At 43.8% G+C, this 72,089-nt stretch overlaps 1 protein-coding gene across 2 annotated transcripts; it reads left to right on the top strand.

The window, feature by feature from the left end:
- Nucleotides 1–13,767: 13,767 nt before the first annotated feature.
- Nucleotides 13,768–64,412, top strand: LOC128425723 (cadherin-18). 2 transcript variants are annotated; one of them, XM_053412479.1, is made up of 11 exons: nucleotides 13,768–13,998; nucleotides 27,032–27,326; nucleotides 31,514–31,633; nucleotides 40,510–40,677; nucleotides 41,729–41,916; nucleotides 42,322–42,575; nucleotides 46,072–46,208; nucleotides 49,129–49,250; nucleotides 51,069–51,186; nucleotides 58,493–58,744; nucleotides 63,907–64,412. In XM_053412479.1, exons 1-11 carry the CDS (start codon nucleotides 13,768–13,770, stop codon nucleotides 64,410–64,412), a joined length of 2,391 nt encoding a protein of 796 aa, XP_053268454.1. The 2 variants fall into 2 exon arrangements, with proteins under 2 accessions (XP_053268454.1, XP_053268455.1); XM_053412480.1 differs by lacking the exon at nucleotides 31,514–31,633 and having other exon boundaries at nucleotides 13,930–13,998.
- Nucleotides 64,413–72,089: the final 7,677 nt, after the last annotated feature.

Here is a 72,089-nt window from a genome sequence, read left to right as displayed (position 1 = left end):
CGTAGCGAACATATTAATACACAGAGGAGAATAAAGTCCTCTCTGGCCTGTTATCATCTCCATTCTTTGTTCTCTTGACTTTCATTGCTTACAGTGCGGCGCAGAGCGCTCGGTGGCATTATTGCACTGTGGGTTTCTTCAGTGAGAGCAGCATTAGAATGATTCATCTCCTGCCCTCACTGGCAGTGACGAATGGGCGGCAAAGAATTCCTTAAAAAAAAACAACCCCAGCATTATAAAAAGGAAGTTTGATCGTGGCGGAGCATTTTTATGAGACTGCAGCATTTTGACCTCAGCAGAACACAATAAATGACGAAGTCGGCCGCGTTAAAACCCAGAAAATATCGTAATTCTTCATGTATCATAAATATCCAGTTGGTGATGGATTCAGATATATACGATGATGTTTTCCTAAGATGTGGTGACTGACTTCAATATACGTGTAATTTATGATAAGTAGATCAACGTGTCCTATATTTTAACTACACGCACTACTCTGCTTGAGATGAGTCTGATTTAACACAAAAATAAAAAACAGGTTTACTTTAAATGAGTTTTGCAGGGATGCTTGATCTAAATGCAGACAGGAAAAAAAAAAGATTCCGTGGCTTTAAAGTTTGATGTAACAGAAAAATGTGTTAAGTGAAAAAAGAAAGGAATGAAATTGCTGCTGCAGTTGGACGCAGATAAGAATATTCCCTATCTGCATATTTGTCCAGCGTTTTATGGAAAGAGGTTCTCTGCAAGCCCGTGAAGACAAAGCCGTTTGATTGCCAATATGCTGCATGAATAGTTAATGTCCTATTAGGGAGGGGGGTGGATTTCCATGTCAGGTTTGTGAGTGTTTGCTCAGAGACTTTTCCTTGTTTTAAATAGCTCTTAAGGACGAAGCGTCATTATGTAATCGCTGAGCGTGTGTCTGCCTGGGATCCTGCAGGCGGCCTCTGAGTATTTGTTTTGTTCTCTGCTTAAAAAGCGTTGAGGTGTTGGATTTGCCTCTTGGTCACATCCGGGAGGTTTCAGCTTCTTCAAGGAGGCGCCTTGTGTTTTTTATTCACCTGGGCACATCCTTCATCACCCTCATCCCCCTCTAGATTTACATTCTGAGCTTCAGGCGCTTCACTAACACGTTCATACCCGGCGATGTACGCAGAATAAATAGACGTGTTGAGCACAAGGAGAGTTGAGCAGAACATGTTGATGCAAAACTCGGATTAAACTTGTTTTCAGGAGTTATATTTCCAAAAAGTTGCAGAAGAAATCTGAATAACAAATTACTTTCACTCAATATTTCTTAATAAAATATATCGGCTGATTCCTCTTTGTGTCAGAAACGGGTGGTTTTCATGAGCAGCGGTTCAAGATGAACCTCACATGAATTATTTATGATATTACACAACTGCTGTGCTACATTAACTACCTTTTTAAATATTGCTCTCCGTGGACTCTTAATACAAAAGCCTCAGAGTGTGCTGTCATGTCAGTGGCGTCGGCGTCCCGGTGCAAAGGAGAAACCCCCCCGATGTGTCTCACTGATAAAACATTAGTGTGCTGTGCGCCTGTCAGAGCTGCTCAGCCTTCACGTGCATCTCCGGGATCTGGGAATGTGAGATAGATGTTAATTGGACCATGTCAACGATTTATGAGAGTGATGGGGGGGGGGGCTGGACAGGGCGTCCCTACTGATCACAGATCTGAGGTGGATGAGAGGCGAGCCCGTAGGGGGGGGGGGGGCTGCGTGGATGACAGCTGGAATTTTAATAACACCTCTTAAAAAATGTCTGTAAAAGCTTTGAGGTCAATAATGCATTTTATTAAATAAACACAGCAGCAGTTGACCTGAATGTGGTTCAATTCTTTCAGAGTGTGTGTATGTGCAGGAGTGATGATAGTGCCAACACGCATCTTTTCCATTTGCACATTTACTACATTTCACAATGAACGTAAACCGCTGTTTAATCCATGCAGTCGCTGCGTGGCTGTGAGGGTTCCAGCTGGGTCGAGTCGTGTCGTGTGTGTGTGTGTGTGAGTAGATTTTCTTAGAACCGTCTCCAGAACGGTGATTGAACCATTCACTTTGTAACAACATCTGGCCGCTTCCCTGCCCCGAGTACTCTGCTGGTGAGCCTGTGCACTGCTGCCAAACCATCAAGTCCAGTGCCAAAGTGTCAAGCAGCTCTCTCTGTGTGTGTGAGCGGGAAATGAATCTAAACAGAGTCAGAAAACCTGGGTCAGGAGCCATCATTTTTAATCTAGACAAGCAGTCGGTACTAACACCAGTGTTTATTTATGTTTATGGTGATGAAGCCTCTTGTTGGAATGACATTGATAGTGTGCCTGTGGATGTGGTTGGAGATCTATCGCTCATCATTTCCATAAAGAGCAATTTAATCCTGTTCTAGCTGGTTTGTTAACATAACTACAAACTCTCAACACCAACAATAATCCATTTTCACTGGATATGAGTTTCCTCTGATTGCCAGGTCGTATAACATGATGTTAACTACATGCAACATCATATGTTTTCACACATTTGTTGATTCAAAAAGTCAATTGATTAATGAGTAAACTGACGGATACAATCTTTAGTTGTGTAAGTACATACTAAGGCAAGTATTCACAATATTCACACTTGTCAGATGATTATTTCTTCTTAGTCTTTGATGCCATCAAATTGAAATTCAAAGGCAACGGGAGCTTGTGATTGAGTTGAATCCAATTCAGGACAGTTCATATGTCCAAATAAGGCGTTGAGTCCACAAACAAAGCTCACAAACAGACAGACAGTAGACAACACACCTACACACATCAACAATCCAAAAATACCAACATTCGAAAGAGTAACAACACTCAGGAGTGTGAAGATACACGAGGATCTGCCAGAGTGAGTCAGCCGGTCCACCACCGGCAGACGAGTCCAGCACCACAGAGGCACAGGCAGTGAAGTCAAATTCACAAATGCAGTTATAAAGTTCATAAAGAAGTCAGACTGACCATTTCTACTATTATGGCTGCTCCACAATCATTATGGCTCCTGGAATTCAAACAAACACAGTTTATTTGATTTAATCATCAACTGAAAGTCACGTTTTAATCACTAGATCCAGATTTTCATTCAGAATTTCTTTTTTTCCTGGATCTGACCCCTGATCTGTATCTGCACCAAAATGTATTGTGACCAATATCACATCTTTATACCAAGTTCTGTTGTCATTTGTCTCTTGGTTTTTGTGTAATCCTGCTAACCAAACAAATTCAAATTAAAACACAAACTCCTGGTCAGAGATTATCAAGATATTAAAGAATATGATTTGTTTAAATGTCACTGCACTAATTCAGAGAATCCAGTACTGAAATCTCTCTTCACAACAATCTGTTAAAGTACGACAGTGAAAGGAGGAACCAGAAGAAGAACCGGTGATTGAGAGAAACCCAAATCAAAGTGTGAGAGAATCTCCAACTGAGTCTGAAGTGAGAAAGTCGTGATTCTCACTTGGGCCAGGAACCGGTTTCTGTAAATAGCCGAGTGTGTTTGTTTTCCTCACGATGCTGCAGCAGGTTTTTTTTACATTTTGACAGCGTTGGTAAAAATGCATCGAGAGAAATAAAAAAAACAGTGTGAGTGTGAATGCACGACTCCCCCCCCCCACCGCCCCCCCGGCCCCCGGCCCACACAACATACTGTGTTTTCTCCTCACTCTTCCCCCGCGACTATTCATCCTTCCCCTTCTTCTCTCGCTGTCGTCGGCATCACCAGCTTTTTCTTTATTTGGACAATGAGGTGGCATATTCTCTCTTTCTCCCCCCCCCCCCCCCACACACACACACACTCTCTTTCCCACGAGCCTCGGTTGGCACCTGAAGAGCATCTGCGAAGCCCCTAAAATCTCCTGCACTTCAACCTCTCATGAGGGAATCTACCTGGCAGCGGGGGAAGCCAGCTTATCTGTGTATGAAATGCTAATGTGAATATAGCCTCAGCCCTACTTTGTGGATGAGAGCACCGGGGCCCTCTCCTTGTTGTAAAGCCCACCTGCTCTGTGTGTGTTTCAGCATGTGGGGAAAGTGTGAAGCCTGCCAAACTGCCTCGGCCCCGAATTTAGACTTCGCAGACATGAAGAGAACCAAGTGCTGCGGGGGGGGGGACATGAATACATTTTCATTCTCAATCCACCTGGTCGCCTCAGTTCTCTTGTTCCGCTCGGCGCCGGGCGACCTCAATCCCCCCCGAGCACGAGAGGCTCGCCCAAGTGGAGCGGAAAGGATTAGTCACTTCATTGGTTTGTGGAGATTTATCAACAATTGCTACAACTCATGAATCATTGAAGTCGTCTTTGAAGACTATGCGCTTATTAAATTACAGGATTTTGTGATTTTATTGTTTTTGGACGACTGCATGGGTAACCATTTGTAAACAAGTGGCCCAACCTGAGTCCCCATATTATTAAATGTCCTCATTTATACTGTCACCAGCCCTGAAATGAAGGGAAACAACACTTATAGGCTGTTTTGTACATGTCTCCATTTATTATCCAAAAGTTAAGCCTTTCTAGAACAAGGACAAGATGGTGAATATGATTGAGAGTCTTCTTCAGTAGCTGGATGTTAGGTTGACATCCACCAGCGGATGATAGGGACTTCTCATCTCTTGTGTACCTTTGCTTCATCAGGTGATTCGGCCTTTTAATCACCTTAGATTTAGACCCCCTCTGCTAAGGCTGATCCGACTTGTGTGTGTCCTTAAACACTCGGGGCCCAGTTGGGGTCTTTCCTCCTGATCCAGAGCCGTTGACTGCAGCGTTCTGCTCGGCTGGTCTGTGGATTCACAGATCTTTGAGCAACCCGATGATGGATGGATTGTGCAATAGAAATATCTAATGTAATAAAATATCCTGGATAGGAATGTTGTCACGTTGCATCAGTGACGGAGGAGTTCAGGCTGCGTTCAGCCACTAGGGGAAAAATAGACGTACATTTGGGAAGACATCATGTGATTTATCTTGAAATACAATCTTTGTTTACGACATTTGGTTGTCAGAGTAATTAATGTGGATAATCAAAAACTGAAGTAACTTTTGATTAATTACTTTTTTGGTAATAAAATGTGCCAAAAGGTCTAAAATTGTCCTAAAAGTGTTTTTCAGGAAAACTTAGCAATTAGCTTTCTCGTTCAAACGTGTACAGTTCATGATATTATATTTTACAATGAATTCATTAACTCAATATATAAATCAAAAGATAAATCAATAAATGATGAGGAAGCTCGAGCTTGAGAGCTTCATTCCAGCGTTGGCCGTTGGTCTCGTGCTCATCACTCTGACGGACCCGTGTCTGGATGTTGTGAGTCAGCGTTGCGGTCGGATCGTGGAGATGATGGTGAGGATGATGATGATGATGATGATGCAAGTTGAAAAAGCGCGTCTCCTCTCTCCCTGCAGTGGCCGGCAGATGGGTGCTGTCTGCTCCATCCCGCCTGATGAGAGCTCAGGAATTCAGCCATTAAACACACAACAGATGGGACAGTTTCCTTCTCCCGCCCAGCTCTCATTAAGCAGCCAAACAACATATAGCAGGGATGTCGAGTGCAGGCGTGTTTCTCTAATTTGAAGGATGAACTCCTCCCTGACAAAAATAATTAAGGTTGTTTGACTTGGCGTGTAAACACGAGGAGATGAACCCATCGGAGGCTCTCGTCTTGGAAACCTTTGGCTCTGCAAGCTGTGTGAGGGGCTGAGTTTTGGGTTTGTGGTAATCAAAGCCGAGCGTGAAGACAGATGGCGATTGGACGGTAGCGCGCTGGAAGGACAAGTTGCTGTTGACACTGGGAGACATGGTGGGAGGGGGTGACTGACACACCATCCTGCCCACACGACTCAGTGGGAGTCATTACTGCAATGGGCCTAATTACCTTCCGGCCTAATCTGTGTTTAAAAGCCTGCTGCTTATTGCTTTTAATTACCCACAAGTGTATTGAGAAAGACGGAAATGCAAGGTTGGAGAATCTGCCTGTTGTGTTTCAGGATTCTGTTTGTGCCCGAGGGAGATCTCACAATCTTGACACATTTTTAATTGTAGATCTTGAAGAGTTAGACACTTTGGTGTAGCTCTGTATTTCCTTGAGTGTTTATATATATATATATATTCAAAATATTATATTTGTTTTATTCGATAGATGCTTTTCTAAAACATATCAGCATCAGCGTCTATGTTTGCTGATATATTCCAACATGAAAACCTATAATTTAAAAGAATGTTTACTTCTTATTTCAAGTTCTACATATTTAGATATACTTGTTTCCTTTTTATTTATAGTTATTTATGATTTCTCCTCAAGCCTCAATGACATGTATTTTTCATAATAGTTTGATGGCAACATCTTAGAAATTAGGGCTGAGCACTGTGGGCAAAACTCATATAAATGATCAAATATAAACATCAATAACAATCTCAATCAATAACTATCGTGATAAATGTCACATTATTTAGTTTAAATCATATTTTTCTTGAGTGAAGGTTGGTTTTAAATTCATCTTTATGAGCAGAGAATGATAAACGCTACTTATATGATATATACTAGAATTCTGTTGTATTGCTAATTATTGGAATTGTATTGTTGTATGAATCTCTGTTAGATATCAAATATATATGAAGCAATATATTGACATTGGACCAGGCTGTAGTTTACACAGAGGCCTTCAGCTTTTCTCATTCTCAGGAGCACGAGTGCGTTTGACAGCCTGACTTTTCCATTTTCATTTAAAATGTCACACAGACATTTGTATTGTCTGTGGCCTTAAAGCTAAATTATTTTCACTTTCAAGGCAAGAAGCCGAGTCCCAGCGCCTCAGATGTCTGTGTGACAAGAAGACAAGTCGAGGGGGGTGGGGTCCTGATTATAAGACGATCTCAAAGTTGTTCATCTGTCGAAGGTTCTGGGTTATGTAACGTGATGAAAGTCGTGATTTTGCCGGTGTTGGAAAACAGAGATGAAGTTAACTCGGGGTGAGAGAGAAAAAATATTCATCACTTGCTGCTGGGAAGGTGCTTAAATTGAGGTATAATGTGTTTTTCGTTAAATGAAGTGGAGTTGTAGTGTAGTGCCGGAGCAGGTAGGAAATGAGATTGGTGCCATTAGTTCTGGGTGGTGGTGGTGGTGGTGGGGGGGGCTTGAAGGTGAAGCGAACGTGTGACGAGTTGCTGGTTCATATTTCAGACGAGCAGCTGCAGCAAACCGCAGATCGGCTCCCCTCACTTTTCCAGAGAAGGTCATTAATATTTTCCTCATTAATGATTTATCAGGTGAGCAGGAATCCACTGTTAATCACAGTGTTCATTTTAATGTCCCGACCGGCCCGATCCGGGGATATAACCAATCGAGTGAGTCCATGTAGCAGTTATATTTACTGAGAACTTAGAAACCTCCCTAGTAACAAGGTGTTTAAATGTTTGCATTAGCTGATTCACTCACACAGAGCCGGGGTATTTGCTCTAAAGTGAGTTAATCCCTCAGACTCTGGGTTCGTGGACACGTTCAGGTGCGATGAGGCTGCTGCAGTGATGCTGGCTCCTGCAAGACGTGACTGAGGGAATAGAGGAACGGCCGTGACGCCGGGGTTTCAAACCTGAGACGTTTCAGATCTGACGCTGAGTGATAGTAACTATACCCAGGATGTTGTGTATCCCCCCCCCCCTTTTGGTTTTTTGGATTACACAAAAACTACTGCATGGATTACTACGAGACCAGGTGGAAAGATGAGTTGCTAATCTGGATCAGGATTAAGGAATCACTTGAGGATGTACTGCAAAACAATTGACATGTTCAGGGGACTGACTTCTATAAGTGTGCAAAAATTTGATGCAGCTGTTATGATGTATAACAGATATATTTAAAAGTATAACATGCTTGTCATCCTTCCATCTTTTCCACTGAAGATCTCTGCTCATCCCAAACAGATCTGCTGTTGTTTCCCTGGATGCATTTAGTTTCCGGTCCAACAATATTCCCAAGGTGAAACAAAGGGTTTTAACACCAGCTGAAAAAGTGTGATCCCGACAGACAGCCTCCATCAGTGAGAGCTATTTTAATGTGGCTGTGTGGACAAAACCTTCATCACACCATCTGTGGGGGGATATGAACCTGACGAGATCAGAATCATATGAACAACAAAGGGTGATCATATCCCACTGTGTATCTCACAAACCTCACACAGAGATGACAGCTGAAAAAAGGACAGTATTTGTGGAACCACTTAAAACCGTCCAGTCCATCAGTCGGGATTCACTGTGCGTTTCCTCCTAAGATGAGAAGAGCCACATTCTGCCGGGCTAAAGCCCCGAGTCGCTGGCACCGCTCTGCAACCTGTTTGTCTCCTCCACGATTTCACGGGAACCTCCAGGGTGTGCCACGCGTTCAGGGGATTGTCTGGCTCCAGAAGCTGATCAGACTAATCTGCTTCCTTTCACAAACAATGAGTCGGGTCAGATCTCCCACGAAAGACTCCGGGCGAGAGGAGCTCAATACAGAACGGGTACAGATCAATCACAGCTCTGACAAACTGATGTGAGTGTCAGTGAATCAGGAGGAAAGAATGCATGAGGCATTTAGTTCTGTGACCATCAACGTACTAAAAAACCAAATTAAACCAAGAATAATGATCAAAACCAACCACATGATGGTTCTTTGTGCAGATATGACTTATTCAGACTGATAATAAAAACTAACTCTGTAGGTTTATGTCGATATTCACTGGAACCACTTCTTGTGCAGAGCTGAAATTGCTCTGAGTGAGTGATTCAGAATAAAATCCTCTTCTGTGATATGTGTGATATTTTTACAGCAATTTGTCCGTCTACCAATCCCAGAAATCTCTGTGTGTATGTGGCTCGGATCTCAAAAAAACAAAAGTAGTGCAGTGTTGAATTGGGTGCGATTTGGACGGGTGAACATCTGTCTGTGCAGCAGCTCCTATGCATCTTCAGGGTCCAGCAGCAGGTCTTTACTGGTTACGGCTCAATGGGAAACATGCTTCCAGCACCAGCACAGGTCAAGGTTCATTGCAGACAGGCAGGTTTAGAACGGGCAGGGCACTAGTATTCTGTTTGTAGCTAATCCTGCAAATTAAACACCAGGGAAAGCATTTAAAACTATGCAAAGTAGTGATATAATGGCAAATCTCTGATGGACAACAAATGTACACATGTGGATTTACTGTGTTTAATCATATTGGACCAAATCCTGTTTTCCCTGTTGCAGTCTGTGAACTCTAAAATGTGTAAAATCATCTCGCCTACAATAAGAAATGCATTTCCTCATGGTTGTAGAGAAGAGACCAGAACATGCAGGATTTGTCTTGAAGCTTGTTTTTCCTTTTAGCTGCACGCAGAGCTCGGTCTGATTCAGCAGGAAACACAGATCCGTGCTCAGGCCTCAGGAACGTTTCACCGAGCGGCTGCAGACAAACACGGCGCATTTTTACCGTGTCACTAATTTTCTCCTCTGCTGTTTGTATTTTCCTGTATTTACTTTAATCCTCTTGTTTACTCACCGTTGCACCCCCCCGCCCTGTGAACGGGTGGAAATGTATTTGTATTTGCTCTTTTTGGACGAGGTGCACAGTCAACAGAGTCTCAGTGTCATGGTCCTCTCTCCTCCTGGCTGCTCCTCCTGGTGCCTGATGACAGACAGAGGGTTCAGTGATCTGTGCTTTGACCCGCCCCCGGTCCGGTGCTATCTGGTGTTTGACATCGGCACAGAGCTGATGCTGTGAAATCGAATGCAGTGGGTGAGCGTGCAGCAGGAGACCCAAACATGAGCTATTAGCAGCGAGTGACGGGAGCCCGTTCCAACCGGGGTCTCTCCCTCTCTCTCGCCGACTTTCGTTTTACTTTATCTTTCTGGATTTTTAAGTGTTTCACCTCCTGCGGTGTCATCAGTGTCTGCGGCTACGTGTGAGAACTGCTGACTATCCTACAGCTGAAGTCTTATTCCACTTGGGACTGTTTACATCACAGGGTTGATTCCCTGAGAACCATTTTTCTGCAGAAACAATTGTATAAAACAATGAAACACAGCAAATAGATTCTAAAATTGTAGATTCTGATTGTTTTAGTCAGCTTATCATTAACACATTTAGTAGAATCCACATTACTTATATATATTTATTACCAAAGCACTTCACTCTACAAGTCACATCAACCCATTCTCATACATCCATGCAGCTCTTCTTCTATCACACATTATCCACACAGAGCAGGCTCAGTCGTCAGGGGCAGTATCTTGCTCAAGGACACTTCATGCAGGAGCCGGGGATCAAACCACCCACCTTCTGGTCACTGGCAGGATTTCTCAGTGATTGTAACTCGTATTTACTGCAGAAAAGTGGGAAAGATGTAACGTCTGAACCATGTCGTCCATTTATATGTGTTTATTAGTTTTTGTTGAAAATTAACTATAATTTCTCATATGTATAAACAGTATAAGTAAAAGCAGCATTAACGAAACCATCCGGATTGCATGTGAACGTAGCCATCTTGTGTGCATCCTGCCAACAATCCTAGTGGCATAACCCATCCTGTTAAACGCTGCACATATACAAACATGCCGTGGGCAGCAGGCTGCTCAAAACAATATCATCAACATAAAAGGGGCAAATTATTTCCATTGACGGAGCCAGATGCTGTTGATTTCATGGCTCCCTGAAATGTATTTTGCTCAGAATCAGCATGATAATCAGACAATTAGGCGACTGATTGAAGAGAGCCCCAGGAGGCAAAAGTGAAACCACTGGAAAAACAGAGATTCTCATTCTGACACACGCAGCCTGACTCACTCAGGTTCCTACGATTTCTCTCGCCAGTGCTTTGACTTTGTAGGGAAATTGGTTCCAAAGGTAGAATCAAGATTTTATTGAGTCATAAAAAATGATTTTTGGAGAAAAGGCGTAAAAAGAACTGCACTGGCTCGTCTCTGCAGGGCATCAGCTCGTTCCCTCAGCCACTGAGGGGTGTGGGCGGAGCTCTACCTATGCAGATGAGGATCTTTCTCCAGATTACACATGTTCAGTGTCGGCCTCACTACTTATCCTCCGCTGCTTTAATCCAAGTGGATGTGGAACAGACTTGCGCAGCCGGAGCCAGCAGCAGGTATTGTCCATTACGACAGCTGCACTTAGTCAACAACACATATAGTGGAGCTGGATACTTTGCATGTAGAGATATATAAAACATGAGGAATTAGTCAGGGGGGTTCTAAGCACATCTTAATCCATATATATGTACAAATATTTATATTCATACAAAATAAATAAAGAATCAGTGATTATCCCTCAGAGTGTGCGACAGTGGTAAGTTGCATTAGCGTCTGGTTTTAAGGTTTGGCTCTGATGTTGTCACATGAATTGTGAGCAGCAGCCTGTGAAATCTGTCGGCTCTTATATCCTATTAAGTATCAAATACATGTGTTTGTCCTTTGGATAATCCCCACGAAGCTGCCACTCCGCAGCACTTTGAACGGCCGACCCTCTCTCCTGCTGCGAGTCACTACTCCAGCGTGGAGTTACTCCCTCTTCTTATTATGAGTATTTAGGAAAAAGGGGCCGAAATGTCTATTTTTTATTATTTACCCAAAACGCATGAAGCTATCCACTGAAACAGAAGTTTCCCTCGCCATAAGACTGTGTCATGTTTTTACCCCCTGATCCAAGTCGGCATTTCGCCAGGAAACCATCTAACCTCTTATTAGAACATTGCTGTGGCCACAGAGATCATGTGGAGATCAGAATCCAGGTCACGGGTTCCCCAGCTCATCTGGAGCAATGGGACGCACCTGACACCTGCATCAACTGGTGGGAGTCAGCGAAAAGAGATTGTTGTTTACGCCACTTACTCTGTGACTCCCACTGTCTTTTGGTTTGGTAACATTTCCTTTAACCATTTCATCGAGGATCCTTTGAGCCTGATTTAGAAATCGTGCGTTCTACATCTGGTACTGCTTCAGCAGTTGAGGGAAGGAATTAACTATTTAGATTTTGAATGTTAGTATCAGTCACGTCTCTGTAGCTTTGAAGATAAATAGTCAAAATCAAATATTTGTTGCTGTTGAAAAGCTTTATGTTTTTTATTAACCTCTTAACAACGGAGCGTGCTGCTGCTTCAAGCAGACAACACAACCGGGGGCAGTGGGAAACTCTGCAGCTACTTCAGGGAACCGTGATGTCCCCAGAACCAGAGGAGTCTCGCTCCACTGAGGGGTCTGATGGTTTCATCTGTGACTTTCAGGGGGGAGCCCTCGTAATAACAATGGGTCGACGTGTTTATCACACAGTCAACACGGCTGAAAGCTCTTTGAGGGGAGAATAATTTGTCACCCAGCAGGTGCCCGGTTGTTTTAAAGTGTGATCACCAGAGCCTGGTTGTGTTGCAGTGTTCTGTGTACCTTTTAGTACAGATGCAGTTTCCACCTGGACGTGGTCTGATGTTAAGGAAGACGTCTAATCTTCCTGCACGGCGACTTTAATGAGACTCCGAGTCGGTGTTAAATCACATTGAAAGGCGTCTCAGAGCAGCAAGGTCAAATTATGTGATTTGCTTTCATCAGAAAAAGGAAAATAAGTGAACAGCGAGCAGCGATGTGACGCCTCAGCAGCACTTAAATAACATCTAACTCTCCATAATGCCTCAGTGGAGCTGCAGGGCTTCAACGCACGTTTAATGCAAAGACGGCGCCGGACGAGCTCCACTCGAGTGCTCGCTAACACGGGAACCCGACACAGCTCGCAGTTTGTTTTTACTACTTCAATGCCACCTTCGATATACAATTTAGATTTAGAAAAACAGTTTCCCTCTGTCTTTTCCATCCCAGTGCGTTCTAAGAATCACCCCCCCCCGCTCCACGTCTGAGTGGCTTGATGTCTGCGCTTATCACAGTAAATGTATTTCTTCCTGCCACACTTATTATTCACGGTGCCTTGGCGCACACTAAGCCTCGCAGTCGGCCCAGCTCGTGTTAAAACATCCAAATGCTCCTTCCCCCAGATGTGTTTTAATGAAGCCAGCTCATCCTTTGAGTTCCAGGGCCCAACGCTGCTCTGCTGTGATACGTGACTCTGACCTCACGTGTCTGCATCACTCACCGAACAGAGCGGTGACCTCATAGGCACGGACGGCCCTTTTAATAGCAGTAACTCCTCCAAGTCCAATCTAGTTTGTGTCATCTGCATAATGGAGGGGGGGGGGGAAAAAATGGCTGGAATACTGGAGCAGGGATTTTTTCAGACAGTTTGAAGTGCACGTCCTCATCTGAAAGGATTCATGAGTTACAATTTAATTGGAGGGAATTAGCGGATATTTAGCTTCTTATATCCGTCACATTAATCTCTAACTGTGTGTTTCTCTCTCCCCTTGTCTCTCTCTCTCTCCCAGGGAATCCAGAATGGCTCCAGGGATTAACCTCTGCTCTCGGTAGAACTACCCAGAAGTTCACGTCCGGGTTTTTTTTTTTCTTGCGGAGCATCTCACAGCCGGGGAAATTCCATAATGTAAAAGCATCTGGCTCTTTTCTTTGCATTTTTTGATAAACCCTCGGCTTTTGGGCCATGAACCTTAGAGGAGCTACCAGAACCACGGTTTCCCTCGTTTGGATTTAGATCTTTACCCTGGACTACATCACGGGCTTGCAGCGGTGGCCAGTGGTGGTGGCTGTGGCGGTGGTGGCGGGAGGACCTCTCCACCTCGGGATACAGGGATAACTTTACAAGAGCGCTCGCCGCCATGAGGATATCCGCCACCTCGTGCATCTGTCCCTTCCTGGTGTGCCTCTGCTTCATCCAGAGGTGCTATGGAGCGAGCCCCCGCGTCCCCTCCAGGGTGCCGTCCAGAAACCAGACCAGACTGGCCAACGGGGAGACGGAGGTGCACCACAGACCCAAGCGTGGCTGGATCTGGAACCAGTTCTTTGTTTTAGAAGAACACATGGGACCAAAAGCACAGTATGTGGGAAAGGTAGGAATTTACTGACTTCAACTGCCAAAAAACTTGCTTTTGAACAGCTTACTTGGCAGTTTTGTCTCCCCTCTTGTTTATTGAGAAGTGGGTTACAGCAGGAACAAGCTGTTCCATTGAGGTAGACTGCCACGTTGGCATTGCACACGCTTCTTCCTCCTCTGAAGTGGAAATTCTGTCCTCATTTGTCGAGGTGTTTGTGTTTCCTTTTCTGTCGTTACAAAGTCCGACCGAGTTCCTCTCATGATAATGTCCAAGAAAATGTTTAATTCTCTGTAGCTAAGGAGCCTCTCAGCACGTCGGCCTCTCCGGGAAGCCGAGTGGATGAAGATTGAAAGTGAGAGTGGCCCGTACATCAAGCTGTCTTTGAACTGAAGCATTAGATTTGGTTTCTCTTTGGGAAATGGACCCAGATTTGATCTCTTTGTACTGAAAGAGATTGAGCAGTGGTCCATACATAGTGTGTCATAGTGGGAATTCTTCTCTGAATGTCATGTCCGTGTCCTTCCGGAGTGACAGGCGACCGGGAGCAGTGGGTGTTCTCCGTGCTTCTGCAGAGGTGACGGTGACGGTGCAGCGTGACTTTTCTGTTAGCTCCACAAGAAGCCACAGGGAGCTGGTTAAGTCCTCTGCTTGCAGATTGCCCGCCCTTATCTCCTGAAATGTGAAAATGTATTTCTCCGCTGCAGTGATCATTATTCTAGGCACTCAGGCACAGGCTAATCCCCTCAACTGCACTCAGAGAGAAAGAGAACGAGCAAAGGCAGGACGCCCCTCTGACTGCACGTATGTCTGTATTTCAACAACAGAGCCGTTTGAAGGGGAAATGAAAGAAGCAGGGACGACATGCTCGGGGGGGGGGGAAAGGAAAAACACACAACGAGAGCAAATATCACCTGATAGGTCGGTTTCTGAATAAACCTGGAGATTGTCCTCGTGAGCCTGACAAAGCGGCAACGAAAAGGCTATTTACTGGTGAGGCATGTTTTTACTAATATTATTTGACGCATGAATGAGCCGTAAAATCCCACAGCGGCAACAAAAACAATCCCTCAGCGTGTATGAGACAATGTGTCCCGAGTATTAGACAACACAAAGATTCCTTCTTTTTTTTACCTGATGCACTAACGGTAACAGACGCGCTTATTCCAACATTAAATTCATCCACTGCTTTGAAGTTCAGGTTGTTTGGTTTGCCGGCTGCTCGGCTGATCTGCTCCTCTCCTACCTTAAGGGTGTTGTTGTTCTCTGTGTGTGTGTGTGTGTCTGTGTGTGTGTCTGTGTGTGTGTGGTGGGGATGCTGCTGCCGCTGCTGCTGATGAAAGCAGAGTAAACACAAACAGCTAATCCAGGATGATAATAAAGCACTGAGAAGAAACATAAACATTATTAAGGAATCAATTTGACAAGCATGTTTAAAGAGATGAGGTCTCCAGATGGTTCACAGGAAAAAAACCATTTAATTATGTGGGTTGGGACTGGTGTGCTGTGTCCTAATGTGGCCAGGAGACAGAATGACCCTTAATTAGACGAAGACAGGAGAGGAGGAGGAGGAGGAGGAGGAGGAGGATCATTAATGCATTCTGCTCATACTGCTCTGTATTGTTTTTGTACGTCCTCCCTCTGCTTGATTAAAAACTCTGGACATTAGCGAGCTGCAAATGGACATCACCACTACAGGGATAATTGCTTTCATCAGAAAAATTAAAAAAAACAGACTTGTCATGATAAGATATGAAGTTTTGAAATAGAATTCTAATTGTGGCTTTGCAAGGTCAAACACGACACTTCCATACCACAGTATATAAGACATGTGAAGGCTCCGTGCACTTTTCACCGATCCTCTCGCATAAAGGAACTTCTGGGGATAAGTGAAGCGGCCAGTCTGTCAAGAACATGTTTAATCCCCCCGAGGTGGCACCATAATCCCCAGTGACACCTTACTGGGGGGGGCGGATGCATTGGGGAAATGACAGCTTCGTGCATGAGTGAGACGCAAATGCTCGGCAGGGGACAGGGCTCGTCCAGATACCAGACAGGAGACAACCCGCTCTCCCAATGGGAGGTGTGGATGTCTCCACGTCAGTCAGCTCAGCCTGGTGCTCTGACGGGATTCCAGGCAGGTTACAGACAGGATTGTAATTTTCAGAAGACGCATGCAAATCCGCCAAACTCTCCCTGAGTGTAGAGCTACAGTGAAGTGTCTGCAGCTGTTTGTTGAACGGAACCAGATCCTCGGTCAGAAACCCACGAATCGAACCATCTCCTGGTTTCTGCTAAGATATCGTGGGATCTGATAGAACGGGTGCGTCACACCAGGAGGAACAATCCTCTCGTCTCATCCTGTGTTCATTTACAGAGCAAAGTGTCAACCTCTAAGAAAAGGAATCCGGATGTTTTATTCTCGCATCTAAAAATGGATTGTGCTGTGACAGAATCAGGCAACTGTCTGGTTGTATTTACAGTAATAACTCAACAGTGGGAGAGGAGGATGAAACAAAAAAGCAGAGCTGAAGTGCAAACTGGATTCTTCTCAGTTCTAAACCACTCTGGTGTCACATGAAATACAAGGTTTTTAGAAAGTGGAGCATCCGAAAAACGGTGGGAATACAAACCAATGGGGAAAAATGAGATGTGCACATATGTGAGGAAGAGTGTCATTGTTTACATGTGGGCCTACAAGCGAAGCTCTCGTTTAATTACTCTTTTGATTAATGTGGTAATTAAGGAAAATACTTAGCAAAGCCTGTGGCACTTTCCCCGAGCTCAAAGCCTTGTCTTCAGATTGCAAGAGGATGCTGTGCTGCAAAATAGTCTATAAAATCCTCAGCACTCATGCAATCACACAGGGGCAGAAACATTAAATGCATACAGTGTAAATACAGCACAGAAGAATAAAATACTTTATTACTCGTAGTATTCCAGCATAAAATCCACAAATCATTGGCCCCTCTGTTGCTTACATAAGAAAGGCCGATCCATCCAATCAGCTGCACCTCTGAAAGAGTCAAGGTCAGTATCGACCTTCTGGAAACATCGAGTGACCACAAGCAACAGATCACGTAGAGAAGACACCGGATCTGAGGCGTGCGCTCCGTGCAACGTGCTGAGGAAGCGTTAACACAGGCAGGTGGTATTTTTAGAGCGATGCAGTTTCAAGGCCGACAGAGAAGCAGGAACACTTAACACAGTGAATTAATGATTCACCTCCACGCTTTATGCTAATTCACCCTGTCAGTCCGAAAAACGGAGGAAATTCTGTTCAGAATTATGTTGGAACAGAAAAACAAAAGTGAATCCTCTCATTTAAGAGGCTGCAAACAGATTTATTTACTCCATGTTTTCTGGTTTTAGTCGCGTTCGAGTTTTAAAGATTTCTTGAGGCTGCTGTTCAGAACTGGACAATTATCATACAGGGGAGTTTAGCACTTGAGAACATCTGCAGCTACATCTGGAAACAAAGTTCTCTGCTCATGAGGAGTTTAAAACCTTCACCAGGAGCAAAAATCTAATCTAAAGTAGAAATAAATAATAATTTGATATGTATCATCAAGGCAGTTATTCATATTGAGTATATAATATATAATATATAATATATAACAAACCCAAAACCATTATGTCAAAGAAAAGTCATTGAGTCTTGATATGCCACAATTTAACCGTTAATTGTAATAAGACAGAGTATAACTATGTAGTATAAGTAACTATGAGTTGTATTAAAGGCCTGTACTGATATGTGAGGTTCATACTGGTTGACAGATAAATGGCTTATTGGCTAATCGATAATGGTTTTGCCACTATCGGGACCAAACAGTGAAATTGGTGATTTTTAAACCAAAACATCTGCTGAAAGACATTTTACTACCTCGTAGAGAAGAAGCTGCAGACTTGAATCTTTAAACAAAGACTAACTATCAGAATGAATCCCTGAGGAATGTTCGGTCAGAGGATAGAAACGTTTCTGTGCTGCTGCGTCCTTGATGCAGTCACACTTCTCCGAAACAAAGGAGGAGAAACCACAAAGCTGAGCCAGGTGAATAATAGTTTAACATCCTTCACTCCCACAACCGCAGGATAAAAACACACACACACACACACACACACACACATGCGTTGTTTGTTCAGGAACGTGCGTCATTTCCAAAGTGCGTTCCTCTGTCTTCGGACTGGAATGTTCAAACAAATTAGCGCCGTTCAGACACTTGAGACTAAACCTCCCCCCCCCGCTCGCTGGCAGGAACGTCATGTTTTCCCAAAGCCCATCAGCCGACGCTCTCATGCCCGTCTCACACTAATGTTACATTTCAGCAGCAGTTAGAGGCAGAGCCATTAAAACCAGTGTCGAGAGTCGCATCCGCAAACCCTAATAATCTCATTAGTGTACATCAAGAAGTCAACCATCCTGCTGGGAAGACTACAATTCATTCCACGTCCCCCCCCCCCCCCCCCCCTTCCTCTTCTGCAGATGTCAAAGTAGAGGACAACTATTAGGGCGGATCTCTGTGATGTGCATCAGTGGCACGTCTCCGGCTCTCCCCCTCATCACTGTCTGTTGATGTATGGTCATTAGGCTGGCGTTCCATCATCAGGGTTTACTGTGACTGTAACAAATCAATGGAGGAGAAGAGGGTGCTCAGAGGAGTTGATTGGTGATATGTGGTGATAATCAGACAATCAGGCATGCCCACATAAAAAGTGATTAAGTCCTCTCGAGTGAAGTGTAAGAGCTGAGATTTAATCAAAAAAAAAAACACGAACCCACCCCCCCTTCACTAATTGCAAATATGAAGCCAAGGCACTGATCATCAGCTCGGGCACGTCTTCTGCTCATCGCTCCTTCTCCCCCCCGCTCCCCTCGCCCTGCACACTGTTGATGGAGTAAACCCTCCTCTCCCCGACTCCCTCCGCCAGCTGAGCGTCTGCGAGGCCTCGGTCCAACATCACAGTGATGCAGCTCTGATGAATCTTTCAGGAGGAAAACAACTGAAAGTAAAATGTCACCGCAGCTCGTCCGCCTGCTGCCTGGTCTGACTGCGGAAGCTGTGAGAGCAGAACCCAGAACACGCAGATAAACAAAGAGAGGCTATTTGTAGCGTGTGCACGGGGCTGCAGGAGATCAGTGCACGTCAGCCCTAAGAAGAAACGTGCACCAACTAGACAAACGTGTAGTAAACACACACACACAGATCGTAATGAGTGGACATAACCGCGGCGTCCTCTCCGAGCAGACGGGGTTGGCAAGGCACATACATTATGTGGATCTGAGCGGTGAACACAGCCGAGCGATTCCAAAGGGCATTCAGCAGTAATGCAGTCCAACCAGGCACATACATTATCAGGATCTGCACGACGCAAAGGACAAAACCATTTAAGGAGCGAAAAACAAGTGGAGGTGCAAAATAGATGAAGGTCAAGTTGTGTAGCAGCTAATAATGCATCAGGATGGCACTCAGCAGAGTGTGTGTCTGCAGCTGGGGGGGGCCTGTGTGTAATCAGGAAGGTTGTGTTACACGTCATGTAGTCCTGAAGTAGTATTTTCCCTGCTCTGTTGAAGTTCTCCAGCAGTTTCAGGAGTTCTCTTGCCTCTGACCTGCAAAGGGACACGAGTCTATTTGAGCTGCAGCCTCTTCTGAGCTGTTTGGATGATGATCAGGCTCCGTGTGGTCAGACCGCTCCGTCTGTGTGCAGCAGGAAAACAAATGGATTTGGCAGGGACTGAGCAACTGGCACGAGTGTTATGACTAAATCAGGAGTTAAAGCTGCTGCATATTGTTTTTTCTGGCCGCTGAAAAGAGTTGAATGTTTCGGCTGCTGACTGGTGAACAGGTTCTGTGGTGATTATGTAAATTAGTCATCACGTGCTGATATTTGATCCAGTTTAATTCAGTTAATTTATTTAAATGAGGCTTAAACATTAACAAAATGAAGCAGTACTTCATTAAAAATTCTTAAATTCCAATATAGATAATTCATTTGTGATAATTTATGTATTAATATTAACTAGTTAACCAACTTAGCCATATTTATAAGTTGGTAATAATAATAACATCCCATTTTAAATCTGTATTTACTAACTTAGACATTCAAAGTTACTGAAAACATAAATATCTAATGACTCTAGTGGGCAGCTCATTTCCAATGGGTGGCAGCTTGCTGAGATCATTTCACATATTAAATATTAAATATATGTGCATGATGCAGTAGAAACTGGTAATGGCTTATATGAAAACAATCAAAAGAAAATTGTACGTACTAGTTTATTTTGATAGTAGCATGTATTTATATTATTTTTAAACCTTGTTATGTTGTACTCTGATCATTTTGTAGTAAAGGTACATTTACTTATTCATATCAGTGTGAATTCCACTCTCAATATATATAATTTTCCATCAACTCTGACTCCCTGGATGTGAAACTAGCTATAATCACATGTTTCAGCTCTGGTCAGATTCCACTGGTCTGACCCTGCAGCTGTATTATATTTACCCAGCACCGGCTCCCAGGTAGAATCCACCAGTTAAATGTTGCAGCGCCGGGTCGGTGGATTTCTCTCGGGTTAAAAGGATTCTTCTCCTCCTCAAATCTCCTCTCTCTCCTCCTAATTGACTTAGACACCTGACAAGGGGTACAACACAGCCCAAGATAAACTTGGGCTGTAAGCACCAATTAGCTTGTGAACACAGTTTAAGGCCACTTTTCACACAATGAGCACACGGAGCAAGAAAAACACCGAAGCCACGCAGGTTGCTGACAAAACAAAGTCAGGATCCAGCTGCTCCTCTGGGCGATGTGATGGAATTATAAGTGAGGTTCACCTTCAGATTGTGGTGTGTGTTTTTTTTTTCCCGCCGGCGACTCTAAAGCCCCCAGACTCTGCTGATCTCTTTAAAGTCCTTCGAAATGCATTGCCAGCTGCCAGCCGCCAGCCACATGCCAGTCATCTCTTCCACTAGTCTTTAATAAAGTCGCCCGTGAGACCGGGAGATAAAAGACAATCCCTTGTTGTGATATCTTGTGGAGGGAAAGGATTCCTCTAAGTCTGTGGGGGGGGGGGGGGGGGGGAGACGACAAAACAACTCGGTGGCCGAGGTCCTAATTCACCTTCATCAGATATTTCCATTCTTCGTCGATTGTATATTGGCCGGACACTGGTCCTGATCCTAAAGCTCATATCTGCAGATTAACAAATTTACCGCACACTACCTACTACAGGCGGGAGAGTCATTATATTTTCTGTATGATCAAAATTAATGAAGTATAAATAAAATATCCCGGAGCTGAAAAACGCAGCAGCAGCAGAGAAATTGAGCCTCGTGTTTAAAATCATGTGACAGAAATTCACCCGGAGCCTTTTTCTGTTCATATCGGCTTTGAATAAAGTAGTTAAGTATAACCCCCCCCCCCCCCACACACACACACACACAAAAAACACAGCCACGACTGAGGTCCCCCCCCCCCCTCTCATCTCTCTGCTGTCCTCTGGCATCCAACAGTCACAGATGGTCAGTGAACATCAGAGCGCTCTGCTCACAGCCGGGGGAGTATATCAAGTATCTATCAATATTAGATCTATAAACTTGTATCAATACCTCAGCTTCTTGTCTTTACCCTTATATTTACTATTCGTTATTTTACTGGATAATTGGAGACTCCATTGTCTGTAGGCTTGAGTGATGGAGTTGACCGTTGGATGTATGGATCTTCTATAAATATATGGTGGAAAGTATTTGTGCTAAATCCCAACATGACATCCACAGATATTGTTTTTGACCAGATAATCAATCGATGATAAAATACGGTGAAGCTGCCATAAGGTTATGTTGCCTTCTACGAAGATTATAGATTCTACATCAGTTTATTGTCAGAGAATCTCAAGGCAGTGACCAAGTTGTCTGATTGACACAACCTCCGACCGAACAATGAAGTTCAATTTGTGACTCATGGCTCTGAGTGCCGGTAATAACTGACTGCGAGCTGAGCACATGTGCAAAGTGCTGCTGAGGAGCCGGGGTCCTATAGAAAATACTGGCAGCGCACATTATCTGGATCAAATTGATACGTTTTAATATATAATATGCAGTGGGTGGAAATAGATAATTAACGATAGAAGGTCTATATCAGAGCGTTATCGACTTTTACAAGCAACTGCTGACGTGAAAAACTTCCTCACACAGAAATCTCGCGAACCAAGACTCGTGACCAAGAAGTGTTGATTTGCATAAAGCTGGAAGTGATTTCAACGTGTTTAAATATTCATCAGTCCACAGTTACAGAGACGAGCTCGGAATAAAAGGAGAAAAAAAAAGGATTTTGGTCTGTGGCTTCTCTCCCTGGAAGTGGGCGTCCTGTTAAGATGACTCCAAAGGCCTCACGCAGAAACGCTCAGTGAGGTTAGAAACAGCCGAGCAGCAACTTCAGGCTCAAGATAATAATAATAACTGGAGCTGGTTGATGCCATCATGTCTCACGTCACGTATGTGTCAACTTAACCCTCGACAATGAAACCGTGGATTGATGAAACTAGAGTTGAATAGTTTGTGTAGAGTAAATGAAAAAATCATCCAGATCAGGCGGTGGGATGGAAGGAGCCTCGTGATGTGGGGCTAGTCTGCTTCCTCTGGACCTGGGCTGCTGTTCATCATCACGGGGAGAAATCAATTCTCAGATTTATGCTGTAGTAAACATTGAAATAAATGTAATACAGAATGATTTCTAACAAAAGGAACCCGCCTTTCGGGGGTGACCCTATCAAACCCTGAGCCTGAACCCAATAAAGAAACTAGAGAGTGACCTCAGAGAGCCGTTCACAGTAAATACCATCAGAGAGGGTCTGAGCTGGAGCTGCTCCACAGGAGGAATGTTCCAATTCCTCTGGAACACTGTGCAGATCGGATCTGCAGCGAGCTCCAGCTCTCCTGTGAGGTTATCGCTGCCAGAGGAGATTCAGACTGTTATTAAATCCAAAGGTTCTGCAGCACTGCAGAGGTTCAGGTCCGTTCAATAAGGAAGATTATAATTGTGTTGTTAATGTCACCAGCACGTTGTGATTGTCTGCTTATGAAGATCAGATCATAAACCAGCTCATTCCGGAGGGTTTACATTCGGCACATACATGTTCCTTGAAATCAATTCATCAATAAACAATAAACATCATGCAAGACAGCTAATAGATAAATACATGGAATAATTACTAACAGAAACAATATGTAACCATTGTTGTGATTCATTCTGTCCTTCCAAATGATTTATATGTTTTGGTGTAGAGATAAAACCCTGATTGAATAGTCCCACTGGCTGAAAATGGATATTACCCATGATCCTCTGCTTCCTTAACCAGAGGAGCTGCAGCTGTAACAAATCAACCAAACTCTGTTTAGAATCCTTCATGTTTTAAAAAGTTTCCTTCTGAATATTAGAGATGAACTCAGCTTTACTCTTCAACCTCGTACCCACTCACGAAGGTTACTCAGACCAGGCGTTCAGGGTGAGCAGCTGGAATCAGAGAGGAGACATTCTCCATATTCACAGACAAATATCAGACTGTTTCTGAAGCTGCTATTCCAAGAAAAGAAAGTTGCATAGTTTTGATTTGACAAGATTTTAAACCGGCGAGAGCTACATGATGAAGGCTGGACATAGTTTGTCTATCGTGACAACACAACGGACCACAACATAGTGTTATTGAATTATTATTATTATTACAATAACCCAGCAGCTCCACCTGGGAACACTGGTGACCCAGCTGCATCCTTATCGCTCAGTAGCTCCTCCCTCATTCCAACCTCCTGTATCTTCATACTGTTCCGCTCTCTGCTGCTCGTTCAGCCCGGGATGTTTGTGTAATGGCGCGCAACCTGTTGACACTTTTATCACCCATAGATTTGGGCAGGCAGCAGTCGCCATATGCATCATTGCTTCGCACTTTGCCGATCTTGATTTATCGGCTCTCGCGGAGGAAGACATCGGCTGAATTAGAACTCTGACCGGAGGCAGAATCCCATTTACGGGTCGCGGCTCTCAGAGCGCTGCCGGACTGAAGTGGAGTCATCCTCCTCGTGGCTGTGGAAGCTAACTGCCCTCACGTACTGACTTCTACTCTCTGTACTGAAATGATTCAGTTTCATAGGCATTTTCAGACCATCAAACTATTTGAACCGATATTTCCCTGGTGCAGAAACCAGTCCGAGCCGTGTCAACACAGTAATTTGGCCGGAGGTCACAGATATCTGCAAACACGGCCTGATTCCTTCCTCTTGGTGGCCGTGTTTCCTTTTGCTTCAATGCAGCAGCTGATTAACTACCTGATTCAACAGGATCTTTGACTCCTGGTGTAATTACAGGCTTGATATTTTCCACGCAGAGGACGGTCTGCTCTCATCAAGCCTTGCAATCAACAGAGGCTTTCTAATCAATCATTTATCTGCGAGTCCAGGCTTTGATTAGACGCGGCCCGAGGACCTTGGGTGTTCAACCTGTTAGGTAACGTGTGTCTCTGTGTATGGCTTTGCATTTCATTTCAAATTAAAAAAATTGTATAAATATAAACGTCCTTGGTTTTACTCAATATTAAATGAATGGAGAATCCACCCTGGCTGTTGGGAGCGGAGCCGGTGGGTCGGTGAGGCAACACCAGCTACTTCAATGAGTCCTTCCACTGCACATGGCTCCTAATGGACTTTATAGGTATACACGTTTTCTCTTCATGTCGTGTCTCAGCTGCGTGATGGAGGTCGGGTGAAGAATTGGCCGAGGCTGACATCACGTTTAATTATGTAACAAACGGACAGAAAGGAAGAAACACAACGTGTAACGCTCCTCGGTCGATAAAAGGCTCAGCGGTTAATGGTCTAAATAAAGCCGGGCAACATGGTGATTAATTGATTCTAAATTTGGGTTAGTGTAAAAGTAGACTGTGTCCCAGTTCAGTGACTGGCCGCTCAGATGGATTCATGAACGAGTCGCCGTGGGGGGTGTGCCAGTTGTGTTTTGTACAGGAAAACAGCATCTAAATCATTATGTGTAATTTAGATGGAGAAAGATATTATCGCTCAATATCCACATATCATGAATCACCAGATTAATTCAGTTACTATTTCTGTTGACTTATTAGGCTTTGTTGAAACGGCACATCTACGGCTGAGGATTTAGAAAGTGGGTTGGATGTAAAACATTGACTCACATAAAGGAGGACGGCTGCAATTTATTACACGACAAAAACATATTTTTTAATTTAATGTGAATATTTTTGAAAGATTTGGCTCAACCTGTAGCTGCTGTTTATATTTTTACATGATCATTTTGTTTTGATCTACCCAGTTTGAAATCACCTACAGTCAGTTAACAGATCATTTGGCTTCTGTAAAGTTTTCTTGTTTTTTTCACACCTTCCTTGTTTGATGCAGACTTTTCTGAACACATAACATGTGAGAGCTTGTTTAAATGAACTGGTTAATTAATTTTCTTTGTTCTAACAGAAATACCATGTTTCTCTAAACACTTTATTCCAGAAAGTGGACAAATACAATCGCCTAATTGACAACACGCAAACATCACACACCAATATTACCCAGATAAGATGTAAACAATGTCATGAAAACTTGTGGAAATGCCCTCAGATGAACATTTTACTGTATATAAACAAATTGGCATTCAACAGAAAAAATAAGAGTTTTCATTTTACTTCATTTAACCTTGTTCTCCTCCCCCGATACATCTGGGTGCTTTGCTAACAAAAGTCTTCCATGATCATCCGCACATATTTATATCATAAAGGGAGAAAGAACATATCAGCTACATGCAAGCGATAAATTATTCATCTGCTGCACGTGCATTGCATAAAATCCTGCTGGAGACACAACGCTATTCAAAGGTTATGTTCACAGCTCATTGATGTACACCTACAAATATGAAGCACAAAAAGCCACCGGTATGTAAAGTGTTGCGTGTGCACAGTGAAAATGGATCTGTTGTGTTCAGCGCTGAAAAAAAAACCACAGTATTTCTCCACATGTTTTATTCATGGGTGAAAATGAAATTGTTCAAACGCTGGTGGTGCCCTGGTTTCCCGATTCCGTTGGTATTGTTAAATACTTTTGAAAGTTTAAAAACTGCATCCCCAGCTGAGCGATTGCCATGAAAGTCCTAATCCTCTCGGTATCAATTATGGCTGAACAAGTGGCTGGGTTTGTCCTTTATTCCTCCCTCGCCTGGTGAGAACCAAGGCAGCGCTCTGCCATCTTTAACCGTCTTGTAAGGATTTACCCCCGAAACTTTAATCTCCAAAGATGCATTTCTTCTGCGATGCGCGGGTACAGTCGAGCCTCAGAGCAGAATATTCAATATAGGGATGTCGGATTTGGATGTTGGGAGTTTTTTGAAGCTGAAGAATAGTTTGAGCATCACAGTACTGCTGCAAAGGAGAGTTCTATAGAAACTATAGCATATTTTAAATCCACTTTGTAGATCATATCAGGGTATAGGAGATAAACTTGATGCTAACAGTGCTGACAATGCCGGGTCGGGCTTTGGCGAGTGTGCACATCTGATACCACATCTTTAAAGAACATTACTTTTAAAACTGCAATTTTATTTTCTCAGAAATGAACTTGTAAAGTATAACGTTATCGAAATGTCTGTAATGTTTTCGTCTGGAATCAGGTTGCAACTGAAACATAAATGTTGATGTGAAGCTAAATATTGATCCAAAAGATGTTAAATATGAAATGAGGTTAAAAAAAAAATACAGGCTCAAACAAGATAATGTTTGATGCTTTTATTGTAGCTATTTAAAATAAACCTATCATTACCTTTTATGATAACGAGTCCACCACTTGTATGAACATAAATAGAGTCTAAGTCCTTTCACCTGCAGCTGTTTCCCACCAGTTCACTACAACCAATTTAAATGTAAAAGCCACGAATCATCTTCTGAAACCGTGAATCAAAAACAACCCTCAGAAGTTATGTTTGCTCTGTACTCACCCCCCCCCCCCTCTCTCTCTCCCTCTCTCTCTCTGTGGTGTTTCCCTCCCAGCTTCACTCGAACTCGGATAAAGGTGACGGGTCCGTCCGGTACATCCTGAGCGGCGAGGGAGCCGGGACGATATTTGTCATTGACGAGGTGACAGGAGATATTCACGCCACTAAGAGCCTGGACCGGGAGAGGAAATCGCATTACGTCCTACATGCACAGGCCCTGGACCGCTACACAGAGGAGGCCCTGGAACCAAAGTCCGAATTCATCATCAAAGTGCAAGACATCAATGACAATGCACCCAAATTTCCAGATGGACCCTTCGAGGCGTCGGTGCCTGAGATGTCTGAAGTGGGTGAGTACTGGTGCAGTGTGAACGGACCCTCAGATGATCGCTTTCCTCATTCTGCCTTTAATTGAACTGGTTGAGTGTTGTTCTCTTATCGATTCTTAGATATTCTCCAATGTTTATAACAAAGTCATTGTAGCCAGACCTGCGACTCTACATCCTGGGCACGCTTACGTGTGAACTCATGAGATAGAGCAGCAGCCGGATGTTTCTAAAGAAGGTATTAGTGGTGCACACAGGGATCAAACATGTTATTAACCTGAGCAGCACTGGTTTGTCCCTCCTGTGATGGTGCTCTGCAGAATGGCTGATCTCCAGTAAGCCCGCCGGGTCCTGTATTTCATCTTTGTTTTGCGGGGCTGTGGCGGTTTCCCCGGGTGGGCAGGTCTTTATAAAGCACTCAATAGTTCCTCCACAGCAATCCCCTCTGCCACGGGGAGGACGGTGGAGTCCTCCACATCGCGGTGGAGAGAAAAGCCTCCTTCCACCTCCTCGGAGAGACAGCCGCTGCCCGGCCTCATGCAAGCAGCCATGTATCTTTCATTTTCTTTTCTTCTGCTGTTCTGTTTTTAGCTCGGGTGAACAGAAGCCACCCGTCTCCACCCGTCTCAGAGCAGTAGCTCAAAACTAAAAAACTCAAATATTTCACAGATCCTCCTGAAAACACACAGGTTGTTGTCCAAAGCGGTGGCCAAACTGCTGTCACTGGGATTTCTTACCTCCACTGCTCTAGAAGATAGTGAATCTGTGGCGCTCAACAGCTTGGTGAAAACATTCAATTTATATCCCTGTGTGTGTGTGTGTGTGTGTGTGTGTGTGTGTGAAATAATCCCGTCAGCTGCTGAAAAGGAAGTAGAAGTAGTTATTAAAGAATAAACGAAAGGCAGAGAGAAGATGTAAATGTGCGAAGCCCGATTAGATATGCAAACCCCAATAGACCTGTAGGCGCCCCCTTTATAAACAGTCGATATCTCCCTGGCTGCGCTCATGAATATTCATCGGCGCACAGGCCTGACACACATACAGCTCTAGCAGAGGGTGTGTTGGTTTCTAAGTTGGATGTGTCAAGTGTGTGTCTTAATTTGTTCTGGGAGTGCAGCGTGTGAATATGATATTTTCAGTGGTGTTGTTGCCACTGTAATACAGAAACATGTCTTCCTGTTATTAAATGGCTCATAACACTATTACCCCCCCCATGGAGCTGAAGATCACGAGAGGTGCGTCTGGTTATTTTAAAAAGTGAAGTAATCGGTGGATTGACAGGCGGATAGTTTCAAAAGTTTCCGTGTCGGCTGCAAACTTTCTCGTGGGTTGCACCAAAAAGAATCAATCAGCGCTGATGACCCGTGGGAGGAAATCAAGGACTGTGAAGGGGGAAATAATTAGCCCTTCCCCCCTGCCCCCCCGCCCCCCCTCTTCTGCTGGTGCCCATTAGAGGAACTCCTTCTCGGTTCGGTGTCTGCGGCGTCAAATCGGCTGTAACAATCAGCTGTCCTCACACTCCACAGCACTAATCCCCCAGCATTCATCAATACTGGTGCTCCCAAGTGCAGGAAGGGGGCTGACTGGGAGTGTGGCAGCTAATTGGCTGTGATGTCCCCCCCCCCCTCCCCTGTTTGAATTGATCAGCTGGACACGTGCCTGGTGATCAGACATTTTGGAAAAAAAACTTCTGTCAGTGCAGCACCGTTGTATGCGTCCCAGTTGATGAACTGGAGTGACTGGCCGTGCTGGAGATAGTGCCTCTGCTTTTCCTGTCAACTATTCCACCTCTGGGAGAATCTCTGTTTGATGGGGGCGGCTTGTTTAGATAATAAATTATGAATAATGGATATTACACGTGGATAAGAGTCGAACCCCCTGCAAATGAATTCAAATGGAGATCCAGGGTTTATTTATTTATCTCCCCCGGTTCTCCTCTAAGGAAGACGCTGCCATCCATCACACAACACAGATCAATTGGGTTTCATTCCCCCCCACACGCCCATATTTTCTAAAATGATCTTATTACACACTTTGTTTTGCTTTCAAAATGAAAGTCTGTTTTTCATTTCTGAAGAACCACTTGTCCACGTATCGACGTCTTTTCTCCCGTTAACACGACGTCTTATTCCAGCTCATTGAGTCCGAGGCACAGATCTCAGACATGATGCTGCTTCGTTAGCGAGGAAGAACTTTATCTTCTTTTCAACACTGAATGAAAGCGGAGATGAAACGTCCTGTGGCTCCGACTGAGGGACGAACACAAGAACACTATCTGTCACCAGCCTTGATCCCAGTAAAGAGTCCATTCTGCTCCGTGGTCATGGCGCTGAGTTCACCGAGGTCAGAGAGGATAGATGGATTGAAACCTGAAGGAGCTGGTGAGAGTCGATGATTCACAGGATGTGACACGGTTTATAATAAAGAGGAGGATCTGTCAAAGTAGAACCATGTTAAATTTCATGTTTTTTGCAAGAAAGTTTGTAATTTCCCATTATTTGATGTTTGTGGGATTATTTTCCAAAAGTCGTCGGTTTCAACCTCGAGGTGAATGAATCCTAAAGACTTTGAACCTTTCAAACTAAACACAAAGAGTTTATCTCTGTTCCTGCAGGGTCCATATATATAATCATAGTTAATGTACATGTTGGGTGTTAGAGGAAAACAAATATTTGTTTAATATTCAATAATGACAGCATCAACCGAGATTCCAAGCTACTTCTTACGAGACAGAATAGTGTTGATAGATTGTCGTCCCTTTGTGAGAACCTTTGACTAATCATGGTCACAGAAGTCTGTGGTACAACCCTCACCCTTTATACACCTGAGAACAAACTCCCAGCCGAGTCTTATTGAGTTTATGAAACAGATTTTGCTTGGAGACTCATGAGAGCTCAGCCTTCAACGTCTTGAACCATCAGACCTGTTGAAGATGCACCATCACCTCAATTGTTACACAAATAAAGAGCTTGAATACTCAAGTTGAAGGGCATAGCATCTCTTAGAAGAATGTGTCTGTTCCCTGAGATTCAAATTAATATGAAATGTTACTGATAAAAAAAAAAAGAAGGTGACACACAATGTCATAGTTAAGATGTGACGACAGACCAATTAACTGAATCTCTGACTAACGAGCTCACCCGGACAGATGACTCGGAACCGGTGCAGCCTCCAAATCAAACCCAGAAGATGATTAAGTTGAAATGATTCCCTCTGCACTTCTCTGCTTCGAGGTTCGATGGAGATTCAAACTGCCGGAGCATACTGTGGAGCACACGGCTCATTATGGGCTGGCATCTCCCTCTGCTCCTTCAGGTCCCCCCACGAAAAAAATATTTAAAATAAAGTCAAAACCTCTCGGGACACAGTGGAGCAGGTTTCACATCATTTTAATTTAGTTTAATCCCCAAAAGGGAAAACAGCGACTCACATGTCCAGAAGATTTACAGGCCCCCAAAATACATGTCTCCTAACATTACCACACTGTGGATTCCTACATATACTAATCCATTATATAAGCTTGTAGTGCAATTGCAATGCACTCATTGTGCAATTAGAATGGGTTAATGGAGCCTGTAATGCTGTTTGAGCAACACTTGATGTGTTAAATTGAGCCTCAGAGGTTCGTACACAGTATTTTTCAATAACACTGTAAATAATGAGCCATGGCTGCAAGTTTCTAGATCATTTGTCGATGTTGTCGTGTTTTTTTGCAAAGACACAACTTGGACTTGAAGCATTTTCCCATTTAAAGCGAAAACTTCAATGTAAAATGTCCAGAGATGATCTTTCATTATACTTAGGTCATTGCACATTGTAATTAGCTTGTACACAAAACTCCATAATTACATGTAATTATTAAATAATGTGATTTTTAATGGAGGCTTCATCATGTTGCCACTGATGAAATCTGATGTTTACACGAGGGCAACATGTCACCTCGGTACGTAAGCACCATGATATATCTAACACCAGTCGCTAAAGCATAGTGTGTCTGCAGGTTTGTGTTGTCGTTAGTTGTTAAGATAAAATGTGTTGATTCATCTTAAAGCTGCTGTAGATTTTGTGCACAGAAATCCTCCTTGGACCTGAAATCACGATTTATTGGATTGGATTTTTTTAAACATTTCCTTTATACGGTAAAATTGCATCACTTGGAAGAGAGAGAGCGATTTCCAGGGAATCATTTGTGATGTTTTCTTTTCTTTCAGGCACGTCTGTGTGGCAGGTCGTCGCGCTGGACGCCGACGACCCCACCTACGGGAACAGCGCCAGGATCGTGTACAGTATTCTACAAGGACAGCCATATTTCTCCGTTGACCCCAAAACAGGTGTGTGGTTATGATTACACGCATTTTAGTGAGTACTCGTAGACTGCAGCTGTGATTGTAAATGTGGGGCAGTAACTTTCTCCTGATTTTTGCTGTTGATCTCCTAAAGCGACGTGTAAATCTGTCCAGCATGTGTTTCTCTCAGCACCGACATCCTGTTCTGTTACTGCAGCACGTCAGACGTCATAAAAGCTCCAGCAGCCACAGTAGAGTCAGGGACTGCTCATAGAAACCTCTGTGGTGTGGAGCACGCAACCCACTCTGTGCAACTAACTCCTCAGGGGTCAGAGGAGACATTTGTGGACACGTCTTCGGATAAAACCATTGTTTCCTGCCGTCTTAGAGGAGAAAGCCATAACGGGCAGTACTCAGGGTTTTTAGAATCCATCTTCCTTTGTGTCCGGGTCCGCTATTAGATCTATTAATTCTTAATAAACCCTTTAAAGTGCAAGACAAAAAAATGTGCAGCGAGCGAGTATCTGTTTGTTTCTCTTTGTCTTTCCAACGTGAGCGTGAGTCTGAGTGTTTGCCTGCTCACCTCGGCTGCTGCTGCCGGTTAACGTGAACAACACAATCCACTTGTATGAATTGATTCATCGCTGTCGGGAACAACTATTGGCCCCTGTGAGACTTTGCCGCCCATGTAAAACATGAAGTCTTTGCTGAATGAGCAGCACAAATGAATTGCTGAATATTTTGACTTCACCTCCTGGGAGAAGGTTCTCTCTCTCTCTCTGCGGTGCGGTGAAGCTGAAGCGATGCAAACTGGACGTCCTCACGCAACGCGAGCCTCCTGTCGCTGGAAGTTATTTTGAAACCACATTTTGACTGTAAACAATATTCCAGCGCGATGGTATTCCTCTGCACTGGGCTGTCGGACACATCACGTGGCTGGTTTTGCTGGAGCTGACTCTGCATCTTGTCTGCATTATAATTCAGCGCGGGGGGTGCAGAGGAGGGGGAGGAGGGACGTGATGGAAGGCCGAGCCAGCTGCACTCCCTGCACAGCGCCACTCCTCCCACACATTCTCATTTATATAAGTCGGCTGCTGTTTTTTCGCCACTGGCTAACCAGCCTCCCTCCCTCAAATTAGGGCAGGGAAGTCCTGTGGTCAGTGGGAAATGAGCAAGGGGAGGAAGTTGTACCAGCAGGCGATCTTCATTATGCTGAGCCGAGGTCTTGGAGCAGTCGTGCTGGCATCCTGCCACATTGGAGCATCGCGTTCCGGGGAAGCGGAAGCTGCTCCTGCATCTGTCTCCCAGTGCATTAGCTTGCTCACACCTCCTTATAGCCACATGCACCTGGCTCCCACCATGCTCACACTGCAGAGGCACCAGCACGGGGAGCTGGTGTGTGGTGAGCAGATTACCAGAGCACACACCAGACACACACAACACCTTTCAATTTGACCTAGGTCTGGTGGCCTGACACAGCAGCGACTGATTCTACAAGAGCCACGAGCTGAAGGGGGAGGAGGACAGAGGGTAATGGCAGCATTTGCCCCCCCCCCCCCCCAACATATGGCACTGGAGGAATCCCTAGAGGAGCGTCTCACACTTGACCCAAATCCTCGGCAAGCAACAAAGCGAACCCCCGTCTTTCTGGCTTCTCGGTTTGTGATAACTTCGTCTCAAACCTGCCGACAACCAGGAGGAGGAACGAGCCACATTCACAGGATGAAGCTTTTATTAAACCCTGGAACATGAAGGCGTTGATGGAACAGGCTGCCTCGTGAAGAAACCTTCAACATTATGTTACTTAGTGATTCTTTGTTGCCTTGCAGCTGTGAAATTGAAACATTGTATCTTAACGACCTTATTTAAACTCTGGAACATCTGGGAATCATGATACGAGATGTTTTGATTTTATATCTTTCATTAACTGGAGAAGCTGAATGGCTGCGAGGCAAAAAAAAATTATATAAAACCGAAGCATTGTTTGAAAACGTAAAACTTGAGGGTTTTCCTGAAACACTTAACATTCACTGAAACATGAAGTGAAAACTTACCCATGTAGTAAACTTTTGTATTTTATTGAGAGTCCTTGACATTGCCTTGGAAACTGGATATGGTTGGAAGCAACAAGTACATTTGTTAACATTTCAAAAACCTATAGTTGGAATATTTCCCATAATTAAACCAAACCCTTCTGACACGAATTAATATAATTACTATGAATTTTATTGGACTTCTAATGACAGAAATATAAAAAACACATCTGGCCAAACACAAGCTGGAATTACTCACATAAGTTTTATTAAAGCTAATCTCCATAAATGAGTATTAACTTTGTTTTATATTCGTAACTTTTGTCTCTATTATTCTGCCTAATTTGGGCCTCGGAAATTCATGATTTTCAATAAATTGGTAAAGTCAAACGTGTTAATATGAAAGTGCTCTCAATTAGAAATGAGTTTTATTTCTTTATTGACTAATTAACTCGGCTGCTTTGTCTCCAGCAGAAATGTGATTCAGTCATGGATATGATATTCTAGCTGAAAAAGAAATAGTTGTGAATGTGGCAGCATGTTGGTTTTATTGATTTCATTATTGAACAAGTATTAATCAAGGCTTCTTTAATAAAGAAGATGAGGAGCAAATGTCAAAGTAAAGGTCCTGACTGAGGCAAAATACTCACATTTGATTGACACTGACAATCACATGACTTTTTGCTAAGAAATGGAAATTCACCGGGATGAGTTTTGAGGAAATGGCTGAAATCCAAGAGCAGAACACAAGAGCAAAGACGGGAATAGATTTAAAAGGTTTAATGTACAACTTCTCAGACAGAATGAATCGATACTGGGAATGTTCTTTGATTCTGGTAAAGTTAGAGGATCCAGCAAATTAAACTCAAGGAAGCTGGATCCAGTAAAATGAGGGGTGCAGACAGGAAGTGGATGGATTCAGCCAGAGTAACATGAAACCCTTCTCTGATAAGTAGAGTAATATACAGAAGGTACTTCTACCACAAGGTGAGCGACAATCTCAGTCGTATTTGGTCCTCGTATACTTCAGAGTCGGGGGGGGGGTTTTGATTATGAAATTGAGCTCCGGTGTGTGGGAGTATTTGCAGGAGATAAGGATTCTGGAGTCCATATTCCAGAATCTGGTTTTATTACCAAGCAGGTTTACACATACAAGGAATTAACTCTATTTGTGCAAATATAAATATATAAAGAGGAATGCTATAAGCACCAGAGGAGGGATTGTGCAATAAGTTGTTAAGATGAGATACTTCACTTTTCCTCAAATTGCAGTTTGGTTCTGTCCTCAATCAGGAGCAGATACTCAAAAGAGCTTGTGTGTGTAGTTATGGAACCTAAATACTGTTTTCAAAAATGCAACTTCAAAATGAGATGGTGTCTCTTCACATTACATAAGGTGCAATTTAGAGAGGCATGATAGTTTTTAGTTAAAACTGCTGATTTTCCTTCTCACTACATTGAGGCCCGTTGATTATGTCCCATTCAAAACAGGTGGAAAGCCCAAATCATTGCAATCGGAGACTCCCTCTCTACCTCCAGGTTCTGCAAGTCCGGCTTTAATATATTCATCACTGATGGAGCTGAGATTAATTTGTGATCTAGCAGAAATAGTTTTGAAGGACAGACAGAGTTGGGTCAGAAGATCAATACCACATAATAAGTTATTAATATCTTAACATGCACAATAAACAATAAAATAAAATGTGTAAGTAATCTTTTATTACTCGTGAATAGCTCACCCAGAATTCCAAGCTTTATATTAAACAACTCGTCTAAGGCGGCTCTGCACAGAACTGTGTTTACCCAAATATCAAACTATGAAACTCCTGTTGCCTTTTTACTAAGAGGCCGTTAAAGCAGCGAGTTTCCAACAACAATCACAGATCCTGGCACGGGGTCCTTTAGAGAAGGATCCAGAACCGGCTGCTCCTGTCGGACCTGACCGGGGACGTCGGTCCAAAACCAAGAGCAGGTGCACAAGGACAACAGAGAGACTGACAGACTGACCCTAGATCTGCTCACTGAATACAAATCACACAGCATAAAAGTAAAGATGCACATTTCCCCTGCTTCAGCAGCTCCGTCACTTTTTTGTCTGAGCAATATTAGGAGATATAACCAGTCCTGTAATGTGCTGAGCTTAGTGTCATGCTAACCGCGTTAAGAATGTTCACTGCAATGGATTTGATTACATGCTTTGCAAATTTCAAAACTGCAAGCCTGGCAGATTTAATAAGAGCTTTCTGTGTCTCAGCAGAAGCACATCTCCGACCGCGGCTGCATTTATCCTTTTTATAGTCGGGTCATAACTCCTGTCTCTCCCATCACTGCCGTGCATCTGTCACTTACCCGCAGAGACTCTGAGGGTGTTCCTCCTGAGTCCCATAGTCGAATGCCCTCGAACACCCCCCACCTCACATCTGTGCACACACACACACACACACACATACACAGAGGCATGGCCACACCGCACTGCACAACCCTTAAGTCCCTGTTGCATCCTAAATAGGCTAATTTCTCTGCTGATCTGGGATTTGGGAGAGTTTATTGAAGGAGCTGACACAGATCAAGATGTTTTGCGGGGGGGTGGATTAAGCCTCACTGCTGGGCGGATCGATGGAGGAGCTGTCACTCTGTCAATCAGCTGCACTGTAGCCTTGAGCACTCCGGACAATTCTTCTCCATCAGATACGTAATCCAATATATATACGAAAAGAAGAATAGTTAGAAAGTCAAAAAGAAGACGTGTACAGATATTATTTCTGTGATTTTTTTTACGGCGGCTGCTGGTTTTCTTTTCCTTTTCTCCAGAACCTACTCCAGGAGTGCAGACATACGGGGATAACATCGTATTGGATGGGGCAAAAAACCAAGATTCCTGAAGCTGGAGATTGAAGAGCGCCTTAGTAATCTCCTATAATCCTTTTTGTTCACCCAGGAGATTGTCCCCCTTTAGAAGTTCCCAGCCAGACAAAGAGGTGGATAGTGTGATGGTATCAACTCTAATAGACTGGGGAGGTTGAGGAAGAGGCTAACCACCTCCACTGTGTCAAATGGGACCCAGGTTCAAGGAATCTGCTCTTTCTCAATTATTTTCTAAATTAACCGAGGAGCTCCGTGGAGATTCGGTCTCAGGAGGTGTTTTCGGCTCAGAGATGGTCAGGAGAGCGAGTTCAGGGGGTGAGACTCTTCTGTCAAAGTACTGACAAACCTTTCAGGTGCTGGCACATCCCAAAGAATACCCCTGTGGCCTTTCTTGGTGTAGTTAAAAGAAATTAATTTAAGAAAGAAAGCCGGTGAGTGATTGTACGTTTGTGAAAATCCCATCGGTCTTCCTCCTTGGTGTTTTGTTTGCCGACTGGTCAGAAACAGCAGATCCACCGTGCTGCTGTGGCTTCAGTGGGAATCTCTGTGTGTGTTCATTGTTTTCTGAAGCCACTGATGTGAAATATTGCTCAAGAGCGATGTGCCTTCGTGTGTAAAGGGTTAATAAGAGACGTGAAAGGTCAGATCATCCGTCGCAGAGTTGTTTTTAATGGAAACTTTGGCCACTTGCGAAGGTCTGTGTGCTTTCCGCACAGCATGTTAAGTAATGCTAAGACTACAGTTAATAACGAAGGATTTCCCACAGAGACGGCATCATTAGAGGAAAGTGGCTTTGAGCATTTTGAGAAACCAAGAGAAGCAGCAGAACAACACCGAGTCCTGGCGTTTGAAAAAAAAAAAAAACAGTGTGGCAACAAATAGATGCTTCTGATTTTTGGAAATCTTTCCCCGAGCATGTGGCGTTAATGTCTGTTCTCAGGCGATTGCTTTTATTATTTAATTTGTCTCGCAACAAGGACACAGATATGTTAGGATATTTATACATGGGAAACATAGGACACATCTCGCCATCTTTTGAAATCCCAGAGAATCCCGATTCATCCCCAATAGTGGTGTTAATTATTTACCTGCACTTAACTCGTGGTTGTGACATTTCCATCAGGGCAGTGTAGTGATGATCTGTCTCATCAACTCAACCACAGCAGTCTGTCGCTGTCTGCTCAGCGTCTGAAAGGAATAATGCATCGAGGTCAGTCGACTGCATTTCATTAGGATCATCGTTTATCTGGAATCGGAGATGAATTATGGAACCATATTCTAACAGCAAACAAATCTAAATGCAGCTTCAAATGACATTAACAGAGAGGAAGCTACCTGGCAGTCAACGTTAATGTATTGACTTTGCCATCCTCTGGAATAAAGCCCTCCAACACATCAGCTTGTGTGTGTTTGTGTGTGTGTGTGTGTAGCTCGCTGCCCCACTTATCGGTTGTTCTTTTGTGAGCAGAACTAATGCGCACAAAATGACAGCACAGAAGAAGTAGACGCTATCAGAGTTGGTACATTAAACAAGCCTGAACCGCCCGACGTAGCCGAGAGGATCTCCAGGAGAAAGGGTCTGAATCTGTTCACTCTCTCTACGTCACAACTTCTTTCACTCAGCATCTCTCCGTCGCCTCGAGGAGGAATTTAAGGACATTGTCGCATTTTACTTTCTTAGCCGGTCGTCCTTGTCCTTTTTTATGGAAGTAGCATCAACTCCAAGATATATATGAAAAGGAGAAGGAATCAGTAGGTGTGTTTTCTCAGCGGATTCATTGATTTAAATTGGCTGCAGAATTATACGACATCAGGTGAACTTCCTCTACTGGTGCACTTTCCTCCTTTATTTTATGTGTTTATGATAATTAGATGATTCCATTCTGCTGGATCATGCTGTGTAGAATATATTTGATCTTTTTGTTGATTCACCGGTGACGGGTCCTCGGATGGGACCTCGGCTCTGTGGAACAGATGATGTTTAACCTCCGATCCCCCGGATCTTAATACCGTCGGCTTCCCGGCTCCTTGACCCACTTTTAATGATTATTCTGCCCGAGGCGAGTGGATTAGTTTCTCTCTATAGAGTCATGAAGAAAGAAAGAACCAAATTACCTTTTGTAAAACACAATGATACCTGCCTCGCCGGTGAAATTAGGAAATCATGAAAATTGCATTAATTTGCTCCAAAATTAAGTTTGTTGAATTTAAGCTGTTGAGGTTTGATTTAGAAAATTAGGCACTAATGGAATAAAGGGTGCAAAAGGTAATTTACTCAGTCTGATTGAGAGCTTAACGGTTTAATTGTGAAGTATAAATATAACCTGTATTATTAATAGTTTGTCCACTGTAATTACTTTGCTAAAATGTTTGCTTTGAATCCAGCAGCCACATCCATTTGTTAAAACTCATATGTAAGTGTGTTAAAGTGGGGATTTGTATACTTCCTTGGTTATTTTATTCACATCTGTTCATATTTCTCTTTATGTTGGTGCTGTATGTAGCTATAACCCTGTGGATGTGTTTGTGATATTTACCAGCAAATGTGAAACTGCAAAAATTATATAAAAACTGCAAAACCTCCCTATCTTCACATGCTGGGCTCATATTACCACCATTTAAGCTCCTCCCCTGCTGTGTGGTGTGAGTGCACCTCCAACAATAACAGAAACATTAGCAGTAATTTAGAGGCATGTGTTTTTCCACCTGGAGAATCTAAGACTGGTAGTTTGTTTCCTTTTATCTCAGCGTTTGGTCTCCACCATTTCCTAAGGGAAATATCTGGTGGTGTAAATGTTGAACTGCATGATCCTAACGGCCCCGGATTCAGTGTTATTAGTTTATTTTTGCTCAAACCAGGATGAGAGAGCGATTCGACACGAGGAACTCAAACTCACCGTTTGATTATCCTCTTTCCTTTGTCAATGTAAACCACTTCAGAAAATAATCCTACAAAAGGAATCGATTCATTTTCCAAAGCCACTCGCTGTGATTTCCACTTACAACAGGAGGTAACAGCTAAGTCCACCTCACGTGGTGATCGATGCCGTGTCACGTCCTCCTGGGTCTCGATGCTCCCGCTCTACCACTGTGCCCGTTATTATTACAGGGTTCACAAGTTCACAGGAACACAAGTTCAATGGTAGCCAGAGGGTCTTGGCTCTGGGGAAAAGGGAGATTTACACCGAACACTGATGTAACAAATGGAACATATTAAATCAGGCTCCATGTGTTCATGTGCTTTCAGGAGCTGAGGTGGGGAATTAACCCTCTGGCACAGAAACAGACACACAAAACTAATATGTACTAACAGACGTGCACACAAAGACACAAAGAGAAACACACAAAGCAAGACATGCACCTATTATATTCCATAAATCATCGACCGCCCAGCAACACAGGAAGCAGATTCTGTGTGTGTCTCTTTTAGCTTGTGTCCCTGTCGCAGTTCACCCGTGCACACAGTTTCTCTGCAGTGGCCCGACGTGCAGCCATATATCACCGGGTTCGCGTTGTGAGAGTTCACGGCTGCGTTTGCTGTGTTATTGAAGTAATAAATGTGATTGAATGGGCGACTTAGAAGAGTTCCAATCTGCTCCGATCCAAGGTTGCATATAGTCATTTTAAACGTGGTATAAAAGAAGAAAAAAGAAGAGTCGGGCTTTACCTTGATGATGAATGAGAATCAAAGATGAAAGAGACACATTTGTACAGTGTTAAAGGAAAGTGTGACTCTGTGAGTCGTCCATAACTGAGAGGGTTTCGTTGGAGGAATATTAAAACCTTAACATCTTGACAGCGAAAAGCGTTTTTTATTTCCACCATCTCAACAACAATTTCTTTGTCTTAATCTCGATGTATATTTTCACTTTGCTTTGCCACTGACTTGTTTTGTTCCTTCTCAGAAGACTATTATTAGTCTCCGTTTCCCACTGACTGGTTCATCGTGTTATGCTGATATAAATAAATAAATAAACATCTCAGACACCTTAACAAACGGTTTGTTTTCCTTCCACTGTGCAGGAATCATCAGGACTGCCTTAGCTGATATGGACCGGGAAGCCAGGGAACACTACATGGTTGTTATTCAAGCCAAAGACATGGCAGGCCAGGTCGGGGGCCTCTCCGGCTCCACCACCATCAACATCACGCTGACAGACGTCAACGACAACCCGCCCCAGTTTCCCCAAAGTAGGTAGAGCCCTGTGGGAGGAGCACATTCCATATCATGAAGGCTGCAGCGTAACAGTTGACTGGGAAAAGTGGTAAAATCCCATGGGAGAATTAGATTCATATGAAAGTAGATAGTGTTGGAATAAAGTTCTTTAGTTGTTGTTGATCATTACCTCTATTCCAGACACAGACCGATTTAGATAATCGTTTGTAGCCACTTTCAGGAATGGATGGAAATCAGAATAAATAACCAGACTCATCTGCAAGCGCGAATAAACATTATCATGCCGACTAGCTTTCCCCGGCAAATCGGTTTTGGAACTTAAACAGTCAGATTGGTGCTTCCCCAGTAACAAAGGTCCCAGTACATTTGCACATAAAATGTTTTTTTCACATTGCAATCTCTGGTTCAATGAAAAGAAGCACCTGAATATGTCATTATTTGCAGAGACCAAATTATTTTAAATGCTTTTTCATGCATATATTGGTGAACCCATTTATCACAGATTATTGAGACCTCCCCTCATTCAGCATTCCTCACTAAGATGCATTACACTTAATTACCGTCTGGCTCACTCGTCTAATATTGCAGTTTAAATTAGCTAAATTAGACGAGCATTCATCCAAACCCTCTGTTTTGCAAACTGAATCTTCCCCATTTCCATGATAAGTGTAAGTAATGATTTAGTTGTGCTTCTTTGCCTTTGAAAGTGCCTCATCAAACACAATCCGCCTCAGTCCAGGGTTTTTTCATTTCGTGCTGCAGCGGAAAAAAACTATTTCAAAACCATCAACATTTTCTGAATAATCGTCTGCCTCCCAGTTTGATCTGCTCCACTGCCGCGCTATCTACCTCAGCTTAGCATTTAGCTTCAATTGAACCACTGCAGAGTATTTTAATGACATCCCCTCCGGAACAAAGGGTGACACATTCAAATTGCCTAACAAAGCTCTTTTTTTTAGGATGACATTTAGAAAACCATTAGGAGCAGATCAGTCTGTGGTTAAAACTGTGTTTTTTTTTATCCTACTTTCTCTAAATGGCTAAACGTCAATTTTTCCTCCACAGAAAATTACCAGCTGTACGTCCCTGAATCCGCTCAAGTAGGGAAACCTGTGGGGAAGATCAAGGCCAATGATGAGGACCTCGGCGTCAACGCAGACATCAAGTACAGCATCATTAACTCAGAGGGAGCCAACACGTTCTCTATATCCACCGACCGGGACACGAGGGAGGGAATCCTCAGCCTCAAAAAGGTAACGACACGATCTCATCAACTCACAAAACAAGATCTCTGGGAAATATCTGAGAATAATGTGCAGGGGAACATCTGCTGGTGTTTGGATCCAGACTTCAGAAGGTGAAATGTGGAGTTTGACCTCTGGGGGTGCTGTAGAAAATATCTGCATTAATGCACTGAGCTTCAGTAAATGAGGAGAAGAAGGAGGAGGCCAGCTGTGAGAAATACGACTTTTTCAAGATTTATGCAGAAGGAAATGACAAATGGGTTTTTAACAATGACAACTCCATGTTTCATCTCAACACACATTGGCTGATAATGCAGATTTGCAGCAAACTATCACTTGCACGGTTCAAACGTATTGTAACTCCATTGTATGACTGTGCTAATCACACGTCCCCTCGGTTCCTCTTCCCACCAGCTCCTGAACTACGAGAGGAAGAAGACCTACACGCTCCACATCGAGGGGACCAACACACATGTGGATCCTCGTTTTTCCTTCCTCGGCTCCTTCAAAGACACCGCCACCCTTAAAATAACTGTGGGGGACGTGGACGAGGCCCCGGTCTTCTCTATGGATTATTACATCATGGACGTGTACGAGAACACACCGAGAGGCACGGAGGTGGGCGCCGTCACGGCTCGAGACCCCGACAGCAGGAACAGCCCAGTCAGGTAGGACGCTCACCGCCGAAGGTAGATGTGCGTTCAACAGGGAAATGATTACAAATGGTGAGAAGCAGAGCTGCTCAGTAGGTGCACGGTCACATCGGTTATGCATCACTGCACGGAGCTGTTGGAAGATGTGTCCGGTTAAGTAACGTCGGTGGAGAAGTAAAAAGGGCAAAGAGAGAGAGAGAGTGGTTGCTAATGGCCTGATGCTAATTTTAGGACTTTACACTTGTTCAGCTGTGACCAGCAGCCAGTGAACGTCACATTGTCATCTAATAAGGATCCAGAAAGGTTGAAAACACTTTTGCAGTCTTCATCAAATGGGTGAATATATGCAGTATATGTATTTGTATTAATAGAACTACTTATCGTATGTTCTGACCATTTCTGACTCGTATTCAGCTGCTTATTTAAGGATCTTTGGAGGTTTTATGTTTTGTTGGGCTGTCAATCAGTGAAATCTCTCCTGCTGCAGAACAACGGAGGGGCTGTGGTTCCGCCCACTGAGATTTAAGTCAATTTATACGATTATTTTTGCCTCCAAAAAAATGTTTGTCTTCCTGAATCTCCCGTATGTCATCTTTTTTTTGCATCATCAAATATATTGTTATTTTGTGGGAAGGCCTGTGAAGTAACCCGAGGCGATACAACAGCTTAGCACATCTGTATGCGCTCTAAACACATGCTTGTGTACTGCTGGAGAGAGATTGATATTAGCCTCGGGCGGCGGACTCATCTCATATCTTTGCTCTGCGCAGGTTCATCGTTTCATGACATTACGCTCAACTCTGCACCGCTTGTGTTCATTTAAACTGAAACTCCTCATGAGATTGTGTATTGATGATATTTTAATAAGAAGCGTTTTCCCGTTGTGTGGAGTAGGATCAGAGTTTAAAGCCTCTGCACACCCACACAGGTTTTACCTTTAATTACTGTGACTGATGAGACCTGGTCAGGCTGAAAACAGGTGGAACTACAGTGGGAATTGATGATGTCACACAAGTGTACCAACAGGAGTAATAACAGGTCAACCAGGGGAGCGGCGAAATTAACAAGAGTGGAGCCGTGGAGCTGTGGAGCTGTCAGTCAAAGCCAATCTGTGCTGACGAGAGGTCTAATCAGAGAGGACCTGTGTGGGTGGACTATAGGTGTGCAGAGACTTTAAAGTCGAGCAGCAGCAAGCTCAGACATGAATTATATAACACTGTGCTCTACAGAGGGGAGGTCTGTGCCTCTTCGTTAATGATGCACAATTTGAAATGGCAGGAACACGTGAGGTTAAGAAGTTTCTTTTGATTTTAGGACTTGGTGAAAGATTTGTAGTAAACAAGACGTTAATCTACATATGAAAGGGTTTCCCTTCGTCTCCTGGTGGGATACCTCCTCTTCGTCCACTCCTTCAGTACATCACTGACGAGGTTCACGGCACAAAGACGAAGGCACCGGGAGGTATTTCAACGACATCCACGTGAACCCATGGGCAAAACAAAACAAGCTGAACCCCTGTGCCGCTGTGCCACCGCTCCGCGTGCCTGTGTGAGGATGCAGGATGCAGCCGGGATCAGAGCCGGGCTCGCTTTCATCTTCAAAAGTCTGCCCATGCAGGCGTTGGAATAAACATGTCATTGAAGTGACACGTCGGATGCTGCTGTGGAATTGACGTCTAAATATCCAATCAAAGCTGTGATGGCTCATTACCTCTGGCTGCTCTCACATATTATCACCATGATCACCAGGAACAGTTCTGTCATCCTGTTTGTATCAACTACGACTTTCATCTTTAGTAGTTAAATATATAATGTATGATAAAATAAGAATCTACCTCTAAGGGTACAACTCAAAGAAATAGTCGTTATAATGTGTTAATATCTTATACGTTGTGTTGTTCTCTGCAGTAACGTTAAAATAAACAAAACAACAGATCAACACGCACAAGTAGCTGCAATGTTTTTCAGCCGAGCCATAAAATAACTTTTACATCTGAAAGCTTTTGTGCTGTTATGAACATTTAATAAATCATGACAACAAACACTTGTAAGTAACCTGTGCTTAAAAATTAGTTTATTATTTCAGATCAATGCGATCCTGGCATTAATAATCCCTTAATACATATTACCGTCTTCCATACCCATTTAAAAAAGTGAACTTAGAGTCTATTATGCTCAGGAGAATGAAAAGTGGTCATTAAAATATGAATTAGGAAAAATACCTCAACGCTCATTTTGTGCTTGAAGTAATGAGAAGTGCAGCTGAAGTCATTTGTGATTTGTATTCCACCGGCTGCTCCGCTCCTTGCTTGATGACAGCATCGCTAGAAAGCCATTACAACAGTGTAAACACTGCCTGCAGGACAAATCGTCTTCGGTCGTTAAATATTGAAGATAATAGCTCGACTTATAAAACGGCGTACTTCAGAACATCCTGTCAAGAAACTGGAGTCCATTTAAAAGCAGCTGGGATTATTCTTTTCATGTATGTGCGTTAGAGGTGCTTTCAAGATGGAAGAGTTGAGAACATTCCCTTCGGCTTCTTTCACTTCACCGCACCGCTTTTTGATTTCTGATCTTTAATGCGAGTTATTTGATAGTTTCATAGTTTTGTATGGAAGAAAATGGATATTTGTTTTTCTAACTCCTCGGTAGAATTGGTGAAGTGAAGCACGGCCAATGAAACATCGAGTGCCGGCATGGAGATGAGCGTTTAATGAAGCCGACTGCTCGGCCTCTGATGAGCGAGACCACTTGTGTCTTGCATCATCCAGAAGCAGCTTTCAGAAGTTTTGAAGAAACAAACTTTGATATGATCAGATATATTTGGACTTGGCCTTGCAGAATGCTAACTACTATCTGAAAGCCTGTGTTCTGAAGTTCGGGCATCGGGCTTGAAAGACGCTGGTTGCATCGGGGGAAACGAAGGTCATAGAACTTTTTGGACTTTGTGCATATTATACGTGTTTGTTATGAGTAGTCTATTTTAGTTGGAATACTAATACCAGACGACCCATTTCTATCATGGACGTCTCAATGTCAAAATCCCTGTTTTTCATTTTCAACTGTTTTGACCACAAATATTAAATATGTCTGTTTTTAAACAAGTTGGGAAAAAAAGTTATTATTGTGGATTATCATCTCTTTTGTGTTTATATATGGGCAGACTGTATTTTATTTATTTGTCAGCAGCAGGGTGTGTGTCTGTGTATGTGTGTGTTGAGATTTTTGGTGATTTGTAGGTCAAAGGAAAAGTAGATATTGGCAAAATGTGGTTGTTACATATGATCGTCTTTTAAAAGCATTGCAATCCTCATTATCCCATGTGGTACAGATTTAAAAACACAAAATAAAATGTGGTCAATTAAAGCATATCGAGAACGGCTAACCGTAGCCTGCAGATTCTCCTCTTTCATCTTGTCCCTCATCTTCTTTGTGTCCACCCCTGCATTTATTAGATGATCCACCTGAAGTGGACACATTGGATACTAATCTCCTTTCCCCCCCGACAGGTATTTCATGGACAGCGAAGAAGAAGGGAAGAGGTACTTCAGAATCGACGAGAGCACTGGAGTGGTGCGGACCACGCAGCCTCTGGACAGAGAGGAGATGCCCTGGCACAACATCACGGTGATGGCCTCGGAGGTTGGTAGGTACCGAGGATACTTTCCCTTTGAGTGACTGCTGTGCACCTGCTGCGTGTGTTTGCTCCTGTGAGAGGGTTCGTGAGGTGGAGGTGTTTTCTTTGAATCCCGACACTTAGACACAGCTCTTAAATCTGAAGAAAGATCCAAGTTTCATCATCGTCCTGGAAAGTTTAAGAAAGTTTAGAAGGTTGAAGATGATTCTGTGTGAATAGAAACTATTGTGTAGTTGTTAACCTTCAATTTCAGACAGTTTATCTCATAATTTTCAAGCTTTTTCGTGTTCATATTACTCCGACGCCTACTGACATGTGCGTGTGGTACATCTCTCCGATGATTGACACCTGGAACATTGTAATGCAAGTGCTTGAAAGGCCGATAGAAGAGAGCAAGACATCGAACAACATGTAAACGCCATTGTTCTACCCAGAAGGTTTTGTTTCTTCTGCTTTCCCACAAGATAACGAGACACCACGAGGGGATCATATAGTCAGAGAGAAGAGTGCAGGTTCAAATTCATGGAGTGTAAAACTGGAGTCAAAATCAATATCAACAAAAGAAAAAGGTTCAGTAAAAACGGAACAACTGTGTGAGTCAGTGCTGCCCCCCCCCCCCCCCGCCCGCCCCTGCTCCGATAACTACTGAATATAATGTGAAGCACAGAGTCGGCAGATATTCACTTTAATGTGTTGATCACAGACACTTCATTGGGACACTGTAAACGTTGATGGTCACACGTTCACTGTGCAGAACACAGAGGGAACACAACTGGTTTTACTGGCTGTGACCTGCAGCTTTTTCAGATCTTTACTGGTCAGTGTTCAAACTTTATCCTCGACCAGTCCTTCAACCTTTTATTTAAGGGAGTGTGTAACTACACTGTGTGTACAACCTATTTCTGAACACACAAATGTTTTACTGTAATGCTTTTTCACAGTCACACTGTATTTATTGCACAAATATCCCCCTGTAAAGAGTAAAACAAAGCTTACAGCAAGAAAAACACATTTGTTTGGTAAATTTAAAGTCTTTTATCATTTTGAATAAATAATTTGCTCAATTTCCAATCTTCATCAGTGGATTAAATTGCCACAAATGTCCAAATTGAGGAGCAAAAACAATGTTTTAAATATAATTATTAACTGTAACCAAAGACCAAAACATCAGATGAGTTAATAGTGAGATTAACAATCAAAGTCTGTAGAAACACTGGGATGAATGAGTTTATTTAGCATTTTGATTAGAATGCATTCAAATAGCTTTGTGCTTTTTCCTTATAATTACCTCCAAAAAAAATGTAATTAGTCTGAATTGTTTCAATGTCCTCTCCTACATTGAAAATTAATTAAAATCAATGCAGGCCCCGCTAACTTCCAGAATGGCTATCAGGTAACCCGGGTAATTTGTAATCACAATTAGACGAATCTCCTGCCAACCGGCGAAGGTGCTGAATGCTAATGTGTCTTTATCTCCTCACCTCTCCTCAGTATTCAAGGCTAGGGGGTTGCAAGCCGAGACGCCGTCCAAAGGCACAATGATACAGTTACACCTCTTTAACCATGAACAAGGACACAGTGCTGCAGACACAAAGCTCTCAGATGCACCAAATACTGAAAATGTGCCTAAATTCCACAGAAAGTAATTTCTTTTGTTGTGACAATGATGGTAAATGAAGCCTGGAAAGTTCCATCAACCTGTCCATTATCTGTGCAGCTTATCCTTTGAGTGTTGCAGGGGGGGGGGGGGTGACAAACCCTGGACTGGTTGCAAGTCGACCACAGATCCAACACACAAAGACAAACAACCACTCCCCCTCACATGTTTTAAGCCTCCGGTCTATTTGGAGTCTTCAGTCAACACAACTCCAATTTGCACGGATTCAAGCAGAGGGAGGAAACCGGAGAAAACACACAAAGACACGGGGAGAACATGCAAAGTACACACAGGAAGATCCGGGCTAAAGCAGGCCTGATGTGTGTGAATAGACATTGTAGGAACACACTGTGTCCCTGCACCTGCTCGTGCATCATTAGAACAACAGACAAATAACAAAAGGATGAAGGTTGTTGGTTCTGCAGCACGAGGATGATTCACAGAATTAGAGGAGAACAAGACCTGCGAGGAAATTCGGCAAAAGACAAATATTAATTAAAACAAGGCAATAATTCTCATTTGTCATAATTTGCCTTGTCGACACTGTAAATGTGAACTGCTGCTGGATTTTCTGTTTCATTTAAGAAACACTGGAGCATTCTAGAGGTTCTAAACCTTTTGACCTTCTAGACACAAGATGACGTCAATAAAACGCCTTGAGCATTAATTTAAAAAGAAAGACTGCTGCACCTGCACGGCTCTGTTCTGCTCAAGGAGGGTCTTGCTGAGTGAGCAGGCTATATCTCTCAGTGCTGCCCTGCACACTGCAGAATATACTCACACCTGGAAGCCACCCAGTAAATCTACTGCTCCTCTGCTGGGGACCGAGGGACCCTGCTGGGGGAGAGTTTACCGCCTTGCATCGGGGCTCCCACCATTTCCATAAAGCAGAAGCATAGTTCAAGTGTTGAATTATTCTCTTGTACTGCTGCACCAGAAAAGGACTTAGGCGGTGAAATACATTAGAGCTGCACACACCGACTGGGACAACACAACGCCGCACAAAGATGATCAAATGTGCTTTAATACACACAATTGCCGTCTGCGACTTCCTCAGTGTTTTTATAGTGACGCAGTCTGAGACAAAGCCCATAAACAGTCCGACGCGAGGAGCACAGAGTGTCCCAGTTTCAAATTACAGCGCTGATGCTCCACTTTGTTATTACGGCTCACATTTGACTTTCATCTTCTCTGTCACATGCTCTCCCTCTCCCCCTCTCTCTCCCCCTCTCTCTCCCTCTATCCCTCTCTCTCTCTCTCTCTCTGCTACAGACAACCCCAGCCTCCTCAGTCACGTCCCTGTGAACGTCCAGGTCCTGGACGTGAACGACAACCCTCCTGAAATAGCCACAGACGAGGAGGTCATCGTGTGTGAGAGCTCGAGGCCGGGACAGGTGAGCGCTGAGTACTCACCCGAGAGAGAGAGACAATACATAACACCTGTGTGTGTGTGTGTGTCACCGTGTTTGTCTTCCCCTCTCACCTCACACGTTCAAATCTCTCCACACCTCAGAGGGAAAGTGTCGCGAGCTCAGCCCTCCCTCTGAATACATGCATTCTGTTCTGAGCTGTTATTTCCCTCAGACGTCCGGGCTGCTCACTGAGAGCTGTGTGAACATGGCAGTGAGCTGCTTAATCATCCCTCATTCAAAATGAGTATCTCATCAGCAAACCATGACAATTCTGAAACCGAAGCTCATTACAATTTGCTGTCTGCAGTCTTTGATTCATTTGAATTGAGAAGGCTTTTGGAGATATAGAGCAATCAGCGGCTGGAAATGGCCGAAAGAGGGTTTCAGTGAAAGGGATGATGGGAGTTAAAAACTGGGGAGACGCAGCTAAATACATTTTTAATAGATTCAAGCTTGTGGAAGAAAAGTTTGAATTAAAGTTTACGTTCTGTTTGAGTTACGGCTGCCGTGTAGCCTCAGGATCCGTGGCCCAGTGGGATTAAGTGGGAAGAATGATAATGTGTTGAATGAGACAGTGAGAGAAAGAATGGAGCAGCTCATTAATGTTTTAAAATCTGTTTGCACCTCAACGCTCGTACCACTGTGCTCGCTATTTTTCTAATTAGTTGCCAAGTGTCAATCCAAATCAACAGTTCCCATTAAAAGTTAAATCACTGTTTTAATCATAGGTTCTTTTAAACTGCAGGTGAACAGAGCTACAATACAGCAGTCACATATTATCCATTCATTCTAATGATTAGTGCTTTTAAAAATCATTCTCACAATGAAGATTAATGGTTGTAATTTTTAACAGAAGGTGGAGGAAAGAGATTAAATTATCTGTTTTGGGATTTGAGGAAATCTTGTTGATTTATTACTTTAGCTTTTCCTCACTCGTCCTTTTTAGCATCACTAAATGATGATCTACATTTGCTCTTTGTGTTTCCTGGATTCCTAAACAAGTGCTTTAATGCCTTGAAGAGCTGCTACAGCTAATATATAAAGAGAAGATCAACATTTAATAATTCGGCATTTAGGTGCAAACCCAATAGTCCACCTATGAGCATTCTAAACATGAACATGTACAGAGCACCAAAAGATCAATGACTTCCTAGATAATTGCGGAAACACTCTCTTAATGTGCAAAACCAAATATTACATTATAGAGAATGAGTTTCCACTTAGAAACCATCAAAGCTGTGATGGTTCCTCAGTCATTTCTAAGCTGAGTCCGACTCCCAGCATCTCTGAACGCTGCTTCCTGCAGATTAACTGAGTGTTTTCTTTCCTTATCGATGGAAAACTCCATCAACCGCGACTTCCACATAAGTGAACCCGAGCACAAACAAAGCTCATGGTGTCACCGCACAGTGAAGCCTGGGATCTCACCTGGAAGATAAGACGTCCCCGTGGTGAGCGGGGATATTAGGTCATTTTTCTTCCCCCCCACCCGCTCACTGTGCCTTTTACCAATTAAGGATAACAAGTTGACATAAGTGGCAGCGAGGTGGCCCTGAGAGCTCCCCTGTCAGTGTTAGATGCCAAATACCACATGCTCTGGAAGCCCAGTGCCCCAAACCAGACACTGGCTGTCGGGGAAGGGTGGAGGAAGATATGTTACAGGACCAGTTGGTGTAATTTCAACAAATCATAAAACGACTACATCGACCCCTTGTCCTGCCTGTAATTAGAGGGGATCATACGGGGGATGTAATGATGGAGGTGTTGTCTCAACCCGTCCTCTTGTCTCCTGGACATCAGGTGATCCAGACCGTCACCGCGGTGGACAAGGACGACTTTGCCAACGGACAGCGGTTTAGCTTCGCTCTGCCCAGCCAGCTGCCGGTGAATCCCAACTTCACCCTGAAGGACAACGAAGGTAATTACACTGATCAATATGTTTGTTTGCATTTCTTATGAGTTCTTTGCACTCCGCCTCGAGGGGGGGAGGGGGGGGGGGGGGGGGGCAGCGCTCTGTCCTCATCGCTCACACCCCCGAGATCCAATAAGCTTCGGTGATCTCCTCGTACCTCGGGGGTGGGACGATAATATGCGTCTAATGGGAAAAGCAGAGATCTCACTGGGATCCACTGGGAGCAGTTGAGTCGAAGAGGTTTTCACGCATTCTGTTGTCGAATGGATTACCCAGTCTCCCCCCCCCAGAGAGAGAGAGAGAGAGCGAGAGAGAGAGGATGAAAGAAAAAACTCAGAGTGATATTTAGAGAGAAGTCAGTTTGGCCCTCCAACCGGTCACTTTCCACCACAATCCTTCCCGGGCCCACTTCATGTAAACTCATAGCACCTATCTCCTCAAGGACAATAAATTTACATTTTTTTTTAAGTGTAAATCTGTCATACATAATTTACTGCGTAGTAGTTTGCTTCATATTTACACACATTGACCCAGACGAGCTGTTGGAAGTGAAACTGAAGTGTGATGTGTGTATTTCCGAGGAGGAGACAACAGAATAATGACTTCACTTTCTCAGGCTTGATCGTGAGACATTTGTCTTGGGTTGGATTCTTCAGTGTCAGTTGCAGGAGCCTGTTAAAAGATTCAGAGCTTGGTTGAAAACACCTGGTGCCACAACAAATGAGGATTGGTCGTTTTGCATCAGTTTACAGGTGTGAGTCTGTTGTGTGTGTGTGTGAAACGCACCGCGGTGCACCGCTACACACCGAACCTCTCGTGCTGGTTCTCCATATGCTACGTGAGGGAATCACAGTGTGGCATTGAAGGGGAGTTAATACAGGTAATAACAACAATCTGGTCACAGTGATGCAACCATTCTTTGCTACTGTTGTGTAATAATGTGAGTTATGAAGAATATATTGTAAATAATAATATCCTCCATGGCCACAAATTAGATATTATGGATGTATTGTGCCTGATATGGATTTGAGGAGGTGATGCAATATTAGGGAGAAAAATATTTCTTAAACCGATTCTGAAATCTAACCCTTATGTCAAAGAAATTGGATATTTTACAGATAGAATGATACTGTACACTATAATCTGCCATTTGAGGACAAGCATCTCCGGAGACGTCAGCTTGCATCATGCAGATTGAGGTCTTCCTTGTCCTCTGTCCTCAATACTACATTTCATATCCCCCCCAAAAAAACAGAAATCTGAAAATATCTCCCACTCTCTTCGAAGTGTTTTTGTCACAAGATTTCTCACAGCGAAGCCATCTGCCGCAAAATATCCTGAAAACATTCAGGAAGCCAACCTTCTTTCTTGAAGGATTGATAGGAATATGTTTTTGTTCTTCTTCTCAAAGCTGTTTGAGTAATAGCACCTTTCAGTTTGGGTTTTATCACCTGCTGCTTACCGTCCCACAGGCTCTTGTTTTTGTCAAACTATATGTGAGATAATCCCGTGTGGGAGGGGCCGATTATGTGTCACAACATAAATTTGAATCGTTTGCTGCTGAGAACCTGAAGGAGACAAAAGGAATTAGTTCATTGTGTGAGCCACAGAGTGGGAGAAGTTAGGGATGAGCAGAAGGAGAAAATAAGCAATGCAACAAAGATTCTTCTTTTCACCCTGGAAAACCTTTAGTTCATCCTGAGCTGTATCACAGGAGTGGGATTTAATCAAGTGGGATTCCAACAACCACAACAAAAAACCACTAACATAAAGGGACTCTTGTATTTCCTTGTGCAGCATCCTTCCCTTTACCCAGAAAGGCTGTTAAAAGAGCATGCTCTGATTTAGAGGATGGTTAGTTGACCAGGGGAGAAGGGAGGCAGCTGCCCAGCAAAGCCTCTGACCCCAGAGCAGCTCCGCTGGAGCAGCTAAATACCAAAAGGCACATTCAAGATAGTTGTTGGACTCCAGAGGCGGTCGTGAATTGAACAAACACTTTTTTTAAGACATGAACCAAACATTTCCTGGGGTTGTCCAGAGCACAAATTACCCAGATGCAAATGGAGACATTTTCCAGAGCTTTTCCCGTCGGTCTCCTCTTAAAGACTCTGGACAATGAGTCTGTTTGAGAGGAAAATATCCAGACTCAATTCTCCATAGGTCCTTTTGAGTTCATGTCAAGCTTTAGAAACAGATGCACACTCAGAAACTCATCAAGGAAGAATGAAACCACTGTCAGCCTGAAAACTCAAATTACAAATCATCATGTTTCAATGTCTAGCTTGGGGATTTATCATTTTTCATACCTCTGCCCTCTCGCATGAATTGATTTGCTTACACTGTTACTTGCCCACCTCGAATAACTCGGTAGTATTTTTAACTCCTGCAGTCTCATCTGCACGACTCCCTCTCGAAAAGAAAAGCCGCCGCACCCATCTCCACTCCCTCTGAGGCTGAGACGTCAGAAGAGTCTCAGAGCGTTTGACTGCCACTGTGTATTAGAGGTTATTCTCTGTGTTCACGATATCTGGGTGAGAGAGAGACAGAGAGAGAGAGAGAGACACAATGCACCACACTGTTGACTCCTGCGTCTGATAATTAAAGTAAGCTCTTCACACTCGAAGCAGCTTCGCTCATCGCGGTTGTAGCAGACCAACAGTTGGTAGCTGCTCCGTGCCAGCGTCTAATGCCTCCCTCTGTTGTTGTGCAGCTGACGAAAAGCCCTCTCAGTCACTCACATGACTAACTCTCCGGTGACCTCCTTTCCTGCTCAGTTAGAGTTTGCTCGCTGTGGATCATCATGGAACTCAAATTCTATTTCCGTGGCTCGACGCTCGGCTACGATACGGCAATTCAGCAACTGTGACTTTTAAAAGAACCCGTTAACCGAAGCTTTTTTTTTTGCTCAGTGCAACCACATCAGATTCCTTGAAGCTGTGAACTCGATCCAATTGGTGCATTTTTCTTGCAGAGACACGAACCAAGATTCCACCTTAGAATTAGATCAAGGCCCTTTTACCTATTGGTTTGCAGAGATCAAACTCGTCTCTTTTCAATAGCCCTCCCTTTCCAAAAGAAATCTCCGTCCATGTGTCCTTTGTTGTACAAAATCTCTCCGACCCGATGAGAACACAAAGAGAAATCAAACATCCATGAGACAGAGGAACACTGCTGTCTACTCTCACGTCTGTGGAGTTAAATTTAGCCGTTTTACAAATCTGCACTTTGGAAAAACGTTTGTTGAAATCTCTGTTTCATAGGAAATCTTCCATTTTGCTAAATATCCACATTCTTATTGACAAGTGCAAGATGTTCTGTATTAAATGCAGGTCAAACTCCTGCAGAACACAAGGCTTCTTACAAGCCGAACACAAAGGCAGATGCTTCTGCTAAGCAGCTGTTTAGCAGCTTTGTGACAAACCCGTTCTGCTTAAATGCCTTTAAATAAAATCACCTTGACTGCTCCCACTTCACAAGGCCGCTCTCATCTCGTCAGCGGTCACATTGTGATGACATTTGTTTCTAAAAAGGCAATTAAACCGAGGCTGTGATCTCCAAATAACCCACATGCATAAATAGATCAATTGATTTTCTGAAGGCATCTTCTTCCAGGAGACCTCATAATATTACAGTTAATCAGCTGTGTTGAAACAGGAGCTGTCAAGTCACGGATATGTGGGACATTTAATTAGCGTCTGTGTCATTCACACTTCTCTTGCACACTGGGTGTGAGGCAGCGAGTTTCACGAAAAGCCTGTAATCTGCTGAAACAGCAGGATTCTGCGTGAAGAGGATCTGTCCGTCCCGTCAAACCACACAGAGCTGGAATTTATCACAATCGCACTCTGAGATGTTTGATTAGATTTCTCCTGTTATCCAAGCAAAGCTCAGGTGTTTACCAGGTCGTTATGATTCAAGGAAAAGGAAAATATTGCTTTTGCACGAACATTGTTTAACAGCTCGGACGTGGCTGCACGCACAAGTTGTTCCTGCACAACAGAGGAACACACAACTACATCAAGTACACAAAACACAGCCTAATGAAGCAAACACACAAAATGGTGACAGCTCTTCTCCTCTTTTGTAACGATCAGCCCGTCCTCTATCTGTTGTCACCGCCGGGTTGTTCTGCTAAGCTGAGTCTTACTGAGTCGGACTAATCCCTATTGAGTCTGAGGGGCTTCTTCTAAAGGAGATCGTTATGTTTGTCTCCTGATTGTTATTCTGCACGAGATGCTTATTATTCCTGCACAAAATGATATTAGTATTTGTACAAAGCTGAGCCACTGATCGATAGTCAAAGCTGCCCTTTATTAACGCCAGGAGGATTGAGGAGATCTGCTCCTGCTGCCCTGCTCCTCCTGGTGCACAAGGTTCACGCAGCTCAGTGATTTCAGCCTAATTCAGTTATAATGGACTGAATACAGGCTCCATCCTCAAGTGGGACAGCATTTTTCAAACACGGCCATTTTCAGCCAGAAAGTTTTGGCAGAACGTTGAGAGTTAATTGCTGGTGCAGATGCTGACAATAGCTTGCTAATGTATTTCATTACAGGATGTGAAGAGGGCTCGTTACATGATAGTATATTCATTAATATAAACCATTTGCACATAGTTTCTAAGTCCAGGGTCCTTCTGAGTGGAGATGTATGTTCTCCACGTGTTTCTGTGGGTTTCTCATGTCCTGCAGGTTGGGCTCAGGTCAAGTGGAGACTCTTAAGGAGTTAATTGTTGTTTGTCTCTGTGAGTTGGTCGATCTCTGTGATGGATTGACGACCTGTCGAGAGGGCTAGCCCCGCCCCTCGCCCACTGTCCACTCTGATTGGCTCCCCCCTGCGACCCTCAACAGGATAAGCAGTATTGACATCGGACGGACATTTTGTCTATTTGAATGAACCCATCCACTTCCAAGCCAATACTCTGGATCCCTGATCTTTATTCACGAGTGACTGTGGGTCCACCGACTCAATAGAGCCGAACAATCATAATGAACCTCTTCCAAATATAGAGATATAGATGTGGATTTAAATACCCAACACTCATATCCTCAAAGTGTGACCCACTGTACAGAGCAGTGTAGAGTACACAGCTTGTGTAGCTCCGAGAGGCATCCAGAGAGAGAGATCGTGCCGACTCCCATCAGTGGCACCTACACACACGCACCCGGGTTCACAGGTGCATGTGTAGGCAACTGTGAAGTCTGCAGGGATGTGTGTGTATTGTGGATCTATTTCAGGCTTTTCGTGATGCACAGAATCTGCTCTGTGACACGAGAGATATTTGCATTCTTCATATGGAAAAATAGCTTTTTTATTACTGTTGTAAACCAGGGAGGAGCTGTTTAAATGCCCTTAAGTGTTAGGTTAACTCGTAATCATTTAACCTTTTAAAACCCACTGGAGAGATGAATATGACCCTTCAGATCCGTGGGAATCGGGTGTGAAAGGCCAACTGGTTCCACCTCAGTCCCACACATCTGCCAGTATAGTTTAATGTGATGCTGTGGAAGCTAACCTGCCTCTTACTGGAGAGGGAGAAACAGGAATTATTATAAGTCGTGTAAGTGATACTGATGCTAATGCTTCTGGAAAACGTGAGGCCATTTGCCAGTTAGTGGTTCATGCTCCGGCCTAATGAACCCGGAGCTAAGGGACTTCTGCAAAAGGTTGTTTAGAGCATAACACACGTGCATATTAATACATGTGCATTTTCTTATGTGATAGAAAACCAGACACCGGCTGGAAAAAGAGAGAGAAGAGGAAAATTGCTTGCTCGTGATTTGCAAAAATGACATTTTCAATGAAGCGTGAAATGCTCTGAAAAGCATATTTTCCTTCCTGGGAGGGAAAATATGCTTTTCACCTGCATTCCACCGCGAGCTGTCACAACACGGTTAAACTGTGGCGACGCTCGCTCGACGCCCATCTCTGCTCTTGCGTGGAAACGCCACGTGGCCGCCGACGCCCCCCCGACTCGTCCTCTTCCTCCTTGTGGTCAGTACAAGGAGGAAGAGCGGCTGTGACGGTGAACAAAACGCACACACGGGTTGTTTCTCTCCTTCTTCCTCAGCTTCCATCTCCTCTCTCTATCTCTCTCTCTCTCTCTTTTTTGCCACAAACGAAGCCTCCACTCCCCCTCCCCCCCCCTTCCACTCCTCATCTCTTCCAACTCCCCATCTCTTCCTTGTTATTTGCATCTTTCACTCTCCACTCCCTCTCCACTCCCTCCCCTCCACTACCCACCCATCCGCTTGCTGATACGCTGATACCGCGAGTCTGACTTAATAAAGCTTGAAGTACATGTTGTCATTCCAACTGTCGATCATTATAATTATCCCGAGATGGAGCGGGGATTGGAGTGGGAGGCGAGGTCTCAGAGCAGCGGCTTGAAAGCTCAGCGCGGCGGAGGTGTTTTATTAATTTTTTTATTTTCTCCTGCCGGGTGGAAAGGAAAATGGTCGCCCTGTGCACGATTCAGCATTTTTCTTTTGGGGGGGAACTTAAAATATCTTGTTTATTAAGACGTCAGCATGCAGGCTGTCATCTGCACGTTTCTACTTAGGGAACCGAATTAGTCGTTCAGGTATTTGAATCACAGAGGCACGTAGTTTAGGTTGTGATTTCTCTCCTCAAAATACACAAAATAGAAAATGTGCACATGTTCAGTCTGTGGTGTTTTCGTGCTTTTAAATCCATGAACAGAATATATGTATACAGCTGCATAAGAGACAAGTTAATGCCAGTCTGCTCAGAGCTTTGTCATCACAGTCTCAGATGAAGCATCAGAGAAAGCAGAGACATCACAATTTGCACAATAGGCTTATTCTGAAGCCGTATTTTACAAGTATATACACGAGTTCGAGCGGTTTGTTTATCCACCTCCTCTTCTTTGCTGACTCTGGAGCTCTCTGCCTTTTTCTCCTCCATGAAGTCAGCCTTTTTACTTTGGTTTATCTTCATGACATGTTCCATTCCGAGAGATGTTTCTGCCGAGGCCAAGGTGAGCTGCTCTTTTGTGGCACGTTTGAAATAGTAAACGTACACCTTTGAAATTAATTAGCTCAGGCACAAAGAAATCTAGCAGCAAAGAAACACAGAAAAATAAATAAAACACCAGCTCACAAGGGAGAATGTTGTGAATCCTTGTTTGTGTGACAATTCGTACCTTCAATCTAAATGACTGTGGGTATAAATATGTAATTGCCGGCTTCAGTGGAAGAGAGATGCTGTTGCCTTTCAATGGAAACCATCAATTAGTGTTTTTTTAGCTAAGGGGTCTAATTTCCCCTCTTTGCACTTTGTTTTCGTTGCAGACAGCACAGCCAGCATCATCGCCAGGCGGAGGCGTTTCAACCACCTGACCCAGGAGCTGTACGAGCTGCCCATTGTGGTGTGGGACGGGGGGGAGCCGTCGCTGAGCGGGACCAGCACCTTGACCCTGCGGGTGTGCCCCTGCCAGCGCCACGGCAGGATCCGGATGTGCCAAGGAGAAGCGTTCCTCTCCTCAGCCGGCCTCAGCACCGGGGCTCTGATCGCCATCCTGCTGTGCATCATCATCCTGCTGGGTAAGATGGGACAACGTCTGTGGGGACTGCAGCGGGGGGGGGGGCGGGAGCCAAATATCCTGAGGGCTTGGACGGAGGAGATGGACCATAGAGGAGAAGGGTTTGAAAGGGTCTGACAAGGGGCAGGGGAGGAGAGAGGGATGAATAGACATGCAAGGACACAGGTAGAATTTAGAATGAGGTAAGAGGACGTTGGCGAGGGCAAGGACAGAAGAAAAACCGAAGGGCAGAGGAGAAGAGGGACAGAAGGAGGGAGGCTGGAGGAGGAAGAAGGCAGTGAGGTCAAAGACTACAGGGTCAGTGCGATTTGACAAAGGAGGCGCACACAACTGAGAGAATACTCAGAGTTACCCCACAGCGCGTGGAGCCTGAGAGCGCCTCATGTTCCAACATGGCAGCTCGAATCACAAAACCAGATTAGACCTCGGATCACGTTTGTCCACGATTTGAAATTCAATTCAAATCGGCTCGGTTGCGATGCAGCTGAATCCTCCTCCCGCTGCGTGGCGAGTGTTTGACATGGCGTGTTGTGACTGGGAGAGCGGAGGACAGGCGTGGAGGAGTGTGGTGACAGCCAACACAGATACCACTACTTGTTGATTTCATGTGTGACGGACGCGTCGTGCACCTTGAATACAAATCAGCGTCAGGAACACGGTGGAATAGACACCGAGTGTGCGGGCCTGGTTTTGGCAGCCAGTCTTTGAGGTGACGGCAAATTAATACAAACACACACCAAGCTGGAATTTGAAAATGTCTGAAATGTGGCAAACCAGGCTACAGCCAAACAGGACTGGATGCAAACCGTCTAATAACACGGCTGCACCCCCGCTGCCGTCCCTTCCTCTCTTCAGTGATTGTCTGTGGATATTAGTGCGTGAAGGTTATGCATATTCATGCTGCCTGTCTGCCTCCTCCTCTCCAAAGCCTCTGGCTGAGTCGAACAAAAGGCCATCGCCGCTGTTTGGAGCAGACGCTCGAGTGAGAGACACACACGCTGAATCACTGATCATCAGCAAGCGGCAAAGAGTTAGAGAGGAAGAGAAACAGCGAGGGACAGAGGCCGATCTCACCTAAATATTTATTTTGTCAGGGTTTGACCTGTGTTGCATTCGGGGTTCACACTTTCCAGTTGCATGGACACAGAGGTTTGGTAACAAAACACCTCTGGAGATGGGAGATGTGTCGCAGTCGGAATAAATCAGACTCCAGCTCATGCAGCGGCCATTTATTCTGACTTTTCCCTGCATCGTTTTTCATAGTTCACCATCCGTGGTGCAGATGTATGTACAGCGAGGACGTGGGAGTCCTGGAGGTGCAGATGCAGGAGTAGTAACTGGGATAGTCCCTGTTTAAAACCCACTGGGGAGCGATGCTACATACCTCCCTGTTCCCCCGGGGGTTTTCATCTCAGCTCCACCAGGTTCTGTGTTGAACCTCAGGGTTTCAAATGTGATCTGCTCCTGGATACATTACCTGTACAGCGACAGCTAATGCACTGGTTGAACACGACAGGGTTTGTGTTAACTGGTAAATTAGAGAGATTGAGTTACTGCTACAACTGGTTCTTCACTGAGGTTGTTTAAGTCACTGGCATCACATCTTAATGTCAGGGGTGAATGGTGTGGTCATAGAAATTGGGCTTAAAATTTGTAGTATTTAGAAAATGTTAAGTTATGTCTTTAATAATGTAAATAAGGAACATTTTCTCACTTAACACTTTACTGGAGGCAAAATGCGTTTTGTATATTGTGTTACAAAGACATTGAGGCTTTTTTAATTTAACAAAATACACCAAACACAATTATAAGACAATCATGGGGTAGTAAATAAAGTACTAAGTTAACTCAGCCCCAAATTGACCTGAATGTAAATGTGAAAGAAAAGCAGCCAAGTCAGCAAATCAGCGTCTTCATCAGTCACACGTTCACTTCCTGCTCCTTTTACTTGTCACTGTGATTTGTTTGGGTCTGATTGTTTTTTCCGTGCGCCCAATTAATGTTGGTGTTTTATCTCTGCCCTCTAATAAGCCGTCCTCATTAAGCCGGCAGCAGAACCGAGAGGGATTCAAACTCTCAGTGATCTGACTCAGTTGATAACATCGGCCTTTTAACTTCGCCTAAATAACATGAAATATCAATACTGTTCATTGGATTTTACTTATTGAGTTCAAGGGACTAATTTGGTTAAATGAAGAATTTTGAGAAAAGCATAAAAATGTATTTCTGGACTCAACAAAGTCGTATCAGTCAATGTTTCTCTTGAATTATAAGTTTGGGACCAGTTATTTGGACCAGACGCATTATTTTCAAATTCCAGACACTCTCCCAGTGTAGTGATCAATAACCAGGGTATGAATGCAGCATAAATATGATTTTTCCTGCAGCGAATAGATATTTGGAGCCACAAGTGGTGAAGTGCAGCCGTTAGATCCCAGCTGGCCTTGTCCTGGCAAATGAAACGACCTGAATGGACCATTGAGGGAGCGTTAATGGAGAGAGTGCATTACACTGTGGAAGTAGATCACAAGCTGAAGAAAAGTAAAATTACATAGAGTATTAATAAATGGTGCATTATCCAAATCCTAAAAATATGCAAATTTCATCTCTGCATTGTGTGATGTGTTGCTTTAAACATTTCTCAAACAAATAGCTTCTCTCAGCCTCTCTCACCATATTAATCACCTGCAGGTACAGTCTGGGGACATTTCATTAAAAACACGAGCGTGGAACGGCATCGAACAATGAAATATATGTAGATTGTCGTGGAAATTACCTGAATATCATCAATAATAAACACAGAGAGTCACCACGCTGCAGTAGATGAGTGTAAAGTTCTATATTCTACAGGAAAGTGGGATTTTTCGCTTGCACAAGCAGAGACAGTGAGGAGTCCTGAATCACAGTAAAACAAACCTTTTTAAAACCTTGACAGATTTATGGTCAATATCAGGAAGCACTCAGCCTCATATATATATGGGACCTATAGAATACTGCAGTGCTGGAGAGAACGGATGAGCTCCCACCGCAGGAATATATATAATGAGTGAAACGGGTCCAAAAACAAGTTTTTAGTTTATAATAGTGAAATCATATTCCTCCAAATTCCACAGAATCAATGTGTTTTGGTTTTATTTCTATGTCATCTCCATCTGAATTTATCAAGTTCTTAAATCAACAATAATTTCGGTGTCTAATGTATTTCGATATTCAATAAACATTTCAAAAAGACCTCTGCTTCAATCCAGACAGCGTTTTACCCAAAATTACTTTATTACCTCCGACAAGGATGTTTTCACCTATTTCCCAGGAATAGTTCTTGAATCTAGATGGAAGAAAAGCTGCAGTTTCAGATGCTGACATCAATGATTGTGAACAACTCGGTTCAGCGTGATTAAATTTAAGGAGACTGTTGGGTCTTGGCGGAGACTCCAAACTCCTCTTAGTGCCATTAGGGGAATACTTGGGTTCCGAGCACAACTGCTGGCTCATACGTGTCGATATCTTCCTTATGCCCAGGGCTGGATTATCAGTCAGGCAAAGTGTAAAGCTGCTCCACGGACACAGACTCTTACGGGTCCCACAGGATCAGCTCTTTTGTCGGTAATCCTGTGTTTTCTGCCAGAGTCTGCATTGACACTCGGTGGGTGTCACTGCTCAGTTAAAAGACTGCGTTCAAACACAAGCAAGCACTTTTCATTTCTGTCCCTAGCAGGCGAATCTGTCCTTGATTACATCCATTAAAACACTGGAGTTAATTCGGCTTCTCGGTTGTGACCAGTATGTTTTGGTCTGAACAGCATCCCTCTCTCTCCAGGATGAGTGTATCCTCAGTGGAGTCTCCCGTGCTCCAGCTCATGCACCTTCCGTCTAAATTTAAATCTTTGAAAGTGCAGTATAGTCTGTTTGCAGCTGCCAGAGTCACCACATGTACATAAAAATGGATCACTTGTGTAAGTACAGTAGATCAGTCAGATGCATCATCGCATCCTGGGAGTCATGTAAGCTGAAACCTCCACCTCCTCTTGATCTGCCACCTCCACCACCTCCCTGCCTGTCTGTCAGCTTCTCACCTCCCATGTGTTAGGAGGTGCCTTCTTCTGAGAGGTGGATGTTACACAGTCGTGTGTTGGGATAAAGGTGGTATGTAGAAGTTCCACGTAAGACTCCAGGATACCCCAGAACTTTAATACCACCTTAAACAGAACGAGTTTCTCTTTCCTTTGAATCTTTACCCTGCTTCTAACACGACTTCATTATGAAGAACGCTCCTCTCTGCAGGGCCACTGATCTGTGTGGCTCCACTCTGCTGATGGAGCATAATGAACTCCTTTTGGATATCACACTGCTGTAAAAAAAAATGTGCCTCCCATGCTGACAGCGTTTTTTATTAAATGGATGTTGGTGTTAACAACTTGCAGAGGGGTCATCATTAACCCCAAAGTCGCATAACTCTCATTAGCTGCTGGAACAAGTTCCAAGCCCGAGTATCTCATCAAATATTACTTGGCTCCATGATTTCATTAACAGTGGGAAAAGTTATTTCAGAGCGTGAGCTACTTACCAGCAGAGTTTCTTTGATGTGGCTCAACTGGCACCAGCAGCGATGAGGCGATTACACGAGAGGCACCTCCGCGCGATTTCCCCCCCGACGTGATCGGCTCCTTGGATGATGATGATGATGATGATGATGTTAATGTTCATATTGTCGTCGTCTCAAGAGCTCACATTCAAGGAACCATCACAGCCGCGATGCTAATGTCGGCTAATGTGGGAGTTGATTTACTGCTCCGCGACGCCCGGTGGGTTTGAGTGTCCTGATGGAAGACTGGATAGATGAGCTCATAAAAACAGGCTCGTGTTCATTTGGTTTGCTGTTTACGAACCACTACATGTTTGTCTGTCATGAGCAATGAATTAACAACAACACACAGACACACACACGCATTGGAATTAACACAAAAGGAATGGCTGAGCGCAGTAACAACATTCAGTTGTTCCCATTACGTGTCGTTGTTGTTGATCTAATCTTTGAAAAGTCAGATTCTCATTTTCTCCTATTTTTCCAGAATTATATCTGGAAACAAATGATAATTGTTCTTTATTGGTGGCTTCGTACTATTTTGATTTCTGCATAATAACGTTAGTCCCTGTGTCTCGCAGCCATCGTGGTCGTCTTCGTCACCCTGAGGCGGAGCAAGAAGGAGCCGCTCGTCATCTCCGAGGAGGACATCCGGGAAAACGTGGTGACCTACGACGACGAGGGCGGGGGGGAGGAGGACACCGAGGCCTTCGACATCATCGCCCTCCGCAACCCGGCCGCCGCCGAGGAGCTCAAGTTCCGGCGGGACATTCGCCCGGAGTCGAGGAAACACTGCGTCCCCCCCCGCAGCCGCCGGAGCCCGTCGGCGGAGCTGGACGAGGTGGACGTGCACAAATTCATCAAGCAGAAATTGGTCGAGGCCGACATGGACACCAGCGTGCCGCCCTACGACTCGCTGCAGACCTACGCCTTCGAGGGTCAGGGGTCGCCCGCCGGCACCGTCAGTCCTCTAGACTCGGCCGGGACGCAGTCGGAGCAGGATTATAACTACCTGGACAACTGGGGGCCCGAGTTCCACAAACTGGCAGAACTCTACGCAGAGGCAGAATCCGACGTGACCACCTAGTGTGTGTGAGTTCACTCCCGTTCAAACCAAATCTGTTTTGAGATCTGTTTTTGCAAAGTTGTCGGTGAACGATACAAACAAACACGAGATGCTTTCAAACCGGTCCGGTGGATTTCTGTCGTCGAGCCGCTCGGGTTTTTTCCTTTTCGTCGCGTCGTTCATCTGGAAGCGTTGAATCAGATTTTGAAGATGGAGGAACAACAATATGGGGAAAAAGGAAAATGATTTTTTTCCTCGGTGTATATTTTTTATTGATCAATAAAGTCCTGAAATCCATATGAGTGGATATGTGAAAAAAACAAAACAATGGTTCCTTGTCTTCTTCCCCCGAGAGTGGATCTGCAGCTCTGCGTGCAGTAAAGATTACAGAGGTGGTGAAGTTCATGATTCACCGAGCAGAGGATGAAGCTGAGCTATAACACAACCTGAGTCACATGAATATAACTTTAGTGTCAGTATGTTTTCTGGCAAATTTCTGGAAAAACAGCCGTATGTGGAAATAGAGAACTTACTTTCATGTTAGTTTAGAAAAGTTAAGGTAAAAAAAATGCAACCCTGGTTTCCTGAGTTGTCTCCAGGGTCTCCTCACGGTCAACTGTCCAATTGACTGGGTGTCTGAGGGTCTGTCTATAGGAGCTGCTCTCTCTGCTTTGGTTTATTCATTTGCTTGTGCGTGAGGCTTTTTTGCAATGGGACCACTGGGCTCATGTCCCAAAATCCAGTTCCCCACACTAACTCCTGTTGACTCACACTAGGGAACTGACCAGTATCAGTGTGGAGGATTTTTCTTAGTGTTCACTGTTGTTCTGGAATGACAGACTCAAAACCAGCCATTTCATTTTCTTTACTTTAATACATTAGTCGTGGTTATGTCACTTTTCATAAATATGTTTAGATTTATTTTTGTTGCAGGTGCAGTACCTTTGTGTACCTGCAGGAATATTCAAAAACTACTGAATCCAATTTCATGAAATTCCATGAATCCCCCCAAAAATGTGTTTAGTTCACTTTCTCAAGAAAGAAAGTAAGAAAAAGTCTGTACTATCGAGTACTGCTATTTATGCAAAATTCATATATATAAATATGATGTAGGTCCTGATTGCAATACAGGGAATAAGTTGATAAACTGGCCAGTAGAACAGAGTGGAGGTATAAACACGTCCTGCTTTGTTCAGTGATGGCTCAGGGTACTTCAGTCTTGTTCTCTATGAAGATTCTTCATGTGAATACACAGAGAAATGTTAATTGTCACATGTGACTTCCTCTGGAGTCATGTCTGGTATGTTCCAGTCAAAGTGCCACCAGTGACATCTTCACGACACAGAATGGTAGAAGCTTCACTCACATCCATTAGAGAACAAAGCCTCGCCTCCATCACATTCATCACTTGCTCCATCACACAGACAAGAGAAGCCAAACTTCAGAGTGGAGTCATTGAGGTGAGCCGGGAGCGTTCGACGGCTGCCACTCGTCGTTCAGCAGCTAAACTCCTCAGTTGTTGTTCCGTGTGATGAAGAACAAGAAACACTCGGGCTCCGACTTCAGAGCTCGAACACAAACGGGATCAATTCCACTCGCTGATGAGTCGTCTCCATCGAGTTTGGTTCAGAAATGCAGACGATTAAAATAAATAAAAACAAGGGAGGGTGATGAGTGTTTCACAGCCTGAGCTCACTCCTCCTGATTCACCCCCCCCTGTTCTCCTGCTCATCTATCCCCTCTGCTCACACATCGATGTTTGTCTTCTTCACGATTGGATCGAAGCGAGGAGACGAGCAGAGAGTTGATAGATCCCACGGAGCCAAAGGCAAACACAGAAGAAACTTCATCTGACTTTCAGTGACTGATTCTTTGCTTTTCTTTCAATTTGAGGCGTTTTGAATTATTTGATTATCAGACGATCGCTGCAGCCGTCACTCAAACCAACACAGGATTTATCATCCTTGTGCTTTTCATCGGTTATTTTCATGCCTCTGCGCCGGAGACTACTGTGGCTGCTGGAATTATGTTTCTGGGTTTTCTAGAAGTTTTCGATTAACTGAAACGAACGAATGAATTTTAAAGATAATACAACAACATTCTGAGTTCTACCTCTGATCAGTGCGGAGATCAAAGAACCGTGTGCCGCCATCTTGTCTTAAATCATTTAAACTGATTGTTGTGGCCGAAAGGTTAAAGGTCAAGATCCCTATGACCTCACATCTGTCCCATTCTTGTCAACCTGGACTCTCAGGAACGCCTGAAGGGAATTTCATTACAGGCCTGAGCTGTGTCTCAATTCGGGGGCGTCTTCTTTTCTGAGGGTGTCAAAAGCAAAACTTATGAAATTGCTCATCCTAGTCGCACAAAGTCTTCAGGTCATATATTCTGTGAGTCTGGTTACTGGTGGATGTGAACTGCAGCTTCACTGCGGAGGCACAACAACAACAACAACAACAAGGCAGTAATTCTAGTTTCCTCCAAATCTTCATTCTGCTGCTGTGGTAGCCAGGGGAAATGGAGCCCAGGAAACCTGCAGCTTTCTGATGACTCCCGGCCTCTTAAAGCCTCAAAACTTCTTTCCTCAGGCTACAAATATTCCAGCGCCTGCCCCGGAGGGTTGTGTTAGTTTACACCTCGAAACGGGAAACATTTTTAAAAGTAGCTTTGGAAAAACCAGGGGCCCCGGCTCGGCAAGATTGATGTCAGATTTCATGCAGCTGGTGAGGGCTGCAAAAGTTTTGAAATTCTCACCGAGGCACAAATATTACAAGAGCTGCAATTATCCTGTTTCTGTGACCTGCACCGGCTTCGTGATTCATCTGCTGGGTGGTTCCTGGAGGAGCTGTCACGAGAATGAGAAGTTTTAATGAAACAGAAAAACCAGAAGATATTGAATTTGAAATGTGCTAAAGTTTTTACCAAAACAAATTAAACAAAATTACAGAAAAACATGATCAGACACAATCTGGCAGTGAAATGAGAGAAAACTGACAAGTTTCATTAATTTGTCCAAAAAAAAAATGAAAAGTGAATCAAATGTTGGTTCTCTTTAATAAGATATCATGAATATATTTGAATTTCCAACTGTTCATCTTAAGAAAAACAGAAAATCTAAATATCTATTGCTTGATGAATAATTAGTATTTCCAGGGCATCCTCTCAGAAATGATATTTCCTGTATTTTCCACATTGCAGCAAATCGATTTTTACAGTGAGAGCTGAACTGAAAGTTAAGTTTGCTGCTTTATTCTGGGTCCATCACTCAATATTTCATGTTAATTAAAAAATTCATATTTTAAAAACCCCAACACAGACTGGAGCAGCCTCGGAGCAGGAAACCATTTTCTCCATCTAACCAGTTTAGTTGCATGATTAGCTGGTTTCATTAAAGATCGTATTCGACTGGAAGCTGCAGAGTATGACCCGTGATGAACACTGTGGTCTGTGCGTCATCGTGTGTTCTTATCTCATCCATATGGGCTCTCAGTCCTGTGTGGAAGATAAATCATGTGGAGGAGGACAACAGGGAAAAAAAATGAATCTGGAGCCAATTAATTAGCGTGAAGTGTGTTTAATTACTTCGTTTCACCCGAGAATCAATTCAAGAAGAAGGTGGACGTGGTGTAAACTTTCCAAAACAGCACCAAATTGCATTTCTGTGCAAAAGAGAACGGTGAGATAAGTGTTAGACGCCGAGAGGTTTACATGGATTATACCATCACTCCCTGAATAAAGATTTCTACTCTACGGAGCCACAATCTACCGGAGCTGCGCCCATATGTTCCCGAGATAAGGCCGAGGGGTAATGTCTCTCGGGCCTCGTGAGGATATGTTGGGGAAACGGCTCCCGAGGTTTTATCTTCGGTCAAAAGCAGCAGAGTGGATTCTCATTTTTTTGAAAAACACTATTGTTGGTTCCTGTGATGTTTCTACTGTCTCCTGGATCCCGTGCATCTCACAGTAGAGTTTGTTTACAACAGCTTTAATTGCACTTTGCATATCAGGTCAAGGATGCAGGAGTTTTTCTGTGTGTGCCTCTGACTGAGTGAGGAGTGAGGAGTGAGGTGTGTGTGTGCAGAGGTAGCTCTTCCTCGTCCTTCGTTATTCTTTTTCATTTTGCAGTGGGTTGTGTAAGACCTGAGGGCCGGTCCAGCCAGCTGCTTCTACCTCTCCTACCGTTTGAGGTCAGGGGCTTCTAAGAAGGTTTCAAGCTTTCACAGAGAGTACGATTTAATGGAGGGCGGCTTTGCATATTATAAATGTTCATGACTCTGGAGTGTGTGTGAAGGTGAATTGGAAATAAAAGATCAAAGAGTCTAAAAAAAATCCTTTCAAATTCAAGCCTGCGATCATTAAAGTTGTTTTAGCCGAAGGTTTTGGGGGGGGGGGGGGGGGGGGGGCAGCAGGTTTGTTTGTTGAAAAAGTTTGAATTTCAATTTTTTTAAATCTTAAATAACCACATCTTCTCCTTCATGACGATTGAGAGGCCAGAATGGAAACAACTGTGTGTCTATGAATCCGGGCTTTGAAAAATGACACAATTACATAATTCAGAATTCCGGAGCTTTTCCTTCACGTCGATCAGGGAAAAAAAAAAAAAAGTGGTTCAATCAACAGCGTCAGTTTGAGAGCTGACCTACATAGTGTGATCCGAGGAGCGGGGACGAGCTGCTGCTGACTCTCTTCACCGGCCTGTGACTAATATGAGGCTGCATGAGGAAACTGAAAACTCCACGAGAATATGGAAACAGATTCATGTCCCATTTGAAAGCACTTGGAGCATCACTGACCATCACTGTTCACTCATTTAGATTTTTCTAAACTCACCTGTTAACGGTTATATTGCACAATATTAGACGAAACCAATATTTTACTGTGTTAAAATGTGTGTATGAACGGTGGGGTTCAAAATTAGAGATAGCTACAGGAGATTTTTTTATTAAAGGGTTAGTTTCCACTCACCTTGAACGTCATTTCAGCCGTAACATCATGAAACCGGTTGGAGAGGCTGGACCTGGCAGATCAATCAGGGAGCACAGAGACTTGTAGCTGGCTCCTGTTGAGATATTAAAGAAACTTCTGGTGAAGACGAGACATTCTGCAGGAAACTATGAAAACCAAAATGTTGCACTGGGAGAAAACAAACCAGTAACAGAACTGGTTCACGCCGTCGTCCGTCAGGCGGAGCAGCAGCTTCTGACCGACCACGAGCTGGTTTGTGTGACGGCCTCTCACCGACCCCACACACCACCCGACCCTGATGAGGTGCAGACAGCCCGTGGTGTCTGGGGGGGGGGGAGCTGTTTGATAATTTTGATGGATTTGCATTGTGGCTCACGCTGGTGTGCAGCCCGCTGTGCGCGCCCCCCCCGCTGTGCGTGCCTGTTACTGATCTGAGACACTTCGGTTACCGTCCCCCCCGACCTCTTCCCTTTATTCCTGCACAGGCAGGAGTCGTGATCACAAAGCCTCGTGGTAACAGCAGATTCCTCAGCTTCAGTTTATCCTGGGAAATCCGCGGGAATTCTGATCAAGGAGATTCCCAATGATCCCGATCGCCTCCACGTCTACTTCAGGACGTACAGACAAGAGAATAGAACTAAATTCTGTGATCTAATTGATCCCGAAAAGCTCAAACGACTTTCAGGATGAACCTTGATAACGAACCTGTTCCGAAAACAAAAAATGTTTGTCCCTGTTGTATTTGTCCTCCAGTTACATAAGTAGACATATTCTAATAATCACATTTTCCAGCATTAATGTGAACGTAGGCATCAAGATCCTCCAAAATGATCCCGATCAGATGAGAACTTGTTCTTAAAGAACAAATATTCCTGAAAACCTCGTCTTCTGAACTTGATGCTTTGAGAGTTGTTGTTAATTCACGAGCGACGGCAGCAGCGAGCGTCTCTCACAGCTTCTCTGCTAATGAGAACCTGGTCACACCTCCGTCAACAGCCTCCCATAAACAAAGGAAATGATTAGTGTGCAGAAGACAAACATTAACAATTCACCCCCCCCCCCTTCCCCGGAACTCCCTGCCGCTCTGACAGGCAGAAATCAAAACAGCTTAAATGATTAAACGTGAAATAAGCCACATGGAATCACTAATGTATAAGAGCATAATAAGTCCCAGTGCCCGGTGGTGGAGCGTCTTACTGCACTGGTTTCCATTGAGGTGCGCTTGATGACTTCAGGCCTCTTGTGGGCGAAATGTGGACGAGTCAGCGCAGTGAGTCTGATCAGTGATCATAGGATTGATTCAATTAAACAACTGTAATTAGAGGCTCCTGCTTTAATACCCAGAAACCTTTAAACCAGCTGCACCGGGGGAAACACTCACGTGACCAGATAAATTGTTTATACAGTAAATCAGGCGTAGAATAATTCTCACAGCGGATTATCTGTGACATCAGGGTTTGATAGATGTAAAGAAGCTCGGGGCTCGGACGGGAATTATTCATTTGACGGGATGAAGCACTAATTTGTAGAAAGAATTTAATTTTATATCAGAATAAGTCACAATCCTGTAAATCCCTGAAGAGTAAAGGGTTTCAAATGTCATGTTTGATTGATTTCCAAAATTATCGAAAAGTAAAATACAAGAAAACCCTTTCAACTTCTAGTCTGCTTTACACTGTAAAACATAATAAAGTGGATTTAATGTGGAGTTTGAAAAGTATGGTATCAAATTTAAACTATAATAAACACTGTGCAGAATAATAACACTGTTGATCAGAGACTTTGCCTCAGAAACTGTATGAAAACTAACTTTCTTGCAATTTTAAAAGTTTAACTCAAATGCCCAATAATGCAAAATGGGTAAAATACATACAAAAACACATGAGCATGGATTAACATGATTTTCTCATAATTTCCCAAGATATATTGTTCAGGTCCAATTCAGTGGCTCAGCCCTTAAACAGTTCCTCCAGCTCTTATCTGCTCTTTTTGCAAAACCCATAGGAGTTGAGTCTGTTGTGCTTCAGTATTGATTTGAGTCCAACCACAGGCTCTTACTGTACAGTCTGAGGATGTTAACTAATTTAGGGAAGCACCGGGTCAAAGCTGAACAACAGCGTAATGGCCCCTGAACAGCCGATCCACTGTGCTGCACACATGTTTGGAGACACCAGGGGAGATCCTCTTTCACCATCAACCACAAATGAGCTTCACCGCAGAGTCTAATGGCCGATAACACCGAGCCCCGCTCCTGAATGAAGGGAGGAATAACTGCTGGGAAACTCAGAGTTCTCCTTGAATTCCGGCCTAGTTGGAAAATGGAAATAATATAAATCAGAAGGTTTGATCGTGGGCCCATTTATCTCCAGTGGGGGGGGATGGCAGCGTCTCCCCGTGTTCATCACCGACAGGTTTGCCGGGGATGCCAGGTGTTCTCATTTGTCTTTGAAATAATTGGAAATTAACGGGATAATGAGATCTGTGGGGAAACGCCGATGAGTGTTTCTGACATTCAGCTGAATGAGGGACAGAATAAATAAACAGCTTTGATTTGCCTCCACGAGGGAGCAAAACACAAACTCCTCTCAAATCTGATGCGTGTGAAAGGAGTGCGCCGCAGGATTAAACACTCGACAACAACTACACAACAATAACAGATTCTTATGGCCGTGTTGCATCGGTCAACTTCTTCCTCGAGAGCTTTATGACAAACTCTTAAGTTGGTTGGAAAGT

Source organism: Pleuronectes platessa, chromosome 20 (assembly GCF_947347685.1).
Source record: "Pleuronectes platessa chromosome 20, fPlePla1.1, whole genome shotgun sequence".
NCBI classification, from domain to species: domain Eukaryota; kingdom Metazoa; phylum Chordata; class Actinopteri; order Pleuronectiformes; family Pleuronectidae; genus Pleuronectes; species Pleuronectes platessa.
Note: the sequence above shows the minus strand (reverse complement) of the source record. Positions and strands in the feature narration are given on the sequence as shown.

Coding starts and splice junctions, on each gene's coding strand:
- LOC128425723 (XM_053412479.1), top strand. CDS start 13,768: ATGAGGATATCCGCCACCTCGTGCATCTGTCCCTTCCTGGTGTGCCTC. Junction 49,251..51,068: donor AGAGCTCGAGGCCGGGACAG/GTGAGCGCTGAG, acceptor CCTGGACATCAG/GTGATCCAGACCGTCACCGC. Junction 58,745..63,906: donor GTGCATCATCATCCTGCTGG/GTAAGATGGGAC, acceptor TGTGTCTCGCAG/CCATCGTGGTCGTCTTCGTC.